Source organism: Semicossyphus pulcher, unplaced genomic scaffold, assembly GCF_022749685.1.
Source record: "Semicossyphus pulcher isolate SPU_LCO1_2020_fin unplaced genomic scaffold, fSemPul1.0.p SCAF_2, whole genome shotgun sequence".
Lineage (NCBI taxonomy): Eukaryota > Metazoa > Chordata > Actinopteri > Labriformes > Labridae > Semicossyphus > Semicossyphus pulcher.
The window spans coordinates 16,466,175-16,538,263 of NW_027211693.1; the positions used below are offsets into that span (position 1 = coordinate 16,466,175).

General features: G+C 43.0%; 2 protein-coding genes across 2 annotated transcripts; one reads left to right on the forward strand and one right to left on the reverse strand.

The window, feature by feature from the left end:
• Window positions 1-3,210: 3,210 nt before the first annotated feature.
• Window positions 3,211-7,734, reverse strand: zic3 (zic family member 3 heterotaxy 1 (odd-paired homolog, Drosophila)). Its single transcript, XM_069670154.1, has 3 exons — window positions 6,501-7,734; window positions 5,600-5,763; window positions 3,211-5,049 (listed from the first exon to the last, which is right to left on the reverse strand). Exons 1-3 carry the CDS (start codon window positions 7,489-7,491, stop codon window positions 4,867-4,869), a joined length of 1,338 nt encoding a protein of 445 aa, XP_069526255.1. The 5' UTR covers window positions 7,492-7,734; the 3' UTR covers window positions 3,211-4,866.
• Window positions 7,735-15,063: 7,329 nt separating this feature from the next.
• On the forward strand, window positions 15,064-19,289 carry zic6 (zic family member 6). Its single transcript, XM_069670152.1, has 2 exons — window positions 15,064-16,033; window positions 17,855-19,289. The coding sequence occupies exons 1-2, from the start codon at window positions 15,064-15,066 to the stop codon at window positions 18,478-18,480; spliced, it is 1,596 nt and encodes a 531-aa protein (XP_069526253.1). The 3' UTR covers window positions 18,481-19,289.
• The last annotated feature ends 52,800 nt before the right edge of the window (window positions 19,290-72,089 follow it).

Consider the following 72,089-nt stretch of genomic DNA (forward strand, 5'->3'; position numbering starts at 1 on the left):
TTCAATCTAATTGTCACGGTGCCTTTATGGTGACAAAATAGCGCAGTTCCAAGCGGAGGCGTCATGTCTTCATTTAAGAAAGGACTGCTTTAAATATCCACACTGTGTGAACTCTTCTGTGGCTATGTGTGGAGAGACCAACCCCGCATGTTACACACACGTTCTCACATGGCCGAGTTAATTCATGATGATTCACTTTTAGCAGCTTTGTGAACAGCAATGTAAGGAGAATAAATCTGAGCACCCTGGCATGTTGCAGACAGCTCAGTCATGCGCGCAGGGGCCGTCCCAATCCAACATGTCTCGGATTTGGACCGAGGGGCCAAGTGCCCTGCTAGCCTTGAGCGAGACCTTGCACCCTGCGCAGCCTCTCTCTCTGCAGGGCTTAAAAAGTGCCAAAATAAAAGCCTCACATGCCAACAAACGGACTTGCATGCACGCGCAGGGACACTTTGAGAAGATGACAGCAGAGGTTGCGTTTAAAAGAAATATTATTATTATTATCATCATTATTATCATGAAGTGATTAATTGGCTGCTTGGTTTTTAAAGATCACAGCCTCTGTTGCGTGACAAAGAGCGTCGGGGACCTGCTTGTGACACTTTATCCTCTTAGGGCGCGCGCTCCCCGAGCCAGGAAATACTCTGTCCTGGACAAGAGGGAAGAGCGTAAAAGGGGGTTGACCAATCAATCCGATATCAAACTTTGGCGAAAGGCGCGAGCCAGGAGTACAACTCCGTCCTATTTTTCCCCTGCAGAACAACCCCCCACCCTCTCCTCCTCCTCTCTCTCTCTCTCTCTCTCTCTCTCTCTCTCCTTCGGATAGCCGACTACGCGCAGACCCTATAGGCAGAAGGAGATTAGAGGCTATTGCGCGCTGCCAACAGTCAGCTGCACACACCGCAGCCAAGTAAAGCAATCCATAAGATAATTTGGGATGAATGAGCGCGAACGTAATGCAGAGCCAGTTGTAGTCTGCTGCTGCAGAGAGGGGCATTGTTGTGATCCAGCCGCTAGTCTTTACACAACTGCATCCACGTGACCGTCACTGCTTTCTAATCCATTGAGAATCCACCAGAAAGGAGCCTTTCATGTTTTTTTCTCTCCTCCTTCTCTCGATTGAATCCCCTGCTCTGGTTTCTCATATATCTGGAAACGATGACTTGTGTTGGGCGTCAGCATAAAGCGCTTCTTGCTCGGGAAATAACCCGAGATATTCCCGGTGGAGGGTAAACATACCTACAGTCAGAAAGCCCGCTGTTTTATTAGCAGTTTTGCAGTTGACCCGCCCGGTTTAACATGACTTTAATGACTGATGTAATGCGACGTAATCTGGTGTAATGGAAAAGAAGAACACGTGTGATCCACGTTAAAATGTAAATATGTGACCGTTTTATTAATTTCATTATCATGTTTTGCTGCTTCCCTCGTGATGATCGCCCGCTGCAGCCACCTCGCTGTTCAGCAACATCCCAGATGCCTCCATGTGCGTCTCAGCCCGCCGTGCTCCAGAGAGAGAGAGAGAGAGAGAGAGAGAGAGAGAGAGCCGGGTCTCGGTTATTTGACGTCACGCTGTCTGAGAGGGGGAACTTGAAATGTGCGACTAGACGAGTCGGGCATGGGAGGGAGGGAGGCAGAGAGAGAGAGAGGGAGAGAGGGAGGAGGGTAGGATGGGGAATGGTGGAGAGAGAAGGGGGGGGGGGGGGGGTGAAAAGAAATGAAATCAAACGGAATGCAAGAGGTGCGCTTGCGCAAAAGTCAAAAGCAGCATTTGAATCAATATTCCTAAATCTGTTTATAGTTGAAGGATATTTGGGGAGGGGGTGTTGGTGTGGGGGTTTGAGCAGCATGTGGGGGGTTGGTGTAAAAACGCTCCTCTGCTTTAGACTCCAAAGGGGAGAGAAAACAGCAAAGTCTTTACTTTACAGCAGCCTGTCAAATTAAACACAGTGTGTTTTGTTATTTCTCTGCATCCATAGCTTCAGAAAACACCGCTCAGATGACGCTGTGTAATATTGTAGCTCTCAGGCCCGTGCACGAGCTCTTGCTGTCATTCAAAGTGATTTTTTTTTTTTCGCCGCTTAAATGCTTATTATGGCGTCCATTGATGTGCGGTAACTCCTCTGGTTGTTTTTATGAAGCGGCTCCTTGTTAATCGGGCAGTGGGAGACGCTGAGGCAGCGCCGCTTTTGGCAACAGATCCCACTACGCTTTCACGGTCACACAGTGTCCTCAGTTGCCCGTCCTCCAGTGGGCACGGCAGGAATTTAATATTTAAGAATCATTGAAAAAAAAAAAAAAATTATGCAACTTTTGAAGCCATAAACGGATGACCCACATTCACATCTCAACCCCCTACTCTCTGCCAGAAAGTGTGCTCTAACTTGCTCCCCCCAAATATTCCCATTTACACACACACACACACACACACACACGCACACACACACACAGCCAAGATACTAAGATGGCGCCTTAATCAGTGTCAAGTTCAAGTGACTCCTACTAGTCTGATACAAACAGCATGGTAAACAGTGTCGCCTTTATGCGCAAAGATGCAGAACAACATGGTGAGAAGAATCAACGTCGCAGTCTGAAAGTCGCTTTTCATAATGGTTTTTTAATTTCAGTCAAAATTTCCGTTCACATTTCGTCATAAATAGTTGGTAAAACAAATCAACCAACATACAGTAGCCTAAAAAGTACAAGGAACCTTTGCCTCTGGTAGCTAAATAGGCTAACGCATAGGCCTGCTGCTGTAACAGGGTTTGCCTCAATGTGGCACAGTGACACAGTTCATCAGTAAAACAGTTTTGCTCTTCAGGAATAACTCGGAGTGTGACCCATTTCTCCCAGAAAGTGTTACAACATCACATTCTAGCTGTGTTTATACATCAGATATTTTTGCTCTGACCTCTGGACAAGGGGGCAGAAAGGTGGTGGCAATAAGAAAAAGTACTTCTTTTAAATTAAGGTATAGAAAATAGCATATAAAACATATATTCCTTAAATTATTTAAATAAACTTATTTCATATATCACTGTCACGAGGTACCTTTTTTTACATTTTATTTTAAAAGTAGTGCTGGTGGTCTGAAATTGTTCTCACATACGAGTACAATATACTTTGTGTATGCATAATATTTAATTCTTGAGAATAGGTTACAATGCAATGCTGTAACTCTTTTCGCCACTGAACGTATTCTCCCTCCCCTCCCCTCCCCTCCCCACCCCCGACCCCACATAGATCTAGAATTCCTTCCACTAAATTTTTGTTAAACACAAAAAATGTCATCTTGACAAGTTATTCACACAAAACAAGCAAATGTGTAATCAAACTGCTCTATATGCAACACCACAACAAATAACACGCTTAGTTTCACAGAAGAATTACATTTAAAACAATGCAAGCTGACAGACAAAAAAACTTTTTTTATTTTTGAAGATACTGTGTTGAGACAGTTCCATTGTTGCCGATGCACACATTTAAACATACTTGCACAAAGACATTGCTGGAACTATAAAGAGAGCCATACTGGCGCATATATTTGGGTGCTGGACCCCAATTTGAACGACTCAAAATGCTGTCACCTTGATTTGGAAATCATGAACTTCGCACACTCATCTAAGACCTGTATAGGAGTGCAATAGGCTGATGGGTTTATTCTTTTTTTTTTTTTTTTCCAATACTGAGTTTATGCTACGAATTGACATCTATTTCTGATTCTATCAAAGTAAAATACACAAAAAAGTTTAAATCGAACCAAAAATAAAGATATCAACAGAACCGTTTTATAGCCTCTCAGCTCAACTGAACTCAGTTCTACAAAGTCAATGATTTACATGTCAATGGTCTCATAAAGAAAATAAAAGTGACGGAAATATCTGCATTATATATAGACAAATCCATAATATTCATATAGATGATTTCTTCGATCCAAATAAGACACATGTAGGCCTATTGGTTAAAAGGACAAAAAGAACAGAAGGATACAATCGCGATGTTGGAGCTTTAGAGTTTATCATTTGTTCAATGTTAAGCTGGTTATGACCAAAACTGTACAGTTCTTGTTAGAAAACATTTCCATAAATATCATTTAAGTTTCAGAACTTATACCCATAATTAAATTACAAATTGATAAATATGGCATCATGGATATGTATTTACAACGGTATTAACAAAAGGCAACGTTATATTCAACGGTAACAATCGTAACCTAATACCACATTTCTCCACCTGAAAACGGACGTTGACAATAGATTCGACCCCATCAAACAAGGAAATACATTCACGAGTATAATATTTATTTAGGATTTTTTTTTCTGTGTTCAAGTTCATGACAAAGACTTTGGCACGTTTCTTAAGACTGTTTGAAGTTCCAACAATCAATTGAAGAGGCGACAATAGCGCGTCACCGTCATATAAAACAGCGTGAAATAATCTTCCTTTTTTATTCTTTTTTTAAATAAAAATTTGAGAAAATACATAAAATGAAAAATAAAACAATTTTCTTTTTTCTGTAAACTAAAAGATAAAAAACATTTATTTATACTGAGAAAGTATTACGTTTATTTATTCGTGATTTATTTGATTTTTTTTTTCCTCAAAACTGCGCAATAAAAGTCAAATTTCGTGATCCTGAGAACGGACGTGGCCTGCTTGGTGCTGGCTTTTGCTCTCATCTCCTGTTGTTGTTGTCCCAATCCCATTTGTGTGTGTGTGTGTGTGTGTGTGACAGTGTGTGTGTGTGTGTGTGTGTGTCTGGTTGTGTGTGTGTGTGTGTGTGTGAAGTGAACAGGAATAGTTTTTAAGGTTTTTATCCTCAACCCCGTGGTCCACATTGAGAGAGGGTTTGTTCTTCTGCTGACTTCAAACGTACCATTCATTAAAGTTGGGTGGCAGTCCTTCGCTGTGGCCGGACGTGTTTTGTACGGCTAACGGCGGTGTTTTTGTCGGGTCTTCAGTGCTGGCTGAGACCAGCACAGGCGGTGTGGACGACTCGTATCCAGAGCTGGCTGCTGGGGACGATTCAGATCCTTGAGACTCATGTACCTAGGAAAAAAAAGCAGAGAGACATGCGCGATGAGCCACTTCATTTATACCGTAACAGTATTTAAAGTGGCTTGGTAGAAGCTTAAATGCGGTTTAACCCTGGATTATATAGAGCTACTAAAACAGTAAACAAACAAAGTTGGAACAGGCGAGGCAACTTCTACACACTGCAGAAATTAGCCAGATTTACGCGCCATGAATGTGTAGCTTAAAATGTAGTTTTTAAAAAAAAAAAGCCAAAACATTTCGATGCTTTCATTTGAAACAAGTTTACAAAGCAAAAAGGCATAGCATCAATCAATTACATAAAATATTCAAACGTAATCTACTGCTATAATTACAATTGCAATTAAGCTAAGAGTTTGGGTGCCTCTAAATGAGTTTGAAATAGTTTTATTTTTGCAGTGAGAGAGTTGCTATCACATCTCAAGAAATGCCTCAAGTTGTGTGAAAGTCCCTGTCTGTGTCAGAGGAGGGGGAGGTGGTGGGGGGTTGGAGAATGTGTGTGTGTGTGTTAATGTGTTTAAGGAGTAATGAAGACATTAATTACCTTCATGTGTTTCCTGAGAGAGCTGGGGTGTGTGTAGGACTTGTCGCACACTTTGCAGATGTATGGCTTGTCTGACGTGTGCACGTGCATGTGCTTTTTCCTGTCGCTGCTGTTGGCGAAGCGTCTGTCACAGCCATCAAATTCACACTTAAACGGCTTCTCACCTGCGGGATTAAATACACACCGTGAGTTAACCTCCACAATAGCCACGCGGCACAAACAAACTGTCATTGCATCAGCAGCACCTGTGAAAAAAAGAATTTAAAAAAAGCCCGCAGCCCGGAGATGAAAATTGTCTGCAGCCTTATTATATAACAGAGTAACCTACATTTTCTGGGGGCGACATGGATCTAGCTCCACTACTACTACACACTGCTCTGTCAGGCTTTATTTATTCAAGAGGCCTGCTCCTTCATGCTACTACTGGCCTGCTCTTCTATAGTAAACACTGAATCAACAGGGCATTTCTGCACCGCAAGGACGAGAATTATAAACACAGCCAGAAAGTGATTAAGTGTAATTGTATATGACGTTCACAAGAGTCCTAAGTCTACCTAAATAGCCTAATGCAGCTAATGCACTTAAAGTTTGACAAGTGAGTCAGTAAATGTTGATATATCACTCACAACGTCTGAGTTTCAAAAGCTACGCGCGTGAATGAGGGTAAACACGCAGATAACCACATTTGTCTGTGTATTTATAAATTAAAAAGAGACAAAACTACACCAACAACTGTTTTGGGGATTGTCCAAGTTGATAAATCTCGGTCCAAGTTCTCAAACTGTTCCTGTTAACAACAAAAACATGTACTCTATTTGTGCAGCACCCCCCAAACAGCCCCTTTGCCCCACTTTTTAAACGTGATTTTACGCACGCCACGTCAGGATATTTCGGTGCCTACCTGTATGTGTTCTTTTGTGGATTTTCAAATTTTCCGATCTGGCGAATATTTTCCCACATCCGGGGAACGGGCACGGGAACGGTTTCTCGCCCGTGTGCACTCGGATGTGGTTGACGAGTTTGTACTTGGCCTTAAAAGATTTCCCTTCTCTCGGGCAGTCCTCCCAGTAGCAGATGTGGTTGCTCTGCTCGGGGCCGCCGACATGCTCCATGGACACATGAGTGACCATCTCGTGCATGGTGCTGAAAGTCCTGTCGCAAGTCTTTTTGGGTCTGTTCATCTGGGTCTCGTCTATCCATTTGCAGGATAATTCTTGTTTAATCGGTTGCCTCATGTATCTAAAGAAGGCCCCCGGACCGTGGTGTGTCGGCACATTCATCCCCATGTTCATGTTGATAGGGTGGCTGTAGTTGTGGAGCTGAGCCCCGTAGGGGTCCGTCCGAGGGCTCGCGACCGGACGGTACGGATCAGGTCTTCCGAAAATGTCCCCGCGTAAGCCAAGATGCATTTGGCTGTTAACCACATGTCCGCTCGGTGAAGCGTGGCTCACCCCCTGGTCGTGAAGTCCTGGAAACAACAGATGTCCGGGGTTATCGGTGATCCCGGGCGGCCCGTGGAGGCTCCCAGCCGAAGCCGCAAAGATCCCATGCTGGGCGCCGGGTCCTGTGGACTCTCCCACGCTCCGGTTCCGAAAGAGAAAGTCCCGTGTTGAATTGAACGCTCCGCCGCCGTACGAGCCCACCTGCCCGCCGTGCGAGTGTCCCAGGGCAGCTGCATATCCAGTGGCTTGCGGGGTGAAAGCTGATGTCTGGCTGGAGGCGATATCGTGAGCCACGGGGCTGATTTTGAAAGCTGCGGAGTGGGAGGAATCGGTGAAAGGATTCAGTCCCAGACTCGGGTCTCTGTTCCCTATGTCGTGGTGCCGCGGTGTCCCGAAACCCCCCACTCCTAACGGTGCAAACTGCGGACCGCTATCAAGAAGCATAGTCATGAGCTTGAAGTAAACTTAGGAGACGGGAAGAAAACAGAAAAGAAAATTAAAATCCAGTTTCGCGCAGCGCGCAAGCTGCAGACACCGCGCTGAGATTAACCACGTTTTGCGCAAAATCCTAAAATAAAAAACACCAAGCCCAAACGGGGAAAAATCCTATGCGTAAAGAGTTGGGAGAAAAAAACTCCCGTTGACTGCGATCCGTGAGAAAGAGGATCAAACTTCCCCCCCTTTCCAGGCGGATGATGTCCTTGGACTGATAAAGTCAATCACTCACTCCCAGAACATAAATGAACTCGGGAGGCAGTGCTACGTCAGCCAATCAGAGCGCGGCTACCCCTCTGACACGTGACAACGAAGGAGGGTGTTAATTGGCTAGATTTCTGGTGATTGGCACAGTTTGGTATTGAAGATGGCAGGTCGTCTCAATTGGTTTCATTTGATTGGCTCTTACAGGCATTATTTTGCAGGTATAACAGAGCAGCCTAGCGCAGATCCTGTGTGTGTTGTGCGTAACGCACGTCTTATGCAGCCTTCCACTTCTCAGGAAACTCCCATAAATACAAACAAATAGAAGCGGTGGAGGATATAGTGCAGACTTTTAGCAAGCAGATTCTGTGTAAACTTTTAGTATGAACCCAGTTGTTAAGCAACATAAAGAAACGTTTATCATGTTTAACTGTTCCAAAAACTTTAATACACTTTAAAGTTTAACTTTTATCAGAGGGACTTTATATATAAAATCTATCTATCTATCTATCTATCTATCTATCTATCTATCTTTGTGTTTTCTTCTCTTTCATGTGGGCAGTTTTGCTCTTATTAACAGAAAACTTGAATGTACTTGGCACAGTTCCAAACTGTGGCTTTCTTGAAGCCGCTTTGAAAGGGGAGGGGGGTATTTTTCCTTGCAAAAGCTCTATAGGGTGTAAGACGGAGGAATAAAAGACAGAAAGAAAGATGGCAGTAATTGTAATATCCTGAGATTTTTTCGCTCAGCCAAAAAATTTCGTGCCATTGAGCAAGTTTCACAGGGCTGCCGCTGACTCGCTGCAGGACACATAAAATCTGATCAAGTTCAGAGACGCGCTGAGTGCTTCAAGCGGCGCTTTTTAACTCCAAGCCTTTCACATCCTTTCCCCCTCAATCTGTCCCAGGAAAGGAGCTCACATTCTTTATTTTAGGGGGATCTGGACTCCAAAAAAAAAAAAAAAAAAAAAAAAAAAAATCTTCAAATCAGTCCTTCATTCTGCTTCGCCCTCATCGTACCGCATTCACTGCAGAACATTTCCTCGAGAAAGAGTTATAGAATGAAAAGGTGAGTTTTCCAAACTTCTCCGTCGTGTTGTCTGTGCTGGTGAGAGAGAGGCCTGTGTGAACTGCATGCTCTGAGAGTGCGTAAATCCTCACTTTATTATATGTAGCCTCTGGAGGTTGTATGGCATTTAGTTTTCTTGTAGTGAACATAGCCTGCTCAGTGTTCGGCCTTTTACTCACATGCTAATTTAATTGAAGCAGGGACCTGCATACCTCTGTGTTTTATAGCCGTGCTGCACATTAGTACAACACTTGCGCTTTTTGTACAAAACCTCAACAACTTATCTTGAAGCAAAACGACGAATGAGATTCACTTCTTCTCTTTTTTCCTCCGTAAGCTGCTCTCCCTCTCTCTCTCTCTCTCTCTCTCTCTCTCCCCCCTCCCTCTCTCTCTCTCTCTCTCACAGTTTACTCCCCCCTACACTCTCACACACTCGTCTTCTCACACAGCACGCGCGTGCACGTGCGCACACAGTGAACCACGAAGGCACACTCATATTAAAAAAAAACGAAAAAAGAACACGTTGCCCACGCGCGCGCGCATGCACACAGTGAGCAGAGTTTGCCTTTGCAGTTTTGCAGTTTGAGATTTATGGCGACCTTTTTGAACTTTCACAAGTGACGAGCAGCCTGTTAAGCTCTCCTCTCTGTTCCCTCCATATTTTATTGCCTTGTTGAAACGTGCAGCCTTCATACGCCACTTGAGGTAATGTGCCGTGCATGTGCAGCCATATTATCACAGTGAAATAATTAAGTAACATGGTTTAGATGAGTCACAAATGTTAGTGAGCGACGGAGCTGCAGCGGAGGCTCTGAGCTCGTGCTGAGTAAAAGGGGGAAGCTGTCATCAGCGAGGCCCTAATGTAAAGCAACTGTTGCTCCAGAGTTTAATTTAAAACTACTGTGGACTTCTTCTCGCGCGCTGCTGTTTATTCACTCTTTTATTATTTAATTAAGTCTACAAATGTGCAATTTGATGATTGGGAGCTTCAATGACGCAATTTCTAATTATGTGTTTTTCACATGTGATCAAAACAAATCCAGAGAGGCAGCACCGCAGAAATATTAGCATTTTTTAAAATTTAAAATTCCATTTTTTTTAACCCTACGTGTCTGACAGCAGCAGACTGTCATGGCGAATAAAGAATATTTAAAAAAAATATTTTTTCTGGACAATATGAAGAAAAAAAAACTTGAATAGAAAGCCACAGCTCCATAGAGCTCTCATAGAGCTGCACTTTTTGCTAACCGCTTGTCTCACTCGCAGCAGCCATTCCCCCCCAAAAAAATATTTCACCTCGCTCGTGCAAGCCGCCCTCCGCTCACTCACACTTTCACATATTATTGTAATATATCTATTTAATTAAATTCTGATAAATTCTGGCCTTTTTATTGTTTCATTTTTACAATAAGACGATTTTTTCTTTTTATTTAATTCTTCAGATATTTTTAGTTTAATTGCACAAAACGCTTGCATGCATATAAAGGCCTGTGTTCTTTGTCTCCCAGCCCGACACAAATCTCTAATAACAACACAAACGTAGGCGTAATGAAACGTGCTAAATTGTAGCCGGTTATTCTGCAGGACTGCTATGTTTAACGTGATGATTTAGTTATCTCTGCTGGGATTACCTCATTGGGCGTTGGGATAGCCCATTGGTTATAACATAATCTTCTTCAAACTGAGCATGCGCGTTACCTTAAAATATCACAATATTGTAGTGTGCACATCTCTGTGACAGTATGCTGCTGGAAAAGAGTAGAAGCATCAGCCTAAATGGTAATCAACTCACATTTATACATTTATTCTAAGTAGACGTGTCAGCAGCTCTAAACGTAATTTCAGTGCATAATTTGATAAATGACCTAGATGCATGAAAAGTGTTTCCTTATATGAACAAATTGGCCTTTGGCTGCCAAATCTTGTGGATTTCTCACAGCAAAGTCGAGTGATTTTTTTTTTTAGTCCACGTTGTCTGGCCTGTAGCCTACACTGTGCTTGGCTGGCTCAGGCCGCTGTGCTATAGACAAGTTTGTGAGCTTGGAGTTAACTCAATAGTGACCAGACAGAAGTGAAATGTCCATTTCCCTTCTACAAAGGCAGAAGCATGCTCAAATATCACATGTTTTTACTATATAGCACTGTATATGAGCGTGTTTATGTGCTTAGATTTAAAAACAGACAGAAAGTGGTGAATGAATCCAAACGGCACAGTTAGATAAATTCTACTTGAATGCACTGTTTAGCTTAAAGGGACGTTGTGCTGAATTCACTTGCATGTTTTAACCCTGTGCTTTAACACAGCATGCCCAAACTCTCAGACCACATCCGTGCACTGATTTAACACGACAAATGGACGCTTCTGTTCTGGCTTTATGCTTTGGTCTCATTCTCCACGACACTGTTCCTGCATTCTGCAGAGCCCACAGCAGGAGGAAGGCTCAGGTTCTGCTCTGCATTCAAACCATAATCCACTAGATTTCCTACATTCTCTAAAAATCAAAACGTGTTGCTATTATGGCTCGCGTTTGTTTCAGCCAGAATGCTCTTTATGCATGCGACATTTGCATCCATTTATGGGAATGCTTAGCGTTTTCATAAAACAAATATTTACATGATGCGGTTTAGTTTCTAACACATGAAGCTTGTGTTAAATTGTGTTGTGGTTTTTCGTGTAAGTGCAGCAGCTGATAAAGGCGAGGATTTCGTCCCCATAGATACTCCAGCTTTACCAAATGAAGGATAATTAAAGTGTGTTGTGCTTTGCTGTTTCACAATATCAACAAGAATGTATTGCATCGCTTTTGGGCCTGTTGTTTGTGCTGTGATTGTGCCTGTGTTTTTTTATTTGTTCGCCATTGGAGAAACACACACACACAGAGAGCTTTGTCATTCTGTGTTTGCTGTATGTGATGCAGCACAGGTCTGTTCTTGTGTTTCCTGCACTCATTGTCATGTGTGTAGATGATATGGCCAGTTGCGTGTTGAGTGACTGCTGCAGTACCTGCGTGCTGCTTAGCTTCTCATGGCTGTTGGAGAGGGCTAATTGACTCCTTGCTCTGATTTACTGGAGCATCTGTCTGCAAATGGACTCATCCCAAACCTGTTAATTCACCTAAATTCCATAAAGCCATGGCAGGGAGTGTGCACTGCCATCCCTCATCAGTTACACTAATGCATGCAGTTTTGAGACGTACACACACACACACACAAAAGCAATACTATGTGGACACACACACACTGATTTTGATACTTGATAAAAACATCCGCTCCCTATCAGTCTGTCTTTTTAGTATTAATCGCCAAGTGATGCCTGGTGCTTCTTGCAGGCTTGGAATAGTTAAATAGAAGCAAACATGATATTTGTGTTTATATTTATATGTAAGTGAGTGTGCGTTTATCGCTTTACAGGAATAGTATTTAGAAAAATCTGATGTTTGGAATTTTAAAATAATTTCCGCCCGGGATTGAAGAAATAAAATTCTCCAGACAAGGATCTATTTTCTGCGTAATTACGCCTCTAAACATGGCCTCCGCTGCTCATTTAGTGCACAGTCACTGTACTGGGACTAACATGGACCCTATGGCTGCAAAGGGTTTTCCCTGACATGAATGTTTTGATTGTTGGGAGTGATATTTTGTGTGCAGCAGTCACTAGCATTTTGTCTGGCCTGTCAAGCAGGCAAAGAAATGGACGGACTCATGAAGCTGAAGGGTTAGAGGGGAATGCACACGTCAGAACGCTAAACATGTGTTACAGTGTCAACATTTAAACTTCAGTCACCAGTGGCTTCATCATTTTATGCTACATCATCGCATGATGTGGCGTAATGTAGCAGAATGTGACTAAACAATGTGGAGGGATGTGATCGGGGCAGGACAAAGAGCTGCTGTAAAATAACCTCACTACATAATTACATGTTTGAATTGTGCTATTATATATTTGTAGTGTACATCGCTGTGAAGCTAACATTACGACCCCGACAATTTAAATGTGAATTAAATAGTTTTTAACGTATTTATAAAATTTTGAACACACAAATGTACAAAATAAATTCTTTAAATCATCTAATTGATTATTTTGTTATTAATAGACTTATAGGAAATAAATTAATTGACTTGTAATTAATGGAATAAAATCCTTATTTGGCTGAAGTCTAATTAAGTTCTGACCAAATTAAAGAGCAATTTAAGCAAATTAAGATGCATTTAATTAATTACAGATCTCCTACATCTCTCAGCATCCTGTGCAGGTATCCATCAGGCCTGCAGCGCGCGCATATCACGCTGTTGCTGAAGTGAGGCTCAAAAAAGCTGCTAAATCATAAAAGTGCACTTTTTCTACACCCTGTTTTGGCTTCTCGCTGCACGTGAGGACCTGGAAACATTTGGGGCGCAGGTCTGTCTGTGTTTTCTGCTCCCTGAGTGACAGATTGGAAACTTTCGGTTTATCTGCCTTCAACCCTCAATCATTTTCGGAAACGCATCGGGTTAAAGGTCGACAAACATGAGCGTCCACTACAATCATGACGGAATGAGGCCACTTCTGGGCCTGTCTGCTATTTTGTGCCATTTAACGTCAAGTGGGCCCCTTGCTTTGTTTCTGCAGGTGACGTCAGCATAACAATGTAGAAAAGGATTTTTTTTTTTTTAAAGGAAAAAGTTGAAAATTTAAACAGCTCATTAAAAATAAGGAGATTTTTCTTTTTGTTCCCTCCAAATGAAACCTTTTAAAAGCTGCAGTCCGGAGCCCGCGCCACGCCACGCCACGTCACGTCGTGCAGGTTGAAATAAAAAGCAACAGATGAAAGAATGTGACTGGCCCAGGTAGGAGAAAAAAAAGTGTAGCATGAGAGCCACGTCAAAGCGTGAGTGGTGCAGTAATGTGTGCAGCTACAGAGCAGGGAGCTTGGAGCGGCTTGTCCTCACAGCACCCCAAAGTAAGAAAGTTTATCTGAGTGGAACAGAGGAGCCTCCCCACCACCGCTGCTGCTGTTTGTCACGTTTCATCATTTACATTTTACGTAACAATTTTACATGAAAACCAGGCAGAGCAAGGCGCGCTATGAGTGATCATTTATTTATTTAAGCTTAATAAAGAGGGGGGGTCTGCGCAGAGAGAGCGGTTCACATGGACTCAAAGCTAAAAGAGTACACAATGTTCTGACTCTGCTGGAAAACGTCTTCATTATCTTTCCCCCTATAACATGATATTTCTGGCCTCCTTCCGGTGCGTTATGTAGCCAAGAGCTACTTGTTGCTTTATTAAAGTTTATTATTCTTTGGGATCAACAAGTAATGTTGCGCCTTTATGAAAATGTATTTCAAAATAAAAGCGTGACGCATTCTTTTACTTTAATAACGTATATATTACTAATAATAGGACCTACCTACACTTAGGCCTACATACTAATTAATATTAAACTTTGAGAATATTTAGGTTAATGGCACAAATGGCGTCAGTAGTTCTTTTTAATATAATTTCATACACCATGTTAATTTTGAGGGACTACTTTTCTGTAACTTTCACAGCTTTTGCTCCACAATCCAAAACGCAGCTCTGACAATAATCGTCCTGGACACGCAGTGGCCTCTCTCTGTGTCATTGTTGCAGGGCAGCACAGGGACATTTGCTTTGGCAAAGACATGCAGTCACATAAAAGACTGTGATTGTCTTGTGTTTTGCTCATGCGTGCCTTTAATCACTTGACTTCTCTCACAGATTACTATTCCTTATTAACCGTTTCATTCCTATACGTGGGGATTTAGAGCTGGGGACTTACGAGAAGGTTCTCGGAGTTAAAGAGGCAGCAATATTTGCGAGTATCGCGGCACATTTCAAAGCATTTTCTGTGAGATATTTGAAAACGGAGTCGTGCAGTGAACGCCTGCGTGTCCCTTTTAAAACAAACCCAGCGCCTGTCAATCACAGCGCATTCCAACCAATCCCAACGCTCCCTTTTTAAAAGCAGGTTTGCCTGCTGTGCTTTTATATTGCACCATGGCCTGTTTCGAAGCATTTTTACTACCACGGTTATTGCCACAAATCAAGAGGGCAAAGTGAACGGCATGGGACTCACACCAACTTTAACGAAATTGAGTCTGGTTCCTACTTCTGCGAAGTTCACGGCCAAGAATTTCACATGCAGATGATATACAAACAAGGGGGAATGGAAACTGAATTTCTGGGTGCATCCTGAGTGCTGAATTGGTTGATTTTCTCAAAACTCATAGCCTCAAACTCCCAACAAAACATGACAAGCCTTTCGAGGTTTAGTGGCTGCCCTCTCTCTTGCGTCAACCCCGGGGAGAGCAATACTGAACCCAGCGTGGTGCTGCCACCTTTGGCAGGAGAGCACATGGGACACCCCACTGGCAGTTCCTTAAAACTCTGCCCCTCGCACAATTTGCGAGACTACCCCGAGACGAGGTCCAGTGCATATGTTGACCATTCGGTTCCCACTTTTGCAGACTCTGGATACCCCAGCCACCGCTTAGAGCACAGCCCTAGGGGCATTATCATTGGAGCCAATCTTTCTGGAGCCGGCATGCCACCCGTCACTGATCAACTGGCATCAAGAGCGACCCAACATGGCGGGATTGGAAGGTATCATCGTGACTTTGCTGGCTGCAGAGACAACAGAAGCCATGCTTTTTTTACAAGTTACCAGGAGCAGGCCCACGCCTCCACGGACCCGTCGCGAGACCTCGGCAGCCAGATGATGCTGGGTCTACCTGGCGACCTCCTCACCCGGACTCACCCTTATGGCCAGGCTATCAACCCCAAGGGAAACAGCCAGCAACTTGTCACACAATTCCTGGGTCTGTACAAACCTCTCAACATGGCAATTCAGCGAGGAGGCGGAGGAGGAGGCGACGCTTTCCTCAGGTGCTCCAAACAAATAGTCAAGCACGAGCTGGTGTGCAAGTGGAGTGACGGCCAAGAGGGGGCCGGGAAGCTGCCCTGCTCCAGAGCCTTCGGGACCATGTATGAACTTGTCACCCATGTGACAGTGGAGCATGTCGGAGGACCCGAGCACTCCGAGTATGTCTGTCACTGGGAGAACTGCGCGAGGGACAGGAAGCCTTTCAAAGCCAAATACAAGCTGGTGAACCACGTCAGAGTGCACACAGGGGAGAAGCCCTTTCCCTGCCCCTTCCACGGCTGTGAGAAAGTGTTTGCACGATCAGAAAACCTAAAGATCCACAAGAGGACCCACACAGGTCAGTCAATAATCACACATCATTTAATAATTATTAGAATAAAATAATAACACATATGTATGTGGTAAATTGTAATAAAAGTGTTTCATTTTGCAAATTGTGTCATTAAAATGTTTTGTTTCATCACCCTTTGTTTCATATTTAACTGTTTATAATTTAGCAAATTTAATCCTCGTGAACATATTTTATTTTTTATTATTTAGTTAAAGGAAATGTGCAAATTCTGCTGCTTTAAATCATCATGATATTTGTGATTTTGCTATTTAATTTGTGCATGCTGCTTGTCGTGTTCAGGCCTCCATTGTTATTAAAACGTTATTTTGCAAAGCTTCTCTCGCCGTCTCTGCTGTTGCCTGCTCGTGCAGCAGAATAAAAACCCTGACCAGGCTCCACGCAGGGAGCACAGATGTAGTAGTATCATAGTAAGCTACTTCCAAACGAGCGTATTCTGCAGGCCTGGTGGTTTGGGTGCCTCTCCCACTTCATTCAGAGAAATTATTAAATAAATGCCGGGACACCGGAGAGCTGTGACGTAGCCGTTACGCGGTCTCTGCCTCCCAGGGATTCATCTCCTGTGCTCAGGATCACTGCTGCACACACACAGCTCTGCACACAGGGTGTAGTGGGAAATAAAAAGGTGAGCACGCGAATGACCTCAGCAAGCAACAGGAAATAATTATCAGTGTAAACAAAACAAATCAAAAGATCATTTATTTATGTTTTATACTCGTTTAATTCCAATCACATGAAGAGGCCTGTAGGTAGCCAGGAAGCGCAGTGAATCATAAACGCATTTCTTTTAAAACGCTCTTTTGTTTGGGCTTCCCCCGCTCCTTCCCTGACACGAGCACACAATCTAATATCTTCTATTTAAAGGATTTACTTTGTTTTATTTCCACACACGCACAGGAGAGTAAACGTCCTCTCACAAAGTTTAATTATCCTCAAATGTAGGCATTTTAATTAAATATTTAATTAAAGAATAAAGTAAATGTCCCTCAGAAAAAAACCCTCAAATATAATTTCTTTGCTGCCCTCTGTCACTGCTGCTTTAAATGTTCTGCTAATGAAAGCAAAGAGAACAGAGGCAGGAGCGGGCCGCTTCATGGCATGTGTTATTACAAAGCTGCTCATGGGTTGTTAATTACACATCATTTATGTCAGAAAAATATAAGAACAGTTTTTATTATATTCTGAAAGCCAGAAACCCGTTAAAACACTCTCCTGCAAAGTGATGATTTAACAGGGCTGTTAAAGTTTTATTTCTGAGTGCAGCTCTGACTGACTGTGCGCAGGAGGGCAGTGCGCAGCTGTGCTGCAAGATCAATTAGCATTTTGATAGCCATAATTCATTCTGTGCATCATAACTCCATTTAAACAAATCTTTGCATTTGCTGTCGCAGGTTCATCATCTGCTGCATGTGTAACTCCTGTAGATTCAGTCCGCAGCCTCACTTGTTGCGATCAGAGCTGCACCAAAGTTTCAGCAACAACTTTTTACTTTGCGCTTTAACGAGTCAAAGAAAGTTTGTTGCACACTTTTGTACAACAATTGGACATTTTAAACATCAAGAATGATGTGGCCTGACCTGCTGCTCTGTGTTTGCAGAGTCAGTAGCTGAAAACTGAGGATCAGATCCACAGTGCGCAGTAAATCATGGATGTGCGTTTTTGTTTTTCATGGTCACTTTTCACTTGGTTTCTTTTGTGCATTCAGTTGACTGAGCTCTATCAATATCAGCATGTTTGGTCAGACAGATCATCCACGGGCCCTGTAAGCATTTTTATAACCCGCCGCCATTTCTCTCTCTGCACGTTTAGGTGAAAAACCTTTTAAATGTGAGTTCGAGGGCTGCAACCGGAGGTTTGCGAACAGCAGCGACAGAAAGAAACACTCTCACGTGCACTCCAGTGACAAACCCTACATGTGCAAGGTCAGGGGCTGCGACAAGTGTTACACCCACCCGAGCTCCCTGCGGAAGCACATGAAGCTCCACTGCAACAAGGTTCATGTAGCTAAAAGCGGGGACGCGCGTCCCGGAGACGGGGGTCACACTGCGGAGGCCAGGTCAACCCGAGTCCCGGATGGAACCCAGATCAGCCCCCCTCACCCCCCAATCTCCACTCAAGATGTCCCCATGTCCCCAGAGAGTCGAGACGACTCGACCCCGAGGTCACGTTTCCATCACACGTTTGACAGCAGTTTGGACTACTCTGCACACAGGTCACAGCCCCTCTTGGACCCTTTGTTGCTGCAGAGAGGCAGCTACAGGTCCCAGTCCTCCCAGTACCCCTGCGGCCAGACAGGTCACACGTTCGCCCAGAGCTCAAGGACCTTCCCCTCCACCTCTCCCTTTCAGAAAAGTATTGTGAACGGATGGTACACATGCCACAGCGGCGTGGACTCCTTCCCACCAAAGCAGTGTAACAACATCCACTCTCTCTGAGGTCCTGTTCGGACCCCGGCGGAAGCATTTTTTGGGCCTATTTTTTCATGTAATACCATATAAACACACAGCTGTATCTCTATTGCTCTCTGTATTTTTGTGAATGTTGTATCAGATATTTTGTGACACGTCCTGAGTCATCATATATTGGAATAGTTGCATTGCGAAATGTGGCGAGCTTTATTTGTTGTTGTGAGGCCTGTTCGGCTGGCTCTGGCTTGTAGCCTGTAGCTCCATCTCCCACAGAGGGTTATCAGAACTTAAACAAAGTGTATATGTCTAATTGTTCGCTGTGCTACATTATTAATAAAGATATCTATCATAAGTAAGACAAAAAAAATGACAAAGGATTTAATGAAAATCTGCTTGTTAAGTTGGAAAATAAAAGGAAATGCTGAATGTAGCCCTGATTTGAGGGCTCTTTGTTGAATGTAAAGTAGGTGTAATGTACGTCGGGAAGATAGAAACATTATTCATGTGTGTATGTTTGTCTCAAGATGAAATAAATATCCAAAAGATCTTAAAATTTGATCCCTAACGAGCCTGCGCAGTGGGCCTGAAGCAGGTCTTGCCTGTAATTATGATTCCGCGAGGCTCACAGGGTTTATTTTCTCTCCCCTTGATTAAGTTTCACTTTACGCCTTCTTATTATTCCATATCCTTGTTTGTATTCTGTATATATTTCATATTTCTGTGCAAAGTAAGACCAGTGTGAGCATAAGCTAGTGTTCGTGATTCAATTAAACACGTTTAATTAGCATACAGTTCTACTGTACATAAGCATACTGTATAATTAATTATCTATTCTATATTTTATTAAAGTGTCTATATTCTCTTTGATCAGGCGTGTGTGGTTTTAGCCATTCAATGCGTTTTCATCGTGAACTTCTTTTTTATAATTCTTTTATTTCTAGTCCGCCAAATGTGCAGGTCTGCAGTTTTGTGCAGACTAATGCGCGGCCTGGATGTGGTTGGTGATCTCACGTGTTTGTTAATGTCAGGTAACCGTCATTATTTAACTTCTTTGATTAAAGGTAAATCTCCTGCGAGCTAACGGCGACATAAACTTTAAAAAAAAGAGGCTAAAATTAATAATCATTGTGCGCAACTAACAGCCATCTCGCAACAAAAGAGTGTTCACTTTTTTTGATCATGTGTTAGTTTTCCTAACTGCGCAATGAGCGCGTGCGCTTGGGGGGGATACAGGTGTATTTGCCACAAGGTCACGCGCACTGAGTCTTCTAATGTTCACGCGCTTTCTGCTCTCTCTCTTCAAGTCAATTTTTCAGACTTTTAGATCCAGTTAATCTATTTTTGTATTTTCCATTTGATTTGTACTTCTCTCTTTAACACACACACACACACACACACACACACACACACACAAATGTCTTACCTTGAAGGTAAGCTAGCTGCACACACAAACAGGACTCATGTAGCTTAAAAGAAGCTGTATTGTCCGAATAATAATAACCACACTCTCATGTTATATCTGTCATTATTCCATTCACACTACAAACACAGAGCTTTTATTTACGCTATAAAGACTTTCACATTCAGAGAATGTTGAGCTCCTCACTTTGAGTCTGAGTTAATAGATTTGCAGGATTTCACAGTTTAAAAAATCACAGCTCCACTCTGAGGAACAGATATGAGCTGTTCTGTTTCATTTGGCGATTGAAAAAAGTTGGAAAAGTTGGAGAAAACCTAAAAGAGCAAGATGTTAGTTCTTTTTGGATGCTCACACTGCAGCTAATAGTAAAATGTTTGCTCCGCTTCGTTCACTTCATCTACTTCCTCTGACATATTTGTTCACGTTTGCTTGCTTTCGTACCTTCTGGAATGCAAATTTCAACAAACACCTCATTATTTCTGAGGACTAAGGCGTGTTTGAAGCCTGTACTTTGCTCGGCAGAACTTGTACTCGGTTTCAGCACTAATCCTGGAGCGGAGCTAAAACGGATGTGGAGTAGGTATTCTTGTCCTCCGGCTCCAATTCTTATTTCTCTGTGTCAAAAATTACACCTCTCTCTAACAATACGAGGGACAGTGACGGATATGTGAGTGGCCAGGATGAAGTACAGTTAATGGGACATTTAATGATGTGTAACTAAAGATGATGACAGTGACAGTGCTTGATTATTGCGTGGGTCACAATTATGATGAATGAGGTAGTGGGAGAAAAGTGTGCTCCACCGCCAGCAGCAAAAGCTTCCTACTTTGTACCTGCATGTATAGATGTCAGCATCTTATACCATTAAACATGCTGACGATGACTGCCATTATATATATACCAATTTGCTTCACACGTATCAAAAGGAAATCAGGTCAAAAGTGCATTCACTTTACATTTCTTTGAAATGTATTCTTCCAGGGATCTGACAGCTAACTAGCTCTAACAGGGGTCTGCTTTATTCCAGTGAGAGGGTTTGATGGAGGGGCAGTTGTGTGGATGGCCACACAAATACACGGGGTGATGCTCTGCTGAAGACTCCATTAAAGGATGTTATTATTTCCAGTGTCATCCACATTAATCCGCTTTCCATTCTATTAAAGTTCAGAGGACTTTTGGTTGTCGTGCTTTTATTTTGATGTAATGTGTAACACTAAACACGAGCGGGAGAGGCCTTGTTGTAACATTCAGCCTTCTTTTCTTTAAAAAAAAACACAGACGCCGTTTTATCCTCAGTCATAATTTCCTTTGCGCAACATGCAAAGTAAGCGCCTACAGTGTAATTGTTCTTGAAATGGTGCAGAGCTGTGATGAACTTGTTTACGCCTGCGTGCACTCATGGGGACGCATCTTTAGGGAGAGTCAGATATTTTTTGATGATGCATTTTTTTGCAAATCCCTCCTGAGTTTGACCGCAGTTAATTTCTGGTTTTAGCTTTTCATGAGACAGCTCTCTTTAAAAAAAAAATAGGGAAGTTTCAGTGTGTGGGTTTCAATTTAACACAACAGCCAGTTTCAGATGTGTGAATCATTCAGCCAGAGAAACCCAAGCTATTTGACCCGAGGCCCGGGGACAACCAGGTCAGGTCGTACGTTATGTCATCTTTTTTAAATGAGTTTTTTACCAGTGAGAAAAATGCTGCTGCATCAGTGGAGCTCTGCTATATTATTCTATTTTTCAAGTCAAAGGTTTTGCGGTAAGTAGTGTGATAAGAAGTCTCAGTGGTTGATGTTGTGAAAAACTGTAGTGCGTCTTTCTTCCAGTAAATTGAGGTGAACTGGGTTGGCTTTGATCAGTGTGCTTTAATGATGTGATGACTCAAATGTATGACATTGCTTTCTCTTGTTTGTAACCTTATCAATACCCCGCATCAAATGCTTTTGGTGTTACTGCAGTATCGTTGTTTTTAAAGCGAGCTGGAGATATTCTACGTTTCTAAACCTCTTCTATCGTATGCACAGCAGATCTGCCCTTTCCTCCTCGGTTTATAAAAAGCAAATATCCCGTCAGAAACACAACAGAGGTGATCAAACGTTCTTTTATGCTAAAAAAGACAAAAAAAAACTTCCATGTTTGCATTTGGGAAACTGATTTTCTTCTGTGCAGCAACCTGAGCTGTGAACGTCTCCGCCTGCAGTGTACGCGAGCTGCCCGAATACTCTGACCAAGCCGTGGTAATATTCCATAATCATTGAACCCTGCCACACCCTGCACCCCCCCTCCTCCTGTAATCACAACTGATTAGACCTCCGCTTCCCAGTTTGCCACTTGTGCGCCGCCATCTTTACTCCTGCTACCTCTGCCTAGCAACAAGCACAGGCGCCATTTTGGAAAGCGTATACACAATATATATATCAATTTAACGTAAGTAAATCCATTTCACCTTGAGTCCCGTTGAATTGCTATCTCGCCCCCTCGCCCCCCCCGCCTCGGCCGCTGTTATGCCATACTTGGGTGGAGCCCCAGCTGTGTACCAGGGGGGTGGGCTGCTTTGTCACACCGGCGCTTTGGTTTTATGCATCATCATAACCGTGCGTGACATCTTGCGTAACTTCCACTCGGCGGCTCCCGTACTTTCCCGAGTGCGCTTTGCGGCTCGGGCTGTGTCAGCGATTGACTCCAGCTGACCGAGTGTGATTTTAATTGGATCTCTGGCTTTAGACCCCCCCACCCTCCCCAGGTCAAGCCAATGGTGCTGTTGCTCCCCAACTTGCTTTCTTTTCATCCACCCCTCTGTGCCCCCTCCTCCCACCCCCCCTTTTTTTTTTTTCGCCAGGTCCTCTTGTTCCTGCGTCTCATCTATCTCTACCCCTGCAGCTCCTGGCTATCTTCACCCTCTATGGCTCCTTCATGATGGCCCCCTAATCTGCGCCAGTGTGCCTCCATGGTCAGTAGGTGTCCTCGGACAGACTCTCCCCTCAAACATCCGTGGGACTGAAATCATATATCTGCTTTTCTCTTTACTCGGCCCGCTTTCTCCATGCAAGATTACCACCCCACATGCCAAACTGGATGCAGCTGCAGCGCTGCTTTAGATTTCCTCTCTTGGCAGTTGGTGGAGCTACTGAAGGCTTCGGCATCAAGGCACCGATGATGCTAAAACTGCATAATGAGAGCAGCTGTAACAATGAAGAAAGATTGATCCTAATGTAGAAGATTGAGCACTATATAATCCAAATGTCAATAAGATGAAACAGTCGGGTGCAATGAATACATTAGTAAGGTAATCTGTTTGGTGTCTAAGTCTGTGTTCATTTGACAGCTTGACAATTAATAAGCCTTTAAAACACGCCATCAGAAGCAGCGCTCTTATGTAAGACGCTGCAATCTTTATAATTATATGCACTTGTTTGGTGTATTTACAAATCCGGTGCTGTACTTTTATTCTTTATCTACATTTCTCTCTGTCATCTTAATCTGCGCTGCTTCAGATTTCAGCGGTGCCAGCCCCCTGTGTAGTCCAGCCTGTACCCGGGCTTATTAACCCGGGCTCCTATTCACTCTCCCCAACGGTCGCTCCACTGTCAACTTAAGCCCAAGCCCCTCGAACACACAGCTCTCCGACTATTGTTGTCGAATTCGCCAAAAATCTGAGTATCGCTCGACAGCCAATCTGCAGCAGGATGGAGACAGAGGCCCCGCCCCCCCTCATATCTAATGCATATTTGTCTTTTGATGCATTGCAATCTACCCCTGCGGATGGCTCTCAAAAGACGTCTTTTTTCATTTATTATCCATGCCTTACATAACTGATTTTTTGACAGTTTCTGATGAGCCGGTCTCTGAGATATCATGGGGACTTTAATGGTCTCCGATGAGCTGGTGACACTGATAATCTCATGCAGGGAAAACACAACAAATTGAAAGTTTTCACACGATATGTTGTGGCCTTCTGCAAAGCAAAATAAATCACATTTTAAAGCTGCACATGTCTTAAAATTCTTGCTTCCAAAGGTTTGTGGGAGTTAAAGTGGGTTGTGCGGGGTGAGAAGACCTTTGAAGATCTTTCAGCTCCTGCAAGCTCCAGGCCGATGAGATGCAATTCCTTCCTTTAAAAGGGAGTGACCATAACTTTGGCCCCCGTGCTTCTAATCCCTCCTCCAGACCCTTGTCATCAGAGATCAACCAGGCTGCGCCTTAGTGTCCTCCGCTCGCTGGCAAGGGCAGCTGCTAGCTTTCATGTATGTGAAGAGCCAGATGAATATGCTCGACCGTGCACGTTGGAGAAGGAATTCATTCCTTTATCTTCATCGGTGCTTCTTAACAGTGCAACAGAATGTGATCTCTGAGAAATGATCAGTTGTGTGTTTGAGGCCGAGCTTAATGATTCACATTTTACAGAACGCATCTGAAGCGTTTGTTAGAAAATGTTAAAAAGGCTTTGATCATGACGCCTAAAGAGCACAATGCCTTAGATTTTACAAAAAAAACAGCGCAAAGAGACTCTAAGTGCCTGCTGTCTTTGCTGTCTCTCAAAACTATCAGGTTTCATTAGCGGCGCTCGGGTTCTGTTGCGAGATGCAGCATTTAAATAATACTTTTTGTATGATTGCTCAAATCTCCGTCGTTTGAGGTTGAACTTAAAAAAGAGGGATCACATTGATCATGGTCCAGGGTGTTTCAAAGCAGTGAGTAATTGCGAGTGTTTAATTTTATCTGTTGCAGTATGCATTGCAAGGCGGCTGTGTAATCAAGCCTGTGAACTCGACATCTGAAGGAAGGATTCTGTTTCTGATCACATGCCTTTTGAAGTCCGTCCATTCGCTGAACACGGATGTGTTGACTGGATCAAGCTCGCACTCCTTGGTATGTGGCCGTCAAATTAATATGTACTTGACATGATGCTGTATGTAGTTTTCACTGGATTTGTAGTGTGTGCAGCAGGACCGGGGGCCCGCAGTTTTAGAGAGCAGTGAGCGAGGCCGCTCGGCGATCTCACTGCTAACCTTCAGCGTTACAAGAACACCCCAGGGCCTAACTCTACAATGATGGATGTAGGGTAGCGGGGGTTAGGGGGCCCCCCACGCAACCTAGGAATTCCCCTTGGGCCTTTTCAATTACAGTTAAACCAAGCTCCACACTGTGATGATATGTTGCTTTAAGGCTGTGACATTAATGGGGGGGACAAATGTCATTTGGCGGCTGTGTTGACCCCAAAGTGCGTGACACAGGCAGGAGCACGAAGGCAACAGGGAGAAATGCAATTTAACCTATTGTTGCTTCGTTTATTTACAGTCATCAATAAAAGCAGCATCATTTAGCTCCCTGATAGGTTAAAGAGCTGTGTATGGAAACAGTTGATCATTAGCCGCAAGCTAACAGCAGCGCAAGAAGCCTCAGAGCTAGTAGCGCTGCTTTGAGAAGCCCAGTTAATAGATTTAAAAGTGACACTGTCCCTTTATCTTCTTTCATGATCAATAAGGCAGCCTAACCCTGCATTGGACACACACTATGATACACTAATGGGATGCACACTGTGTGTGTCTGCGTTGGCGTGTGTGCGCAGGCGCTTGTGCACATTTGACGTCAAAAACGGCTGTAGTGATTCTGTCCCAGGATCAGTGCAGCCGTCTCACTGCTGACTTATAATCCTGTGAAGTTTGCACCCTTCCACAGATGACTTTCAAAAAGAACAAGGCAGCACTGACTGCATCTATGTCAGTCTGCAGGGAGTAACGCTGCGTTCAAGGTATCCGGAAGACGCAGGGGATCGAAATCCATCCTCTACGTACCAGCGGAGAGTTTTGCGTAGTCCCTTTAGGTCCATTATTAAAACAGGAGATGTTTGGATGAGATAATCGGTGGGGGTACGTTTTCAGCAGTGCTGCTGTTGCGAGTGACATTGTGTTCCTTCACTTATGTAATTGGCAGAATTATGCAATCCGTCTGTGTAGCAGGGGGTGTGTCTCGGAGATATGGATCCGCAACAAAACAGAAGACATTCCCTTGAAAGTGCAGCGCCTTCAGATGTACAAGCACACTATTCCCACCCTGCTTCGACAAACATCAGGTCAACATCCAAGACGGAGAAACTACAGAAACACTTTTCTGTGCAATTAGACAGTATCTGAAACTTTTAAGAGCTGCAGCTATAATTGAATCACTGCATGTACTGTGTTTGACTTGTATTATTCCCCCCTTGATCAAACACATCATTAACTATGCTCTGTACATTAACTTAATTCAGAGTGCTCCACGTCTGAGAGGCCATGAATAATGCCAAGGAGCCCAAGAGGGGAAAGAGGCCACTCCCTCTCTCTGCAGCTTATAACCACGCAGGCTTTACTGTAAGTACCAAACAAGCACTTGTTCGAGATGTTGTACATTTACTTCCTTGAGTAAAGATACACGCCACTTACAGAAAAATAAATGCACCAGGAGCCGGCGTGGGCTGTCGCTAATACACACATGTGAACAAGATGCCAGAGGCGACGTGAACGCACTGACATAATTATCTAAACATGGTTTATTATTCATCCCCATTATAAAATGAGCTTTGAGCGTACTGTAAATCCATCACTCAGTGTGCCTGTACGTGTACATCAGATGTAAACTGATCAGATGTGTTCATTAAGTCTGTTCAGTGTAATTTGTGGGCAGCCTAAGCAAAGATGGAGGCTAATAAACGTCTTTTATTGTCCTCTGAGAAATCCAGATGTTGAGGGTGGAGTCGGGGTGTGTGCGCGTCTCCTCCGAAGTTAAAATGAAACCTAGGCCGCAGCAGCGCGTACGACTGAAGTCCCCGTGTATTCCAGCTCACAGATCACACGAGTTTTGAAAGACTGCTCTTTGATCATTTCCATTTCTAAAATCAGTTCCTTTGAACATTTCAAGTCACTTGTGCTTTTATTTATAAAGCCTATTTAGACAATCAAGGGGTTGAAAATAATTAGGCTCGCATGCACATGAGTGTGGACATGTATTCCCTTTCAATCAGTTAAAAACCAGCTCTGTTAATTAAACTTCTGAGCTGTTGCTCTGCCCAAATAATTTTCTTATTAGCTGCTGCATTCCTTAGATCTGTTGTCAGCAGAGCATATTTTCTTTTTGTTGCTCCTTTCTGTTCTTTCTCTCTCTCACAGAAATCCCACTGACCCATATAGTTGATCTCATTTTTGAAGCGTATAATATAGATTCCGAGTTAAGAGAACGCAGGCTCTATTATTAGTCCCATTTGAGCTGCACAGCCTCCTTCTAGGTGCTGCTGAATTCCCTGAGTGAAGGCATTACCATCTCATTTGGGTAAGGGTGAGATTACCTCATGCAACTGAGCTGTTTCATCACAGAAAAATGCCGGGGAGCCGAGCCCGTCGCCGCCGACTGTTTATACAGGCGGCTGAAGGTGGAGACGTTCCAGATGCATTTCACAAACATCACACATGACAACTTGTGATGCCACCTTACTGATGTTTCGCCTGAAAGGTCTCTCGCTAACAACAACATCCTATTGATCCTCGGCACCATTTTAACAACTCCCTCACACCTCCTCTCACACATACACACCTGAGTGGGTATGGATTGAAAACGTTAGCGGTTAGCGGCTAGCTTTGCCAACACAAGTTGTCAATTAGGCCCGAGAGGGAGTCCTGCATATATAGGGAGGGAGTTTCGCTCACTGCTGAATTAATATGCAATACTTACATTTTTGTGCTGATTAAAAGGCTGCGGCACGTGATGAGCTATCAAAACAAGAAATAGACTACTTGGATTAAAATTCTGCTTTTAATTGGATAGATGAAAGGAGCAATTAGTTGCACTTGGTTAAGTTCTTTTTTTTTTCTCAAAATCAGCTTGTCCTCATTTATTAGAAAAGAGGGAAATAATAATGCACTCTAACTATAATTCTGGTTCTGTCCTCACATTTAGCACTTTGGGTTACAAACTTTTATTTACACACAGTCGCCACTTTATCAGGCACACCACTGCTGTAATGCAATTAAATCAGAGAGCTCTGCAATCGGCTCGACTCTTACAAGGTTCAGTTTTTGTTAGTAAGTTCAGTTATGTTTGTTACTGAGGTCATAGTTTAAGGTGTAATTCTGCACTTTTATATTGAGACATGGTGAAAGGACCAATTTTCTTAACTGTGCCAAAAAAAACCTGTGATGAAGTGTGGTCAGCGGCCCACTGCTGGACCTTACAGGTACCTCAGGTGGAAGGTGAGGGGTCATTATCAGTAGATAAATAAGTTCGTCAATTTGACAATTTACTATATGCTTTTATTTTAATGCATAAAAATTGCAATGTGTAAGTTAATGGACTACTTTCTTTTCCACTGCATTGCCTGAGGCCTACACATGCAGAACTGATATTGACATAAAAATATTTTGATCAAGTGTTGATCAGAGTTTTGTGATTTAAGGTTCGGTTAAATCACCTTGGACTTTTTTGGGATTTAAAATTTGACTTGTATGTTTGGGAACGGCCGTCTCAGACATCTTTAAAGTAGACTTTATAACACTGCAGCTGTAACAGACTACGTTATGTGCTCGTGTATGTAATGAAGTTGCCACTGAGTGTCCTTCTATTCGCCGTTATGAGGGCTCTCTCTGTGGCTGTGGCTGTAAAGCAGGTCTGGAAAGACTACAGGCTCAAACAATACTGCATCCAACTGCAAGGCTGGCTTTTTATCATATTCAGATTATGTGATAGTAAAACTTCATCTTTCACTTTAAGCAGCAAACGTTTAGAACATTTCAGATGTGACACTAGTGTGATATCTACAGTATTTACCAATAATTAAAACTTATTATATAATGATATATTTTATATCATTACAACTGTGTATTACAGCCTCCTCCTTATCTGTTTATCCACTGACAGAAACACAGAGGTTTATGATTAATGCAACACTTATATCTGCTTACTGCTGCACCATAGTGTGTTATAACCCATTTATTTCATGTTAAATTGTATTGCTATAGAGGTCTTTCTTCGCCCACATTCAGATAAATGTGAAGAAACTGCTATCATTATACGTAACACAACTCAACAGCCTCCAAAATGACCAACACATTCAGTCAGAGCGTCTCAACAACTATAAACTTCCTGAATGTCGTCTGTGCTGCAGGTCCATTGAAGTAGTTTGAACTTTTTGCACCTAATGAGCTGATGATTGAGTGTTTTGCATGCTTTTTTCTTGTGGCATTACAAACAGAATTCAGTGAAGTGCTCAGTCTAAAAAAAGAGAGGAGGATTTGTGCACGCAGATCTACCGCCTACCACTTTTCAGTTTGTGTCTTTCATCCCGGTTAGTGGACAGAAAAATAAACTTTCCTCCCAGCTGTTGGCCTCCCCCCTGCTCAGTCAATACATGTTACATCTATACTGTTTATTCTGTACATTTGTAGCCTTGAGGCACTTTTTTTTGTCGACAGTTTCAAACAGGTGATGTAGCATTTGGAGTCTGAGGAGCGGGGCGGCTCTGCAGTGTTAAAGGATACGCTTCCTGTTTTGGAGAGGGGGGCGAGATGACCAGTCGTGTCGTTCTGTTATTGCACCGACCTTGCTCATCAATCAGAAATCAAAGCTTTGACAGTTGCCAACATTAAAGGGCTGCTGCTGGCGTGTCCTGTGCCAAGAGGCGTCTTTCTGCTGAGCATATTAATATACTGTAGGTCACAAGGAGGCTCATCACTGATCATGAAGGGAAGGATAGATACTCCTGAGCCACGCCAGGCGCCGTTTCAGTCAATATTCACACTGGAACATACAGTCATCAAAGACAGAGCGGGAGTGGACCGCTGCAATTATTGAAGTGGTGTGAGGCATTTCTTTTTAATCAACCAGCAGTTTACAGTTAAAGAAAAACAAGTTGCATGCAGGAAAAAAACGTGAGTTTAATCGTACATTAAGTTTACTAGACTGTATGTACAGAAAAACTAAGGCTGTTCTTATTCTTGGAAGACATTTCAAAGGCCTGCAAGCACATTCACGTTCCTGGCTGATTTAGGGATTCAGCTCAGAAAAAAACGAGAAGAAGAAAAATGCCACTAAAGTAACCAGGGTGTCACAGCTGCCAGTTGCCGGCTGCGTGTAGGAAAAAAAAAAACTTTTCATCCTGATTCCACTCATCTGCGTTTAGGTGTGTTCGCCGTGCTTCTCTCCGCCCCTTTTGGGATTCTGATTCAGGCAAGATGTCTGCTTATCTTCAGCTGAGCCTCTTTAGCATTCAGATCCTGTCTTTAAAATCTCAAGGAAGTCGGGTTAACATTCAAGCTAACTGCTGTAACTCTCTTTGATCTGCTGCTGTAATCGTGCATTAATAGTCATATTAATTTGAATGTTAGCTGAGCCAGTACACTAAGAAAAAAGGCCTGTTATTGATTTTTTGGGCTGGTTTTTTTTGACAACTTTATTTTTAGTCAATTTTAAGAAGTAAAAAGTGTAACCGACATGTCAATCAAAGTGTGCGTGGCATGTTTTTAGCTGTTAGATGAGCCTCTTTATTATTGTAACCGACCGCTCTGTTTATGCATCAGAAGCGGCCCATTCATCCTTTTGAAAATACGCGCGCCAGAGATTGCACTGCACACTGCTGCTTAACACCATTACCAGTGACTAGTGCTGCTCCGCGAGGGGCAGCCTCTCTCTAAACTGAAATGGAGCCACACAACAAATCCCCCCTTTAACTAAAGACGTGCAACATAACATGCATGTTTCATGATGTCAGTAACAAGACATTCAGAGTTGGCAGCATGTCCTCAGCAATGTACTTTGCCTGCAGTTGGAGTATCTTAATTCTTATGCAGAGACTGTGATTTAGCCTGTTTTGTGTGTAGCGGGACATGTTTATGAGCTAATAGGCCTTTGTTAGCAGTACTCTATTTATTTAATACAATTGTAGTGTGAACAGAAGGAATAATAAACAGGCTGACTAAACATACGATTCTTCTTTTGGGCTGAGAAAGCCCTGTGTAAGGACACAAAAGGGGGACGTTTCCACCGCGGAAAGTAAATTCTTTTGAAGTGGAACTAATCATCTGAGGGATGGTTCTCGTTGTCCTAACAACGCAGCTGAATTGGAATGAGCCTCCTTTTTTGTGGAAGATATGTTTTCTTTTTTTCATTCAGAACTGATGATGATAGTAGTTTCACGCCCTGTCCACCCACATTGTCCGTCCAAACCTCTTTGCAGATAAGTCTTTACTTGGAGACGCCGAACACACGGCGGGTGACTCTTGGTCTGTGACGTCAGCCTCTCCCCTCTGTCTTCCAGCCTTTACGCTTTTTAATGCCGTTAGAATGAAAGGGGAATCTCACAGCAAATCCTCTCCAATAACAGTGCTCTCTTAGACTGTGAAAAGATCAAGACTTTGAAACTATGCCTATATCATAATGTACCGGTCGCTCTAAAGATGAGGCTCCTCGTATGTGTGTAACGTTTGGGTTACTTTTAATGAAAATAACAGTTAAATATGAACACGTTTCACTTTTATGTTGATTTCAAATTTTAATGGGCATTTTTTTATCTCAGAAAAGTTTTTTTAGTGTAGAAATGTTTCAAAAATTCTGATATAAGTTCTTTTTTTGACATTAAAATATCTTGAATACAACAATTAAAGCTACTTTTCTACTGTTGTAGGGATGTTTTTACTTTGTATACAGGTCCATAGTGAAAAAATGTTTAAACTAATTGATCGCTCTCCCTACAACTTTCAATTTGTATTAATTATTTACATCTTACAACTGAAGGTCTGTATTTTTGTGGGCTTTTTTCTTATCTTATTATAATTGATTCCTTTAAAATAAAGAAATTACCTTTAAAAAAGCTTAATTGGAGACCTGTTGATATATATAACGTTAATCAAAATAAATTAGGTTAAGCATGTCTTTATCACTAAAAGGTCACAGCAAAGTGAATGTAATGTTCTCCTACCTAAAGATAGCACATCCCATTTACAATCTTAGTAAGCAATTATTGCCTGTAATGATGAGTCCTCTGATTCACTGCGACACCTCCTTTGTCTCGAGCTGAAGGCATCTAACTGTGCGCTCCGGCTCCTGCCCAGGGTCTCCTCGTACGCCCTCGGGGGGAATGTAGAAAGGTAACTTTGGCCGTCTGACCTCAGACTGAGAGAATTCCAATCTCACAGCGTTACTAAATCTTTATCTTCACACAGGCTGTATAGCTTCGCCTCTCTTGAGTTATAAACTGTCGGCCTTTCTGCTAGTCCTATAGTCATCCAGCCGTTTTATTGTCTCAGTGGGGGTACAGGGTTCAGGCAGCAGTCATCCCCGAAACAGAGGTGAACTGTTTGGGGAAGCGTCTTGTGGGCTACTGTGCTAACTTATCATTCAGACCTGTCCGGGCTTTGATGGAGCACACACACAAACACAACACAGGCTGGATTCTTCAGCGTGCACTCGATGGAGATTTTAGTGCACGGACAGTTTGCACAGAACAAAAGCTCCTGTTGGACATTTGAAATATTCAACTTTTTATTTTAAATGAACAGAAAAGATTAATTTAAACACAATACAAGGATGGAAATCTGCATGAACATGAATAAAGCTTTAACACATCAGGCAGCATAACTTCCATGTATGAGGAAACAGCTCCATGCTTATTATATATGCAAACTTCTGATGGCTACATTATTCATCAATTCTTTCATAGATGATTTATTAATTGAGATATTTCACTTTGTAGAGAAGGACACACAAAGAACAATAGGTTTAAGATTAATACTAAAAAATAAGATTTTTTTAATCAAACAACTTATCAACCCTCCAGAATAGCAGCGCGTTGGCAGTGATGAATGTAGCCGGAGATTTGGCAAACGAACGAGACCAAATATGAGTCTGTGTTGATGGTGAAGTATTTGTAACAGCGAGAGGCAGGTGGCAGCCAAATGAACGACGTCCTTCTCAATCAGAAACTAATTCAAGCGCAGTAAAGACTTCTACTCTTCATTCATAGCATTTTTAATGCAGATTTTCTTTTACAACAGTGTGAAAGTGTATTTGAAGTAGAGCCTGACCGATATATGTGTAAGACTAGTATCGGGCCGATATTGGCCCATCAAGCTATATCTGTCTGCACATGTGTTTTCTGATATGTGCTGATATATATAACTTTTATTAACTTAACGTTTATAATAAAACATGTGATAAATAAAAATTAACATTCTAACTGTAACTCTCTTTGATCATCTGCTGTAATCGTGCATTAATAGTCATATTAATTTGAATGTTATTTCAGCCAGTACACTGGAGGGTGGGGGGGTTGACAACTTTATTTTTAGTTAATTTTAAGAAGTAAAAAGTGTAAATGACATGTCAATCAAAGTGTGCATGGCATGTTTTTAGTCAGAGTGCCTCTTTTAGCTTTTAGCAGCTAAGGTAGCAAGATGTTGGTCCGCACTGGAATTTGTAGACAATATAAAATAATGTTAAATAAAGTTTTTTTCAAAAGAAATCAACACGCTAAGTAATTTTGTACGGTCATATCGGTGCAAAATCAGCTCACAATCCATTCCGGTGTAAAAATTCACCATATAGACCACCGTATCGCTGAGTTATGTCTCTCTAAAATTGGCAACATTATCGGTTTAAAAAGTCCAATATCGGTCGAGCTCTTACTCAAACTGCTGATGGGGAATTTGGCAGCAGCGTGTTCACATTGATGGAACACAAGACTGAATCTCCACAGTGACAGGAGAGGAAAACGTGTCTGGAGACTGAAGCTGGAGACGTCAACAGGAGGATTAGCGTTGAAACAAATGTTGGGATGATGAATCTGTTTTGTCGTGTCACTGTCTGCCTTCTGCACGCTGCCTGTTCTCTGCTGAAGCACAGATACTGAATGGAGCAGGTTACGGCAGGACACAGCAGATAAGCTTGTGGCACACTTGAATGTAGGCCATTTTTTTCAGTTCTTCCAGAAGAAAAATTCTACCCTTTAGAGGATACAAACTCTAAGAACCTAATTTCTTCTTTCCAGCAAGAAATTGCCTCTTTTAAAGCTCATTGAAAAAAAAAAAACCTGCACTCCAAACTTGGAAGAAGAGGCTGATGTCCTAGAAATGCAAAATGGTCCGCGATAGCAATGTCCAGGAATACGTTTCCTTAACAGAGCGATTGATCATGTTGTGTTGTATTTTCCTCCCATCTTCCAAGTATCCCTTGGCTTGCTTTGTCATTTTTACATGCCATGCGGTAGCTGGTTGCCATTGTCATCATGGCAGACTGGGAGCCCGGGAGAGGACGCCAGCGCTGTGCCAGTTGGCTCAAGTAGTGAAAACACAAGGCAGACACAGCACGATTCTAATCTTCATCGTTCCAGACACGAAGGTCACTTTTGTGGCCATTGCAGTTTTTATGTGTCCCAGTAGTTACAAGACAGGATCCATACACGCTGCATGTCTACTGACAGTAGACCGTTACTCTCACTGCTTTTTGCCACATGTGTATTCTGCTGAGTTAGCAGCTACACATGTTTAAAATGTGCCTCTTAAATGAAGTGAAAGATTGAGGTCAAGTAATTCGGGCATGTCTTGTGCAGTGTTATGTAACACTGGATAAGTGACAGCCACTTCAGTGACCAAGAAAATCCGAATTGTACAAGTTTATCATAAGGAGCTATGAGAACTGGTTAGCTGCATGTAACTTGTAGTATTTCCTGTGCATTTTCCCAATAATTATACGTAATATAACAACGTATGCAAAGATATTAGGAATATGGGTTAACAAGAGTCCTGCCATGATTTTTCAATTAGTGAGTTTCAACTATCTCCTTTTCAAAACCAAACATATGCTGCTTTCTTCTCCCCTGTGCTGCGTTTCCTGTTGCCTACAACACATAAAACAGTGTGCACCTTCCCTCATTGTATAGTTTTATCAGTTTTCCTGCAGCTCTGCAGCCTGTGCACCTATCCTCCTGGTGGTGCTTCGCTCAGTAGACAATAGTCCTGCAAATATCAGGGGCCAAGTCATTATCTGCTGCTCAGCAGGTGAAGACATTATTGGAGTGTTGAACTAATGATATGTAATGAGCTCTCTGTGACACATGTCTAGCCACCCTTACTATCATGGGGCCCATTAATACATAGCAGCGTCGTAATTAGCTTCGTTGGGAAGCCAAACCTGAGCTTATAAATATATCAAACTATATTTAAGTTGTTTACATGCTGTGTGTTCCTGCGCTGGGCCAAAACTGTATTAATCTCTCTTTTACGGCTGTTTGGTGGGTATAGTTTGTGCACCAACGTGGCAATGCTTAAGCACTGATACTATACACAGTATTCCCACAGTGCTCTTCCTGCGTGTGTGCATAATTTCCTGTAACGACTTTTCTTTTTAAACAAACCCAAAGAAAATGATTCCATGACTAACGGAGGGATGAGTCAGTATTTGTACTCTGTAAATCGAAAGCCCGGGACACAAATACATGGCTGTCTTAAAAATTTATATTGGAAATGGTTTTGATGTTGTACCCCACTGCAAACACTTTCAGCCTTCTGCAGGTCTCCTAGCAACAGCAAACAAAGGCAGGACCCATCTCAAGTTTCCCGTGGAGCGGCCAGTCCGGCGTGCCTTTGATCTTGACTGGGAAAATAGCTGAGTGGGCACTACTCGCATTTGTCTTTCATTTACTCGCGCCCCCCTCCCTCCCTTCCAAAATGTTCCCCGAAACAGGCAAATCTTCATCTGTCCCCAGCAACCAACACCCCTCCTGGATAATCAACCATAGCAAGGGAAGTCATTGAAGCACTACAAAGTTTAGTTAAAATTGGACGTTTTTTGGATTCAGAGCAGAGTGCTACCTTTAACAGGCTGTCATTTGTGCTTTTTCTCCTCAGGAGAGTGATTTAGTGAACTCAAATGGTGTTTTATCCTTTGTGTTCCTTTGTCTCGGTGTACTCTTAATCCAAAAAATGTTTCATCCTCTGTTTCAGGACTTTGAAATAAAAGCCTTGATACACACATAAACTGCCTTTGACCCTGTCTTTGCAGATTTTTTTTTCAACTTTGAACAAACTGAAAATTCTACATTTAAGTCCCCGTGCCCACAGAAAAAGTGGCACTCGGTGGAGCTTATGTGGATTTTAAGTCATGGGGCTGCCACAGAGTGCTCTTATTTTGAAGACTACATTAAAAACTAGGCTGCACGCAGGAGAAAGAACATTTTTAAACTGGCTTCCGCGTGTTTAATAACGCTTTCGGAGTAAGTCCCAGGAATGAAAATGTAAATAACTCCCTCACTCTATTCACGGCCGAGGATAGATAGGGCAATGTATCTCAGGGCTATTGAATGTTATCTTACTTCGGTGCTCTGCTCCGCTTTCATCCAAAACAGCTCAGGAGATTTAACAAATTGAAGTGTTACACACTGTTTTGGTGTAATTTACTGTAATTGATGTTTCTATCCAGTGCCGAGAACTTCTAAAGCAATTGCTTGTGTTTGTAGGTAGACATGCAGCCCAGTGGGGTGTATTGACTCAGGCGGTTGACTAATACTGCTCTATTGGCATGTTTTAATGCTCTCCCATTGTTTGACTAACAGACTCCTCTTAAAGCTTAAAGCACACCTGGCACACTGCGTAAGATGGGGATCAGAGTGGGTTTTACACTTTTTTCACACTGTACAAATAAGTTTTCTTTACATAACATAAACACATCGTACATCGTACTGTTGAGCAAACTCTCTGCCCTTAATCAGAGCGGTAACTGTGGTTTTATAAGAAAAAATGTTGCCTAAAGAAAGATGATTTGTGACACTGAACATGTTGATTTTGAAATGAAATAATGAGTTAGACAAAAGACCAGTGGCAGACTCAATTCTTTATTAATGACTTGATTACACATATAATAGAAGCCTGGTGTAAGTGTTCAGCATTCTTTAATAAAGCAATAAAACCACAAAGTGAAAATACTCAATTTTGACCTCTGACCTCCAGACGTATTGTCAATAAATTAAGCTTAAAGTATTGAAAGTAAAATGACCCGTATGAGTGTTAAATGATTATATTTCCTATTAAAGGCTGCATGGTGGTGCAGTGGTTAGCGCGGTCACCCACAACTAGAAGGTTCCTGGTTCAAATCCCGATTCAGACTTTTGGTGTGGGTTCCGTCCGTGTACTCCAGCTTCCTGCCACAGTCCAAAGACATGCTCGTTAGGTTTATTGGTGACTGCAAATTGCCCGTAGGTGTGAATGTGAGCCTGAAAGGTTGTCTGTCTTCATGTGATTGGCTGGAGATCAGCCCAGGGTGTACCCCGCCTCTCGCCCCGATGGCAGCTGTGATAGGCTCCAGCCCCGCTGCGACCCTGAACAGGATAAACGGTGTAGATAATGGATGGATGGATTTTATATCAATACATTATGAAAACTGATGCAAGAATAAGATGCATTTTAATCTTGTCGCTAATTGAAGCAACAAGATGTCTTCTGATAGTAGCAGTTCATCTATAACAAAGCATGTCTCATGTATAAGACCAGATGTTACATGGATAATATTAATCTGGTAAAGGACTACTCAGTACTCAAACATAATGAATAAATAGCACAATATTTCCCTTAGAGGAGTACAAGTATACAGTTGCCAGAAAATATGAATAGTCATAAAAAATTAAAGTACCTTGAAGTTATAATTAAGAATGAATGACAATAAAGGGATTAAAATTAGTTTTGTTTTTGTATGAAAAATGTATAGATTGTAATCTTGAGGGGTGTAAGGCATTTAAAAGTGGGCAAGTAGCATCAGAATAACAGAAAACAAGGTAACTCAAGAGTTCATTGAATACTGAAGGGACATAAGGTAATCTACAACATAAACATGAGGAATTAGAATTTAAAGCTCCTGTGAGGAGTTTTTCGCTGGTTATGAAACAGAATGAAATTAATTCTGATGACTCTATATGACCCACAAAAGCAAACCAGACCATCAGCGACAAGAGTGATTATTTCTATATAGTTATTTTTAATGCCTGAATCTGCTGGTGAGGGGGTAGGTGTCAGACGTTGCACGCTGCCTGTTTACATTTTCCAGGGCAAAAATATAGAGTGAATGATACATATGACTGTTAAAGAAAGCAGGATGAGATTTTTTGATAAACACCACTTATGTACAGGACAAAATCAGCAGAGAGATAAGAGGTACAGCTTTGTCCACAGGGGGCGCCAAAACCAACACAAACTGAATGCTCATCACAGGAGCTTTAATATTCAATTATATGACATATTATTGATGGAGAGCTGAGACAACTTCCAAAGCTAATAAGAGGATGTTGATTTAAAATTATGTTGTGTCTGGTTAATAATGAAGCTTCGAGCTCAGTGTATTTGAATGATAAACATGTTATATTCCATACACTATAAATATACTATAAAGTACTCATTCAGAGCTATTTTGGCTTTGTTGCTCCTGCCTGTACACTACAGCTACAGACACTTTGCACAACATGTCAGCTGCAATTTAGCAACTATATCTCATCCCTGTAACGGCACACGTAAACACACAGACTGCAATTAATCAAAACACTGCAAAACACTTTCAGCGACAGTGTTTTGCCATCTATATTCCGTATGAGTGCTATTTGTGTATTTTTCAGCGCCCTTTAGAGAGAAGAAAACCCATGTTTCATCTGTTATACTGATGCCTGTTTGTGAGGAACACTCGTCCTCCTAGCTGGATCCTATTTTGGTTTGTCAAAGCAAAGCTGCAGAAGAAGAGCCGGTTTTTACATTCCTCCATGATCCTTTCATGGGAGTGACTCTGCTTTGGGTTGTAACATGTGAAAGAGCTGTGAAGAAACGGTCCCACCTCTGCCTCCAACCGCTGTATTCTCCTCTGCATACACTCTACACACAGAGAAGTGTTACATTCATTACCTCATAATATTCAAGGCTATATAGTTGCATTGCTCAGCACTAGACCTGGAGCGCTAAGGAGGATTGTTACCAGCATGACACAGGATGATAAACGAAAGGTTGTGATCTACTACAGAGAAAATAAAGCGCTCAAGTGGAGTTGTGACCTTGAAAGGACAAGAAAGAGTTTCCTCTCACTTTCAAGAACTCTTTTCGAACTAAAAGGGAAGAAACATTTGAAGCTTTTCCCCCCTCCATCCCAGTAACCCATCACAACCCAGTTTAGCATATTTATTTATAGGCCTAGCATGTTTTCTGATTCAGACTCCTGCGCAAAAAGACTCTTATAGCATCAAGTATCATCACATTACCCCTGACATGAAATAAAGCATGTCTTCATGCTTGTCTGCTCCAATGCGCACACGAAGTTATGCCCCTCTGATAGCTGCATGTGCCGTCTGACTCTGACAACAATGTTAAGGTGGAGAGTGTATTAATATCCTCCTGAGCCCTGAGCATGCACATTAACTGTCACCTCAAATCATCCGTTTATATGCTCCCCAAATATAGGTGTCCTGAAATGAAGTTTACACTGGAACCATTTCAATATTTACTGGTTGCTTCTTATAGCGGGAGGGCGAGGCTGTTAGTCAGCCCACCTCAAAGAATCATTATTCATTTAAATAAGAACTTACTTACAATGTGCTTCAATGCAGGAGGACGTTCATGCTGCCTGAGCTCACATTTTGGAAAGACCCTTTTCAATAAATTGACATGTACAAGCTGAATTGTTAGTGTGTGTGGGGAATCTAAGTGAAATATGTAATATGACTTTAAAGACGTTGTTACTCATAATCCACTGTAGATGATAGTCCATAGTTACTGTTTGAAGCACGACTCCGCAACATTTCCCTCTCTGCTGTCATTGGCAGCTGTTACAGTTACAGATCAGCATTTTAACATCCTCACAGTAATGTAGGTCAACAGTTACATAAGACAGTGTACAGGGTAGTGCTGTATGCAAAGGCACTTTTCATCATGTAAATACAGACTTGGTTTTTTAGGTTTGTGTTTCTCTTGTGTTGAATGTTTTCTAAATGTTTTAGTTCCGATATAACGTTCAGCCAGCAGCACTGAGGGGCAATGCTAATGTTGCTAAGTACTGCTCATGGGGGGTTCATGTTGGGTCCCTCTCTAAGCTTTTGTGGGCAATGTGTTACAAGGACTGTCCTTATGAGGCCGATGACAACGTGTTTGAAAGCAGGTGCGCGCTGCGGACGTAGGTGAGGACAGCGGATTAGCAGCGGAGGAGCAGCCCCGCCTACTCCCCGAACAAAGTACCCAGAGCCGTATAGACAGAGAGACGCATCAGTGGAGGTCCAATATGCTCCATGATCCGCCATTGCGATGTTGCAACTCTCTCGCTCTACGGCTGTGAAAGTCCGTCACATACAGACCCGTGTGTAGGGCTGACTCTGGCGGTCAGCCAAAAAAAAAGAGTACAGTCTAGACCTGCTCTTTTTGTAAAGCGTCTTGAGATAACTTTGGTTATGATTTGGCGCTATACAAATACAATTTGATTTATTGATTGAATGCTACAGAGCAGCATTACTATATAGCAGTGTCAGTGGAGTAAATTATAACACAGGAGCTGGGGATTTAAGTCCTGGCATACGTCATGTCTTGAGCTCTATTAGCTGCCAATGTGGCAGGACCTGCGTGGGAACCACAGTATGAACAGTGAGCTCCTGGTTATGTTTTAAATAGGTTGGTTAAACCAAATTGAAATAAATAAACATATTTTATATTTGCCTCCAGTGGTTTGAAGGCATACAATGAGATTTGGTTTTATTTCAAGATATTCATTTCTACATCCACAGCCAATAGAATCGAGCTGAATGTGATTTACATTTTAAGAATTCAAAAGCAGCGTCTCTTACCAGAAACCATGTCCTCGTTACGTTATATGATCACCATACCTCACTGTGAAAGGGTTTAACCGGAACTACTTTATCTTGAAGAAATAGTCCTGTTTAGAGAAGGAGGCTGCTTTGGTAGATACCTGTAGAGGTGAGTGAGTGAATTTGGCTATTAGATAGGATTATTGAAGAGAGACAGGAAATGTGGGGAGTAGAGAGTGGGTGATGACATGCACCAAATGATCGACAGACCGGGAGTCGAACCTGCGATCAGTGCGTTACGGACCGCAGCCTCTCCAGCTCCATCAACTGAGCTGAACCAGCGCCACTAAATAGGGCTATTTGTAATTTGGGTGAACTGACCCTTTATCTCAAAAGCCACTGGCTGCTTAACAACTTGGTCTTGCTTTGTGTACATTTACAAGTACGTCAGTCTATGAGCAATCCTGTGACTTATCCTAAATGTTTCTGCTCATTTGCAGATGATCAAGTCTCAGTCACACAACCACCAGAGTGCTCAGAGTGCAGTTTAATTTATGAAAGAGGAGTTTAGTGTGGACGTTTTTGCTCATTTGACTGATGCTAACCCACCTACACTTTTACAATTCAACAAAGTATGAGTGCATTCAATGTAGCGGCAGCTTTAGTCAAGTTTAACATGTTATTTTTAACCTTAAAACTGGCCTGTCCTCATACGTAAAGCCTTAGCGCTCTCATCTGGAGAGCGCTTCACTTGAAACCGTTAGAAGCAAAAACTGCATGAGTCGGTTTACTGAAACTGGCGTCAATCAGCATTTTTTAAATATGTATTTAACATATGATCTGTTGGCTGTTGCTCATACCGAACTGAATATGTTAACAGCAGCTCTCGGGGGGGGGGTTTGCTATGCTGTTTATTGATGCAGTTTTCCACATGTAGGCTGCTACACCTACACAGAAACAGGAGATTTTCTATGCATTTCACACATCACTGACACTGCAGTAAATTTAACATCTGAATATATATATATGGTTTACTTCTAGAGCGTGGCGCTTGAGTTCCTCTTCCATATCAGAAAGTTTCCACTGGGATCTCTGGGTACATAAAGTATGAGTGAAGCCCTCATGTCTATTTAGAGTGATGCAAAACCATGTTGCACCATCTCAATCTGTGTCAGCCTATATGCTATGTACACTTGGAAGAAGTCCGTGTCTGTTTGTGCCATATAGAATTATCACCTCTTAAGTATATGACATTTCTGGAGAGAAAAAAACAATCATGGCACAGACGGAGAGGGGGTGGGGTGGCATTTGTCAGTGCTCTCATTGGGGTTCAAAAGTAGAATGTAAAAATGTCTGTCTTTGTCTACTCCAACACATTTTATTTTTGTAACTGAGAAATCTGTTCAGGGACCCCAACATTTTTTCCAACTGTCAGGGTGTCATTTGTCAGAAAAAACTGAATTACCACCCCCAGTCCTTCTGTATGTTGTGAGGTTAGAGCTGTTTGAAACACGCAAGGTGGAGGAGTGTAAGGGACACACATGAGGACATGCCGACCTGTTACCTAAAACACACACACACACTTCATGCTCATTTCGCCCTGAACAGATCATTTTGGTGAGAGTATTGTCCTTCATGATGGAGATGCTAACCTTCAGGGAAGCGTCTTGCTCTTTAGCGTCTAATTTTTCTCCCCTCTTCTCCTCCTCCTCCTCTTCTTCTTCTTCTTTCCCCCTGCATGATTCGTCTCTGCCAGCAGCCTGCACAGCGAGGCCACGGAGCCATTAGCGAGTCCCTCCACTGATAATGAAGCCACAGAGGTGGTCTGAGCCAGTGTGGCGCAGGAGCCGCAGCGCGGGAGGAAGGTAGATTAGGATAATTACCTGGCCACGGGGGAAACGATGAGGAAGATGTCTCACTTCCTGCGGGCCTTCGTCGGCGAAGGAGGAAGAGCTTCATAATCAGGTGCGACATGGAAAAGAAAAGAAAGATTGAAAATTAGTTCCAATCATTGCTAATGATCAAAAAGTGAAATGATGCGATTTTAATTTAGTGTGACAGTAATTGCTCATTTTCCTTTTGCAGGTGTCCTCTCATGTTTGCATGTATGCATTTGTTGTTTGCGGAGCTGCAGTTTAGGTCTCTAATACATGCTATACCTAAGTCCCAGATATTCACACTCACTGAGACTTTGAAGCGCCTATGAGGTCAGGTTTTAAATTATGGTCTGCACCCACACCAGGCTTTCTCTCCCCACTCCTGTAAATCCATTTTCCACACAATGCATTTCAAATCAAAGCAGCGTCACCATAACACGCCTTAGGAAACATTAAGCCATAGTGCATCACTTTCATGTATGATAGCATAGCCCCTGTATGCTTTGATGTGCTCACTTTTTTTTAATGCTTTATTAATAATAACACACAGGCTCCCTCTCACACCAAACAGCAGCTTCTGGTGCTCCTTTTTCTCTCCTCCTGAACTACATCCCTCACTCCTTGCCATGCCTCAGCTCCTTCATCATCCCTCCCCGGCCCCTGAGCCGTGTCTCGGGATTGGCCCGTTTGCGTTTGGGAGGGGGGATTAGAGGGAATGACACGGGGCCTCCGAGATGAAGGGAGTGACAAAGACCTATCAGAGGGCAGCGAGTCGGGAGCGCTGCATCATCATTGGTTGCCGTGGAAATCAGACACGTCTTCATTTCTTCCAGCCATACACTCCAAGTGCCCAGCTTTCATTTCCACGCCCGGGGAGGGAAGAAGAGAGGGAGGGGGGGGTCAGGATTAGAGTTTCTGTTTGTGCATTTAAGTGTGTGTGCACGTGTGTGTTTGCTTGCATGTGTGCAGCAAACATCTTCCACATACAGAGGGATGAGTGCGGTAGACACTGTTAGCGCTCACCTCCTCCAAAGCTGGACGAAATACAAAATGCTGGAGCAGCCTGCAGATTCCTCGCGTTGTTCCAGCTGAACACAGTCCCTGAGAATTGTTAGCCTGATTCAGAGGCATCTCAAACCTACTTAGGAGATGGATTTCTCCCCGACATCTCTCATTATTTCAGCTTTAACACAGGATATTTTGTGGTTGTGTTACAGGCATCCCAAAGCACACAATGCCTCTTCAGTATTCGTTGATTTTTTTCCCGTTCTGACAATTTCAAAGCAATGTTGGCAATTTAGCACTTAGCAGCTCCCCACATTCACATCTGCTGATTAAATTTTCTGCTTTTGTGTTGTCCTTTTGCTGTTTCTTTCCTCTTCCTGTTAAATAACATCATTGAATCCTGTTTTCTGTTGTTGTGTTATAATTGCAGCCCACAACTTCTGGGGAAGTTTCTCAAGTTTTTTTAAAATACAATCTGTGGTTGTGATCAGTAAATCCTGCATGTCATTGTGACATACCATACTCGCATGTATATGTCCTCATACGCATTATGCAATGTTTTCTCCACAGATTTGGCGCCATTCTGCAAAGCTTTCATGTGACCGACGTGCCCGTCCATCTTGCTGTGCACCAGACTGTTGTCAGTGTTCGCCTGCTTGTTAGGATGCAGCCAGTTGACTCAGGCTGTCTGAGCCGTGATATGACTGGGAGCAGTGGCGCCGGGCCCCGGCTGACTGGGCTCTCCTCCTCCTCGCTCCATAATAGATCTGCGTGGTCAGCAGACCCTCTGGGGGCACCTGGATCCCCCCTCCCTGCCCTCTCGGACCGGATCGATCGGCGAGGCCGTCCCGGTGCAGCAACCAGGGGTCAGCTTCAAAGGCCTCCTGCCCACTTCCTGCCACCCGGTGATCAATTTTTCGGACAAAGTGTACACTTCCTTTCCGCTCCCTCTATCCTCGGACGCCCTTCTATGAACAGGTTAAGGACATGGAGCAAGTGCAGCTCCTCCCTGTGATCTCCTTCAGTCTCCCACATGGGGAGAGGAGGTGAGAGATCAGCTGCATTCAAACAAGACATTTGATGTGAGAATCTGCTTGATACAATTATGGCATAAAGGTGCATACCACTCAGCATGGAGGTCATTTTGTAATGTTTGGCTCGGTTACATTCTCGACAGGTGCAGCGTTAAAGTGACCAAAACAGAGCATCATTATTCATTATTATAATCCGATATACTTAATGAAACCAGACTTTATTAAGGTGACAGCATGTTTATAATAGTTTAAATGATGCATTAAATAGAGGAACTTTCTGGCTCTCGACTGAAACATGTTTTATTATTAACCGACGAGCAGAGCTGCTATGGTATCTCTCTCTCTCTCTCTCTCTCCCCGCTGGTCAAGTAACAAATGGCAGGGCTATCGAACACACATTTTATCTCCATGAGGGCTGTCCGACAATTAGCTCCAAGAATACATATTAATCAATCGAGGATTTTTGAATCCGTCTATTAAGCCCAGCCATTTTTTTCCCCCCTCCGATACATTAGCAGATCTCAGTATGTCCGCTCCTCTTGTGAACAGGGATGAGAAGGAGCTGGAGGGAGAGGAAATAAAGGTCTGACGAGTTTGGCAAAGAGAGGATGGAGGCTGAGACAGATGGCATGAAGTCTGCAGCACTCTGGCGTGGCTCGCCTGGTGCTAAAATCCTCCTCTCTCACATTCCAACAAATCCTACCAGGAGGCTGGGGAGTCTGTCACACCACTCCAAGGATCCACACGGCTCCCTTCAACCCCCCCCCCCCCCATCTCCTCCTCATCCTCTGTCGCCCCGGCCCAAACACAGCCCCTGACCACTCTGCATCCAAGCCTGCTATTTCATCCTCACATATGTGTACATCCACATTAGCATGTATAGAGGTGGGTTATTTGGACCTTTACACGCCGGCGAAGATAAGAAGCATCGGGGGGTGCTGATATGAAGAAACGCCGGCTCTTGTGGAAAAAGGAGCCGGGGGGGGGGCTTAATTGAGAGAGGTGGCCTTTACTGTCACTCCAGTGTAAAAATCTTATTCAGTAAACACTGTGCCAAATCATGAGGGAAAGACTGTACAATCCATTTATATCAGAGGAAGAAAACATAAGAGGCTTTTTGATTAGTTTCACTACAGCCCGCATCAGTCCACAGAAACACCGAAGCCCAATCTCAGTCCACGCACACACACACGCACACGCACACTGCTCAGACTCATATTTCACGGCTCCCTGCGGGCCTCACAATCCAAAGTGGACAGTAAGTGTAACTGTGATTACACACATAGCACTAGACCCAACAACTGGATCACGGGCTTCCCATGACATCTTCATCTCCAAACGCGGTCCTCGCACAGATCCTTTGAATTCCTGATGCCTTTTACCATCTGAGAAGTCGTGTAATAAGAACAATCTAATTTATTTTACACTCTGCTCTCTCCCCACGTCTCTTCTTCTCGCCGTCTCTCTGCCTGGCTTCTGTTTGTTCTAATGAATGACTGCTGAGATGAGGTGCTGCTGTGCGGGGGTCACAGGGGGCTTCAGAATCACATTACTGTTAATGATAATAAAAAGAACAATCTGCGCTAAGCCTCTCACATGTCTTCTTCTCTTCTCTCCCCATATGGAATGAGCGTTTTATCTGCCATTGTTTTGAATCTTTGAATCGGGCAATTGAAATGCACACTAAATATTGTTTTGTGTCTTTGTGCAAGCACTGTCTTCTGACAAAAGGATGCTCTGATAAAAGGTATACAGTGGTGCACCATCTGGGTTACAACAAGGAAGCACAACATCAGGCACATCTTAGCGACGTGGCGCTGCAAGAGGAAGTCAATTCCCTACGGTAACGTTTTTAAGTGAACAACAAATGCCAAGAAGACTTAAAATGCAAACACAGCTCCGTGCATCTGACGAGGGTTATGGAGGAGGCGGGCTTTACCGACTGTTTGCAACTTTTTAACAACAAAGGTTAGAGGAGTTTCAACTTCTGGTCAAACTATTCGAGCTCCATTTAAGCATTTAAGTGGAATATATCTTCAAAATAAAGCATGCGTTTGAGAAAGGTCCTCATGTTTATGACATAAGGATTACACACCAGCCCTGATATGTACTTCCTTTTTGCAGCTTCATTCAACGACAAACGGAAAACTCAAACTGACACAGCTTCAGGACGTTTTGTAGCTGAAAACACCAAAATATTGTAACAACCACAGAACAACGCAGGTCTTGACAACTACGAACAAGTGTCATATATCGCCACTTAGTTTCCAACACTGTTCCAGGCCGTCATATCAACATCTATCCCACACCAAAGTGTTTGCACGGTTGTTTACATGCATCTGACATTCACTCGCAGATCATCAGTGACTTTCCCTCCCGCCACCACAGAGATGGAGTTGCTGGCTGTCCTTCCTACGTGGCAGGGCAGCGTGGCGTCCCCAGGCTCGTTGGCACTGCAGCTGTCACCCGCAGGATGGGAGAGTGGCGGGGTCGATGGAGCCGCCGCGTGGCTTCTGGCAGCATCCCTCCCTCTTCCTGGCCCCGGTGAAAGGGCAGGGACGGGGAGCCCAGGCTCTCGCTGCATTGATCGAGGGCCAGCCCTCCATTAGCCACTGTCAGAGCTAAAGGTCAGCTAAGGCCAACGGATGGGTCCTGTGTGCGCATCCTATGGAGTGACTCATTCTCACACCCAGGGAGTGAGTCCTTGTCACTTTGGTCTGTGCTGCCCCCTGCTCACCACCATCCCTCTCAGAATAGTGTACCCTCCCTGATGGGTTGATGTGGGAAAAAAAACACTGCAATATCCCCCTTTTTGTGTTTGATGTCAGCCACATTATGTTGCTTTTAGAGATATTACTATCTCCCGCCAAATTAAAAGCACCTTCCTTCTAATTTTCCCCAAACGAAATTGCTTAATAAATAGGCAGGCCCTGATTTGCACTGATGATCACACAGCAACACAATTGCATCAAATTGCTCGCCCAGAGATGGTGCACCACATTGTGCTCATCACTGAGTGGCAACTCCAGCCTGGTGTGGTTTACATTAATGCAGCCGGGCTGTGAAAAGGGGATAATTGTGGTGCTAAATGCTGCAGAGGCTGACAGGATCCATTTCTTGACTTGTCAAGGGCAGCAGTGATAGAGAGGGTTGTGCCGGGGTCTACGCACACACGGGGGCAGATGAGCTTATTTGCACCAACACACATGTGGGCACATGAGCACACGCACACATAAAAATCAGACACACTCCACGTAGAGATGATTGTCTCCTGCCTCTGTCAGGTTGTGCTTTTTTTCTCCAGCCATGGAGACCTCATCCTGGGAAATTGAGCAATTTCTGATTGAAAACAGTGCCGGTAATTAGAGCACTCACTATTTGTAACCACTTGGCATTGCATTAGTATGCAAAGCTGGCAGCCAGCTTATCTTGGGGAAAACGTTTGTTTCCTTAATTGCCCTCTTAGGACAAAAGTGAAGGGGGCGGGAGGGGAGGGAGGAGAGTAAAATGTTAACGTGCTGCTGCTGCAAGAATGGAGACTGGTGAGTTGAGGGGATGTGACTCCCTGAACACAGGGGTTAAACTCCACTAATAGGCTGCGTACAACACACATGGGCACACACGCAGGCACAGAGTAACACTAGAGCACTCACACACCCACATATGGGCACACACTTGCGTTGGCACATGGGCACTCGGAGGCACAGACAAAAAGACAACTATGACGGGCGCACACATTCCAGGACACACACACAATTAGGCACAATTAACTCCACAGACATACTGTATACTGTAAAATTAGACATGTTAAAATAACTATTCAGAAGACTAATGGATTAAATGACCCCGTCTGTAAATAAAGACTTTAAGAGTAAAACAGGAAATGAACGTTCTTCAGCATGTGTCCAAAAATACTCTGCTTCATCCGTGGTATCAAATTTAAGACACAATTTCCCATCACCCCCCTGTCCTCTGTTACTCTACTCATATACCACAGCTTCATGTGTGTGTCAAGTCTTCATGCATCTCATGGTTCTTTTCTTACCTCCGCTTGAAGCTGATCAGGTGAAACTCTGCGTTGTTTTGCTGCTCATCTTCATCTGGAAACCTTCAGCGGATCCTGATGGGATGAAAACAAAAAATGTTACCTTTTGCAGTAAGAGCTCATTTTTTTTGGTTGACTCATGAGGTGTTTGAAGTAGTTTCTGTTTGATTTCCCCAGATTGTCGGACAGGAGTGTGTATATCTCAGAGGACCAGAGAGTGAGACATTCTGCCTCTCACGAAACAAACAGGAAGTGTTGTGTAATTAAAACCTTGTTCCACATGTAAAGACAGGGGGGACTTTCAATAACCTGCACTTAGAAAGTCAGTCAAAGTCGTCATACTTGTAACATAATAGAGAGCTTACTGTATATTAATGTTTTATTTTACTATTTTCATTCAGAAAAAGTCTTTTAAAACCTTTAGACGAACTTTGTTGTGAGTATTTATTCCGTCTGAATAACCAACCGCACGCGGCTTGTGTATGTGTCTGCTGGAGACAATTAAACCTTCACTTTGTTCAAACCTTAGTGACGTGTCAGGGCGCGTGAGGTTTTGTTAAAAGAAAACAGTAATGAAATATATAAAACAGTGATAAATACCCCCCCTCTCCTCCCATTGAAAGCATAACAACCTCATATCTGAACTCGAAGTGTAATCAAAGCGCGCGCATGTTTGGGAAATAAGTCAAATAGAAACATTATTTTTAACGCACAATGTTTGAGAAATCAAAAACCGGACAGCGCCAGCGATGTTATGTGTTTGCACGTTAAGAACGACTTTACTACTGATGGTTTAGTCCGAATGACGGACAAAAATCTGCCATGAAAGACAGTGTTTTTTCCTCTAACCGGAGATGACAAATTCAGCTTGGATGAAGCGAAGGAAATGCGCATTTATTAGTTATTTCCTGTTAGTTGTAACCTGCTTATCAAAAAGAAACAACATATCAAACGGATTTGATGTAAAATTAAAGTGTCTGAAAACACTTTTGTAGCTTGTTTATTTGATTAGTATTATAAAGAAGCGTCCCGTCAGTGACGATGAAAGAAATCACCAGTTCGGTTTAAAGAAAAAGCAGCAAATAATTAGTTTGTAAAAAATAAAATGAGGCTATTAAATAATCAAATAAGTTAAATTAAAATAGCTAGCAGGATTAAAAAGATGTTTGGTGTGATTGTTGTTCATCTGAGCGGAAGTAAAGCCGCAGCAGCGAGCGTGCTACAGGTGGATGACTGACGCACAAAACATCAGTCACACACTGAGGGCCTGCAGGCCTCCTGCTTCCCTTTGGTCACTCAGTTTCCCATTCAAACATTTTTCCAATCAAGTTTGTTCGTCACTTCGCTGATCAAAGGTTCCTGATGTTTGATCAGCTGGATATCAGGACTAATTGGTGTCCGATTTAATAATGTTCCCTCTCTCTTCTCAGAGATCTTCAGCCTTTCGCTTTCTCAATCACAGAGCGTAAATAAAAGCTTTCGGAGGAAAAAAATATTGATAACAAAAAAAGGTTGAACTTTATTTCTCCTCATCCAAAATAAAACAATCAAAGATGACAAAATAAAGTCCCTTCAGACGCACCTGACAGGATGAGGGACAAGTGTCCGTGAGCCGCACACAGCCTGCTTCAATGATCCGCACTGATCGTGTTTGGATGATTGATATGAAGATTCAATCTGTTCTGGAAACGCTTTAATTAGCAGCAGCTAATAAAGCAGCCGTTACGATGATCTGACTTAATTGATTTAAATACTGTAATTATTAAGAAAAATGTGCAAATGTTTCTATTTACACCTCCAAGTACAGCAAACGTGCACTCACGTGCACACGCGGCGGGTGGGCCGTGTGTACGTGTGTGCGCAAGTGTGTGTGTGGTGGAGATTGTTTGCCACATCTCCTGATGAATTTCATGTCTCGGATCAGTCTCTGTGTAGCCTGTAAATTATTTCTAATTCGATCATTAAAGGTCGTTAATGCTGTCGGTTATCATATCAACAGCTGAGACAAACTGGGTGTTTTTGTTAAACTATAAAAGGAGGCTGCGATTGAATTCAGTGTTTTCTGCATTTGTCCAAACAAACCCCGAGCTAACACGCGGCTGAATGCTGGTGGAGTTGAAAGGATGGCCCTCTTTAGATGATCTGCGGCTGAAGGTTTGGGAGTGTAAGACTTCCTGAAAGTTGTGAGGGCCAGAATGGCTTTAGGAGAGCTGAATCAGTGTCCGTGTGTACACACCATGTGCAACAAAAGCAGGGGCTAATCCAGCTCATTTGCACAATGCACAGGGCCCTGTTTACATGGGATATACCCACACAGGGCCTCCGTCTCGTCCTGCCTGCATTGCAGACTGGACAGAGGTAAAGAGGGGTTTTCTTTTCTCTTATGGAAATAAAGGGAAAGGTGAACGAGCATAGTACAATCTGCAACAAAATCATTTGGCGCATCACAGAGAAGATAGAGTTTATATCATTATTTTATTTCACTATATTTCAAAGACCGTCCGCCTATCGCTTAATGCGTATTTTCGCCTGTTTACACCCGTTTGACAAAGCCTCAACTCCTCACGCGCTCATATCACTTTTAAGATTTTATTGAAGCACAAAGGTTTAAAAAAACTATTAAAGTAAATAAAGTTTACCTGAATACATTTATGAGCGAGTGTGACGGACCGGGTAATAACGAACATCAAGCAGGACCGCAGTATTAGGCCTTTCTTTTTCTTTTCTTACTAAAACAAGGTAATTGAAAAAACTCTCGATACAGCACCTGAACGCATCACACAGACAAACAAAACACAGGACTATAACAAGCAGATGCACTATTTTTTAATACGCAGACTCAAGCCTGTGTTGATATTTAAAGTGATTAAATTATTTAAAGAAATTATTTTGGACAATGAATTTAAGTGCGTTAGCAATCAAAATATAAGCCGAACTTTTACACCCTCAAGTCCACAGTTGTGTTATAAGTAACAGGGTTGTGTCGTATTAGCACTTCCTGTTGAAAAAAAATGTGTATGGCCTTTTTTTTTTTTATTCTATCCCCAATCATCTCTCATTCCGGCCCACCATTTTTCTTCAGCTTTCCACAGTGTCTTTTACGGGATTTTCCACAAATGTAAAATAGATACATGTATTGAAATGTATTCCAATATATTTTTTGTGTGTGGTCTATGTAAACAAGTCGTGCGTGTGCGTGTTTGATCAGGTGATTCAGGACTTTCATGATATCTCCGCAAACAAACAACAGACAGTAAAACAATAGAAATGCACATTGAACGTAGATATTTCAGATTCTTTTTCGTTGTTCCTGAACGCACCAGGCATATTTCCAAATTGTTTTTATTTCTCATTAGCGTTTTGATGGAGTTTTTAAAACGGCGTTTAACACTGAATGGAGCTTTGTCTCTTTCATTTTATTTAGGCAATAAATTAACAGTTCCGACTGACTGCGACGAATCTTAAATTGCTTTCATTAAAAACCCTACATTCTGTTTATTCGTCTTTGAGCCCTTTATATCTCCCCTTTCTGTAGGTGTGTTTTACTGTTTCAATAATTGCATTTTTTTTTTCAGAAGGGGCTAGGTAATTACTTTGGCACAGGCAGGTAAACTCCGCCGCTAAATTGAAATATTCTGCTCTAATCCTCGCTAAATCCCAATTGTCAGGACACGCAGACGTGAGCGGCAGCAGCAGCAGCAGCGGTGGAGGAGTCCTGCGGAGCTCCGGTTGCTCCTTCAGGTGAGCGTCGACCGCGTCGCAGGGGGGCGGAGGATCTCCTCGCGCCGTCATAAGCATAAAACAAGATTAGTAGATCTCTATCACGGAGCGTTTTCCCCCCTCACAGGACAGCAACTCCACCACCGCTCCTCCACCATGTTGCATAATGAGCACGGAATGAATTGTAAGTTGTTTTTGGGGGGAGGATTTTTGAGTTATAAATAAACTTTCCTGTGTGATTTCCAGGTTTCATCCCTTTTACAAGAGAGCAGGTGAGCTTGTTCATGGAAATGAGCTGGTACGTGCATTAGAATAACTGTGATGTCTTTGTTTAGCTGCTATTTGCAGAAGAAGAAGCTGTGAGCATTAGTAAGTGGTTAAATCTCACTTTTTAGTCCTAAAAACCTAAAATAAAGAATTTATCGCAGCTTAATCCTAGATTTCAGTTTTTTTTTACATTCTGCTTGTCATGGTGCTGCTTGAATTTACCTTCCCCGTACCTTTAATTTGTAGTCACCAGGAATAAAAAGGCTGAGTCTGAGCTGTGGCAGCTCCCATGTCAGTCTTTGCAGGAGTGGGTGACAGAGAACAGCAGAGGCAGATAGCATGCTAAAATCGCATCACTAGAGACCCCACATCAAAGCAGACCCAACCTCATATTGAGTGAACTTTTTAAGCCAGAAAGACTGTGTGACATCAGAGCACCTAAAATGTGACTGTCATGTTTTTCAAACTTCGCAGGCTCAAAGACTTGAGAAGTATTCAACGGCAAGTGCTGTTCAAACACACACACACTCTAAGATTAGCAGGCTTTGTCTTACAGGAACTTCAAAGACCAATTAGATTGAGAGATGGCTGTGACGAATTTGTCAAAAATAAGATGATAGATATCAGTTTGGCAGTGAGCGAACATGGCTGGGGATTTCACTCAAGCTCAGTCATTGACAAGGCACTGTCAGTGAAATGTGTCATCTCCAGCAGACCTGCCAGCTGACAAGGATGCAGCCTGGGATTGAGACTGATCAATTCCCAAACTGCCAAAAAAGACATGGCTCTGATAGCGGCACTTTATTTCATGAGGTAAAAAAAGTACAGTTCACTTGGATATATTGTCAACTTTATATTTGCATCATAAGCCTGCAGCCTCCCAAGATACGAGAAAGTACGACAAAGTCTGCAGCAGATTCCAGATAAAAAAAAAACAAACTGTCATATTTATGTCTGGTTTCGCGGGAGTTCTGACCTTCCCTCAGTCTGTTTGGACGTCCGCACAGAAGTGGCGTAAACGTGCACATGTCTGGTTTTGTTGTCTAATGTTCGCCAACTCAACACGCTCGTCTTCGGCCACTATTTGGCGAGTGAAATCCGATACTCAAAGCGCTTTCCTCTTCAAAGTAGTTTCCTGTTGTGCTTTGTGACCACAATAGTGTCAATCTCGTACTCTCAAAGCCTCATCTCGGTGTCAGCTTTGAGTAGCTGTCTATACATGTCTGCGAATAGAGCTCGGGCTTTGATGGCTGGTCTGAAAACAGTTGGGAGCATAATGACAGAATCTAAAGAGGAGAGAGTATTTGTATTGATTCGGCTGCACGTGAAATTTGACCTGCGATTTTGTGAAATTGCGTTCATAAGCAAAAAATGTGTTTGATGGTGACAACAAGTCTGAAGTTTGAAAACAGGAAAGCATTGTGGGAGCTATAGGACGGAGAGTCCAGCTTATGTGCAGCATCACACAAAAGGTTTCCTCTTAATCCTTCATATTAAGCTGCTTTGAAGGAGCAGCAAGTGGCGTGTTTGTAACAAACACACTGATTTGACCACGATTAGAGCTCAAAAGATTTCCCGATTGATCAAGTTGATGAATAATTATTCGATTATCAAAATTGTCAATTAATTTCCGGAGTCTGCAAAAGCAGGCTGCTGCAAGGTGATCAAAATTACAGCTTTTCTTTGTTCGTATAATTCGAAATCAAAGGTCGTAACTGCTCTGAAAATCAAGGAATTTGATTGAAAGAGTAAAAAAAAATCTAAGGGGCATTTTTCAAACGTATTTACTGGATTAAAGAATCAATAAATGGAAAGTAATCACCAGATAAAGTGAGACGGATCAATAGCTGCAGCCCTAACCTCAGTATTGATGCATTATACTGTATTATGCCTTTGTGTTCAGTCTCTACCACCATGAATCTTGCACTCTTGTTTCACCGATAGAAGATATGAGGGTTGTAGACATGGTGGAAAAAGAAAGCTCTTGTGTTGTCCTAAACAATGGCCGTTTGAAAGGCTGCGTTTGAAGCCGTGCCAAGTGATTGGGAATAATCAAATGACAATAATCAGATGAAAAGAGAGGCAATCTCAATAAACTTTGTCATTCAACTATTCAAGGTTCAATCATATCAGGGGTCTTTTGCATAACTATGAGACCCTGGTTCTAATCCTCAAAGGGGTTTCGGGGCTACTTGGCTTTGCACTGTAGTCATTCAAGGTCTCAACCCGGTAGGAAATATGGGCTGCCATAGCAACACAAAGATGGCCTCTAAGGGCTTAGCATAATTCTTCCCTAATAGAAAAATAACAGCGGCAAATCCCGTCCTTAGTGAGCTGGCTTATTTGACAGAGGCAGACTCCCACCTGTGAAGCACATAGTCACCACACCAACGCGCTAAGACTGCGATAAGATGAAAAAGAGCCCATCTCTGGATTGGGGATGGGCGGCCTATAAGCTCAAGCCAAATTCTTTCTCTTCTCTGAAGCTGAAAACAGCCCACAGTGTGTCTCTGGCTAGCTTTAGCTTTTTTTTTTGAAGCTGGACAATATGAGCTGCCAAATGAATCATACCTCCTATATGCTACTTAACTTTGAAGTGCTTAAGCCACACTCTGAGAGAAACTTTTGGCTGCAAAAAAGATGGTTTATATCGGATAAAATCTCAGCCAGCGAATCGCTCCTACCTTCCCGCTCTTATTTTAATGTTCGCAGGATGTTCTAGCGGTAGTAACGGATGTTCTCAAACCTGCCTGGTAACCGTCCTCTCCCTTCTGTGATCACAAAATATGTGATCCCCCTCCTCCCCGTTACCCCTCCTCCCACTTTGTTGCCAGGTACCACAGAGATGGATTCCTGTCACTGTGTGAGTTGCATCAGGATGATGATGATGAGCACCGGGGAAGGGGAATAAATTACCGGCACACTTTAGAGTGGGAGGCATGTAAGTATGAGCCGCTACAGCGGTGCGTTGCTCTCTGCGTATGGAATCGCTAATGAGGAGCGATATCCAGCCATGTTGCAGCCATGGTGATCGAGCTTAAAATCAAAGGCTTTTATGAAATCATTACCGTCAAAGCTGGCCATGAAAATCAAATGATTGCCCGACATGGGTTTCTGTAAGAGCTATATGGTGCGGTTCTGTCGCACGCGAAGGCTACGACAGAAAGAGAGAGAGAGGCGTAGTCGAGAGATGTGATGCTTCCTCCGCTGTGCACCTGAGTCAGCCATTTTTAGCGCGACTGGATTTCTGTTTATTCGCTGTATTAGACAGCTAGAGCCTCGCTGCGCGGCTAAGACGTGGCATTTCCTGTCAGTGCGGTCCTGTAGACGCCAGCCGCTCGTCTTATTCAGCTGCAAGCTCATTCCTGACTGCGTATAATCTTGTCATGTCAGCCATGTTTGGTGGCGTTCAGGAGCACGTAGTCGAGATGACAGAGCAGAACTGAAAGGCAGATTATCATTATATCATAATGTCCCTTCAGCTGAGGGCAGAGGGTGTTACCCATCTCCTGTATCGATACAAAAATCTCTAAATGCTCAAAGATTAATGACTTCATTTCTTAATTTCATTGGCGATAAATTCTCCCTATCTGCACATCCGGTACTTGTGCTTGTGATAACCATAAGGGGGGTGTATTAGTCTTCTAAAGGGACTTTTTTTTGTCATGCAAATTCACCAGCTTTCTTTTCTTATCACTTCATCTTTTAGCTGTCGGGCAAATATGCAAAACTCACATATTAATATTCTATTTCTCCTATTATATTGAGAGTTATTCAATTTATTGCCATTAAAAACAATATCTGTTCTTTACCCTTTAAACCTTGAAGTTCTGCTTTCGCTACCTTTGGCAATAAAAACCTCTCTACTGGATCCTCCTGCGGCTAGCCTTTCTCATGGAGTGATTTGTCTTCACATAAAATGGGCATTGACTTTTATAATGGCGACTTATCGCTGCTGAATCTTTTCAATGAAGCAGCCTCAGTGAAAAGCAGAAGAGTAATTGAATCAACAACTCAATGGACGGCTGTCCAACGCGAGGCCAGACTCTCCTCCCTGAAGGGAATCCCGCTAACGTCGGCCGCTAAGCCTCCTGTTTCAGTCCTGCGCCGAGCACCTTTCTACATCAAAGCTCGCTCAGCACCGCGTCTCAAAGATTCACATCTCCAGGAAAGAATGGCCTCTGCTGAGATATGGACACCTCTGGCCTCATTTAACGGGCACGGTCCCCTCCCCCCTCTCCAGGCCTGAATCCGAGGATAGAGTGGCTATCTGACGAGATCACACGGAGAGGTGCGGGAACTTAAAGGCAAAGAGTTAGTGTGCATCCTACCAGGAGTCTCAAAAGGGTTCTATTAAAACACGTTCAATATGCCGGTCAGGGCTTTCAAAGTGCTGCACAGCCTCTAGCCCCGGCAAACTCAAAGGGCATCAGTGCACATTCAGTGAGGGGAATCTGGCCCCCATTAATTTAATGAGTCCAGGGTATTAGTATGCCATAGCCAGCTGTGAAGTCTCCCTTTTTTCATCTCTGGTGCAGTTTTAAGGAAAGATCCACCAACTTGGGAGTGACAAAGGGGAGCCGGGAACGAGGTGCGCTCATCTAATCTGAGATCAATTTCTGGCTGTCAGCCCTCAGAGGGCAATTTCCAGTGGTTAAGATGTCTTTGTGCACGCTGGAAATCCAGATAAAGAATGCAGAGTGGCACTTTTACTGTCACCAGGAGAACTTTGCTGTCTCTTTATCATGATTGCATCCTCTGAAATCAGACGTGGAACTTGTAACAAACAATGTGCAGGGGATTGTCGCTTGGAGACATATTTGCATAACATATTTGGAAACATGCTGTGGTCATTATAGCACAGTGAGCGTTTTTTTCTTTCATTCAAACCCTGTCTGCAGTCACTTCACAGTTAATTAGCTTGGTAAACAGCTACGTAGCTTTCTAAAGCTCTAAAACCTGACTTAAAGATGTTGACATGCAACTGACAGTCACCTGTAAGAGATTACAGAGACAGTGGAGTTTGCCAACCAGGAAGCAGCAGCTGCTGGAGCTAATTAAAGCCATAGTAACATGGTAACATAGCCCAGCTCAGGGCCACATCAAACACTCCTCTTCATGCCAGTCTTCAGTCTCATCTCGGGGATGTTGAGGCCCTCTGTGACCTGTGCTGGGAGCCTGCTGGGCCCCGAGCCTGACCTGAGAGCTGCGAGGCGATTCAGAACGGGTCAGGATCACTGCGGGGTGCACCTGGACCAGACTTACCTGCGTCTGTGTATCTGCATACCAAAACGTGGCCATGCGGCTGCGTGGGCGCGGGTGCATGGACTCTGACCTGCACAACAAAGCAAAAGAGAGAGAGCCGGGGTGAGAGGTCAGGAGGAGAGAGGAGGCTTAGGGAAAACACACGCAGGACGCATTGGCTAAACACGATCAGAGGGACGCATATGGACAGGCTGAGGTAGAACCAGATGCCCTCAGATGTCCTGATGAAACATAAGTCTAGTGTAAACACAGCGCCTCAGCGCAGATCGTGCCGAAGTTAGGCATAATTCAGCGATAAGCTTCAATTAAGAGGCAATAACACTGTGTTTTTTATCCTGTTATCTACAGATAAAAAATACTTACACTTGCCCAGTTACAAATTAAAAAGTGCTTTCAGATTGCCATGTCTCAAAATAACACTGAGCTCGCTCGTAATGAGCCCTCTCACAGAACAAAAGTACCTGAGGCCCACTGAGGTAGGGTTGTTCCAGCCAATATTTATAGACATGTGATGAAAGAAAAAAGATAAAAGAACAGATAGTTGACTCTCTCCGGTCCGTCTGTTTCTTCTCTGGATCTGTATGTCAGTTGTGGAGCCTGTGTGGAACTAACCAGAGAAACATATCCAATCTAATCTCCTGTGAAAGCGTTGCTGAAATGCAGTTGCAGCGATAAATTGTGGAAATTGTTTTCATCAGGTAATTTAAAAAAGGTCTGACCTTACCCAACAATGAGTTAGTCCTTCTGCGTACATAAGGTGTGTTTGAATTTTGCACAATATGCTTTCAAATGTTTTCCTGTTTACTTTAAAGATGCATAACCGCTCGACAGTATCACATAGGTGGCAGAGGCAGTCCTGATTCAACATGAATCTAAAAGGAGAGCGGCAGAAGGCTGTGGGGGCGTCTGCAGAGTCCAGAGATCTGGCCCTGTTAGGCAGAAGGCTCTGGGTGGTGTGTTGTGACTCTGTCTCCCTGGGGGAGCCGCGCTACAGCACACGGGTTACCTGCAGCAGGTCTCAGTCTCCACCTGCCTCGCAGAGCGCTGACACAGCGTCATAAAGGGCAGACCTGTCACCGTCAGCCGAGACAGACACCAATTTGCCGGTGTCTTGGGGAGGTGAAGACAGCACATCTGACGTATGCACAGAGCATGTTCAAAACTGCACCATCAAATAGGGTTTTTTTTTTCATGTCTGCTAATACTTTTCAACAGGAGTGAAATTTTCAATCCGGCCCGTGTTGGATATTTTGTGTGCACGCCTGAGAAAAGTTCGAGAGCCCTTGACTGGATTTTGGGGGCCTAATATTATCCTGCCACCATGGGCAGCCCAGGTTCTCTTGTTGTGTAAAACTTTCCGCTTCACGTCTTTATGGCTTCATGCTCGGAGTGACTGGCTGTGAGGGTCTGAGTGCTGTGTTCTTTCAGCAGTCGTCGTGTGGTCTCAATCTCTTTACACGTTTCCCTGCCAGGCTCCGCTCCACCAGGCCTCCCCAAACTGAGTAATCAGCAGATGTCTTTATAGAGGAGCCCACTGCCACGCGCACGCCCCGCATCCTGTGCCAGTTCCATTTTGCCAATATAGAATTTTTTCTTTTAGATTATTATTATTCTTTCAAGCCCAGCGGCCATGTTGATTTGGTTCTTGGTGTGGCCTGAGGTTGCAGATAGCGCCTCACTCAGCAGTTTGGATTCATCCGCCTGAATGATATATCCCGAGCGCACTTAGGTTAGTCCACTCTATTATACCGCAGAGCTGCTGATTTAAACAAACTGACGGAAAGTAATTCAACAGAATCCTCTGACCGCCACAAAGACAAAGTCAAACCTATGAGCAGGTTTTAGGGCTCGCTTTCCCTGAATAGTTTCAGTTATATAATATTATAAGCTCGCCTGAATTGCTTCTTACACAGACAGAAAAACTGTAACAAAAACCCAAATTATGCAGAACTCTCAGTCAGCAAACAATGAACAGAAGGAATGTAGTTTAAAGAAGACATTTCTGGTGCGTCGTGTGAACAAGGATGTTTGGTTAGAGTCTGTGAACGCCCTTATTACCCCACATTGCATCAAAACTGTCAAACTAAAACACACCATAAAATCTGTCTTATTGTTGTTAAACACCAAAACATACCTGCTATTGAAATGCCTTCTTTACATAATGGAAAGCACGTCACAGCCACACACACACATGAGTTATAAGCCACAGTGCAGGACTTTTTAAGGTACTTAACCTCACCTTTCATTTTATACAGCTTTACATTTCTACTGCAACACATCTAAAGGAATATTTTACCTTTTACTCTGCTACGTTTAGCCCATAGGTGCTACTTTCTTTTTCAGATTACTGTACAAGAAGTGTATAAAATGATACATTAATAGGAAATCAAACAGGGCTGCAACTATCGATCAGATTTCTGATTCATGCAGATTAAATTCTCAGTGAAGGTAATAGTTTAGGAAACAATAACAACAATAACCCGTTGTCACAACTTCAATGCATGCCTTAAATTGCTTATTTTACCTGACCAATAGTCCAAAACCAGATATCATTTACACACTTTGATTATATATGAACAAAGACAAAACAAGCAGGATTCCTCATATTTCCGAAGCTGGAGCCAGCAGTTATCGAGAAATCTCTGACGTTATTGAGCATTAATCCAACTAATCTCTGCAGAGCTAGATTTAACTGCTTTACTGTCCAGTCCTGAATACCTGTAACTACAACTACAACATTAAAACTACGCTCATAAGTAAGAATCTGGTAATATATACATCATACAAACGTTGCCTAAAGGACATGTGCTGCATAAAAGCAGAACTTTCATGCCACTTATTTGCTCTTTTGTTAATCACAGTATTTCTACAGTGAATCACTGCTGCTGGATCAGACTATGCCTCCTGTACCTGTCCATATGAAGACATACACTCACCGGCCACTTCATTAGGTACACCTGTACAATCTAATGCAGTTCACTGCCATGGCTTCTGCTTTCATGAAGTTTAGTTTTTGTTGAGAGTCTGAAGTGTGTAAATTCAATTATGTTTCTTACTCAGGCCGTAGTTAAAGGTGATGTTATATTGAGATGTGTCTGTAATATTTTGTCCTCCCTATTTACATACATGAGGGGGCCAGAGTATTAGGAACACTCTGATTATAATGCAGCTCAGTGCAGCCCCACCACCAATTATGACCGTGACGCTGAAATATCATTGAATCAACACCTCTATGACCGCTGAGAGAAAAGCCTGTACATTACAGGCAGCATGAAAGCAAATCTTACAGCTGAGCTGGTGTGTTGGATTACATTAGATTTTTCAGGTGTACCTAATAAAGTGGCCTGTGAGTGTATATGTAAGTCAGAAACAGTTTGCCAAACTAACTCTTCAGGCCTGAACGTGGCCCCCGCAACGCAACATCCATCCTTCCATTCTGGGCATGTTGCAGCATGCATTTTCAGCACCACCTGGGCACCATCAGGGCACCAACATGCCACTGTTCCTTGTCTGTCACCATCTTGAATATCGCTGCAGAAGGTGGCAGACTTGTTAAAGGGTTGGGTACTGAGCTGTCAAAATTAGCAACGTTTCTGGTACGTTTAGGAGGCTAAATGGGTCACGCATCGAGGCAACAACTCAGACCCAGGAGGAATTATTCATTACTGTATGTCAGCATCAACAAAATCAGTTATGGCAGCTAATTGTGTCATATTAAGTCATGTGATAGTGTTGATACCTCTGTCACTCACTCCTTAGTGTCAATCCTGACCTTTGATAGCGATTGTGTTAATGACAACTCCACAAGTATTACTTTTTATTAATTGGCGATTTTGTGAGTGTAATGACATGAGGATAGGGAGGTGTATGTGTGTGCGCGTGTGTTAGTGTGCCTCATAAGTGGTGATGTTAGACTTGTGCACTTGGCAAGCGTCTTTTTTCGCTCCATTTGGTGACAGATTGGGTTGAAATAACATTATATCTTCACAGTTGTGACTCACAAGCTTCAGCGTTACAAAGTCAGGGTGAGCTTTAGCACTTCACATGAGGACGAAGGAGGACCAGGTCGCCTCGCTTCGTCTTTTAGTTTAGCACTTTTCTGCTCGGCCTAATCCGGGAATCAATGAAACAAACCGTCAGTACTGTTCTACCGTTGTCAATCAATCAAATCATCCCTAGCAAGACCCATTCGTTCTCCAGCTAACCTGCCGACCGAGCCACTGCATATGTCAAGTGATAATATGGAGATACTGGGATGGATGGAACTGGGTGAAACCTTGCTTTAAGCAGCTATAGGGGACTTTTATTTTGGTGACACGGTTCTTAAATCCATGCTGAACCTTTCCTTACAGGCTTTCGAGGTATTCTCTTAAAAATATATACTCTAATGTACGCTGGGGAAAATGTAAACACAGACCTTCTGTTGTAAACTGCTTTGTCAGACTCCCATCTGGCGACAAAGGGGAACGGCATAAAGAAACAGAAACGTTCAATCGTCTAGCTGATGGTCTGTTTTAATTTGTAGGTCACACAGAGGCATGAGTGTTAAATTGAGACTGTTTCATGGCCGGTAAACCATTACCGAACGACTATTAGCTACCTCGCTAACGCTACCATGCTAACAACAGCCTATTTCAACATGACTTTGGCTTTTCCAGCTGAGGTCATAGCAGGGTGCAGCTCCCCTTTCTCAGCCCCAGGTAGTGGGATCTTTTTTCTTCTTTTCTTTTGAATCGATGCTCTGGGCTCCAAAAGCTGCTTCAACGCTAATGTTTTATTAACTATGTGAAGCAGTATATCTCACTGTCGGCCCTGCCCCCCTCATCAGCCATGTTTGTTTTTGCTGGTGTTGTGCTATCAAAGGCTAACTGCTTTACAGCACCTCCTGGTGCTCCCCGCGAGGAAACTCTTCCTTTTGGAATCAAGAATTCAGCCAACATGTTAAAAGGTAATAACTCTCTGTTTGCTATGTGTGAATATTTGATCATTTTCATGGAGAATGTTGTGAACTCACAGAGATTTTTCTCTGGGTCCAAACGACTGACTTCACACACACTTCCTGCTCACTGCTGCTGCCCCTTAACTTGTTCTCTGCTAAACCCCTCTGTGTGGCACATGAAGCATAAACTGTGTCATGTCTTTTTTTAAGCGGTAAGTGTGTTGTTCTTGTTGTCCAGGAAAGATACACTGGAATGTGGCCTTGTGCTCTAAAGCTTTGCTTACGCTTTGCTTTGGTGCACTTGTTCCGTCCAGAGCTGCCTGTCCTTCAAATCCAGGGCTTAGTCTGAGGTGGGGCACAGAGGAGGGATAAGGGCTGTCACTGCTGCTGCTGCCGGGGTGCCCGTGCCACGCCAGCACTGCGTAGACACTAATAAGGACGCACACTGGTAGGACCCTGTTGACCGAGCAGTGAGATGTCACCATAAACAAGCTGCAGGACGTTGGCAGTTAACTTCCTGGTTATATAACGATGACCCATTTCTGCTGAAAAGGAGATTTTACGTCCCACTCAAGTGTCCTGCACAAATCGAAATTCTTACAGTTTGGCATTTATTAAATTCCAAAATAGAAACATTACAACAAACACAGTGATTTTTTGTACATTCATGCACAATATTACCCATCACTTTGCAGTTAAGATACCGAATGTTAGCTAGCATCGATGTTAGCTGCAACAATGTGCCTTTAAAACAAACTCCGAGCTTAATGCCACTAAATTTCCTCACTTTGTCACTTGCACTCGCACTTTCAAACTTGCATGTCAGAGTTCTCAAATAAGTGTCAGCCCCGGCAGAAACATGTGCACAGGTCACATATCATGTATGACATCTTTGCAAGTCATGTGAGTGACGTGCAGCAGATATTCGCACAACAAAAAGTGCTGCATGAGAGCGCTCAGCTCAGACAAGTGTCGTGATGTGACGCGCCATGATGGCAGGACAGGTAACGCCATAGATAGCAAGCTCGCATCCGGAATACACATCAGCAGTCAAAATAGAGTATTGATAGATAGCAAACATAGCTCAAGAGTAGCCTAGAAATGACTGCATGTCTTCACATCTGAATGGGATTTTTAGAAAGCGCAGAAAAGCTGAATTGAAAACGTGTCAATCAATTTTCAAGTAAACAGTTTTTATTATTTATTTACAAAATATTTATTTTTTTAATCTATTTATCTCTAAAATATCACTCCTCAGATTTTCTAAATGACGCTTATGTAAAAGAAAAAAGCCTGAAGACCAGACAGCAGGAAGAACACTCATGGAGCTAAAATATAAGGGTGCTTTAATTTGGCGGTGTGAAATCGGAGCGCCTTTGAAGACACCCACAAAAACCTACTACCTATTTATTTCTCATCATTTGTGCGACTCCGACACGTCCCTTTTGTACACTAGAATTATGGCCGAGCTCATTTAAGGGACATTTAGAGAAATATGTGACCAGAACCTTCAGGTGAATCCATTTAACTGCACAGAATGAGAAGTGGGGCCTCTGTGTTATAAGCAGGCCTCCTCCCTCTCTGAACGTATACTATGTTCACTACACACTCAGTCATCATCATCATTAGTCATTGTTGTCATTATAATCAACTGGTTTACTATTTTCTGTGTGTAACGATTGTAACCAAAACAGTTTGTCTATTTCAAGACGAAGCACATAAAAAAAACACACCACGTAACCTTAAACATATCATCGCTCACCTTAGTTCAGAATTACATTTGGTTTATTAAATGACGGTATTTTATAACAAAAACATCAACATGAGACGACGGTGATTTATGATGACCGGTCAAATGTTCCAAGTTGAACTTTTAATTTTTTAAATATATTCAGCTTGATAACCACTCATTTTAAAATGTAAATGACAATAAAGTAACACACATTATAATTTATGTGATTTAGTTGCTGTAATTTTATACATTTGTCGTGCGTTTTTATTTTTTATTTATTTTAGTTGTTGAAAAAAATAAACTTGTAATTTCAGTATAAAATGAAAATAATAGTTTTATTCAATATAGATTTAAATATTAAGACTTTTCCACAATATAAAAGCGATAATAAAAATAAAGAAATTTGCGGTGCTTTTATTATAATTTTTAAAAAATGCATTAAATGGTAAAAGAAGCATTTTGATAAGATGTGTTACAGGTCTTATTTTTGAACTATTTAATTGTAAAATCTTTGGCTAAATTGATATAAAATTGTAAAATGTCTCTGCTAATGAGCTCACGTGTCTAGAAATTAAACAACAAACAAACTCATTAATTTCATTACGTGTTTTATGAAGTTTTTTTTACACCCTAATATACTTTAATACAAACAGAAAAAGTTAAAAAATGTATAATATAGTTTTTACTATTCCGGCAGATGGAGGGAAGAAAGTTATGCGAACATTGTTCAACTTTTCCAGCTTATGTCAGACAAATGCTATGTGAAAGAACAAGCGAGATGTGATTCTGCACACTTTGTGTTCATTTAGCTGTTTGTTGAAGAAGCCATCTGTTTGGAAGTTTCTTTGTAATTCTTTCAATTGTTTTGCAATTTGCAAAACTTCATGCGCGGCTTCAAAAGACAATGAAATTCATTAGCTCTCTATTTCAAGGTGGCAGAAGATTCTTTTATTTCAAGTCTTTTTATTTCTTCAAGGGACATCGTGTGGAACGAGAGGCTCTCATCATAATCTAATAATATGCGCTGATAAATAAGAAGCTTGTTTTTGATCAAAAACTGAGTCAAATCAGATGTTTGTCAGAGATTGAAATGTGAAACTTCTCTCGCTTTGCACAATGAAAAGAGACCATCTGTTTTTCCTGTGTTCATGGAGAGAGGATATTGAACTGTCAGCAGAGTCCCTCCTCCTTATCAGCACACTTACACGTCCACACAACTCTAATGTTCAGTCTTTACAATTCTTTGTGCTGTATTTACATCAGTTGGTCAACTGAAGTAAAAGTGCAAAAATAAACATTTGCTCATTAATGAGAAAGAGTTTGTGTCGATCCTTTTATTTAAGCTAACAGCTGAAACGTCAACATTTAATTACATCATTTTGTGTTGGTTAAAAAAGATAAAATCGTAGTTTTAATTCATATTATATTTAAAAGCTTTTTCTCTCTTCTTTTCTTCTTTCTGCCAAAAGAAACTTTTTACATCACGGAGTAAACTGTAAAACTCCTCCTCCATAATCTACTCTTTAAAATGTGGGATCAGTGAAAAAAAGTAGACTAAGAGAGAAAGTTATCAGTCGTATCTATCTCTCACATGATTTCCCAAAGTTACCGCATAGGGAGAAAAAAAAAGGAGAAAATGTGAAGGCTCTCCTTGTGTCATACTATGAAGGCTTTCAACTGTAAAGACTCAAACAGACTTTCATATGAAGCTGTCACATTTTACTCATCTCATAGCTCGAAATTCTGCCGGAAAATATTTACGTAGTCGCACGTCCTTCCACCAGAGCCTGTGCAAGTTTTCGCTGTAATTTTACACATTTTTCTCCAAATCCTGAACAATGTTATGCTAGGAAAGCTCAAATTAAAAGTCAATCTGCAGCTGTGATGACAGGAGTGTGTCGCTTATATAAAAACAGGACACACAGTGACACTAAATGTTTCGCTGCGGGCAAACTGGACGTTTAGCTGCTCACACAGATTGTGCAAAAAAATTTTTAAAATTCTACTATTTTCTACGTTGTACGCTTTAAAGCGAATGTGCTGCTTGCAAAGAGCATCAGCTCCATCTTCTTCCTTCCCTGTTAGCTTAGCAACAGCGGCCATTTTGTCTGCATATGCACTGGTCCAAATGTGTTTTTTCAGGTCATGCCACATTTCTGTGAAATTCTGCTCGGGAGATTGCAACGCCAATTTCCAGACATTTTTTCAGGAACAAAATCTCTTAATTTACGCCTTTAACCAAAACTTAAGGTGGAAAATATGATTTCTGTCAGGCGTCCGCTGTGCATGTTCCCAGCTGTAATGCTTTCATTTCCTGCTCAGGATGTACAAGACAGCGTTTAGCATTAACCACGTGGCTGTCACACTAATGTACATGCATACAAGACACATTCGCGTGCATGCACATAGCACGGGGGCACAACCCACACACATATACACACACACACACCCCCACACACACACACAGAAGATAGGATGAGCTGATCCCTTCCTTAGAGTCTGCGTCAACCACCCGCTGTTCCCACCGCCACACGACGTAGACAACCAAGCACAGGATGTATAAACCCAGCTGTCCAGAGGTCACCTTGGCTTGTTTACTAGACGGGAGTGGATGCACAGTGGCAGAGGGGACCACCGACCATCCACAGCTCACCTACCCACACATGTTCAGCTCGCAACTCTTACTGCATCTTTAGTCACGCTGTATGGGTAAGTAGCACAATCTGTACTTTTTGCACCACAGAGAGGAACTGTGATGGACGGAGCAGCTGCAGACGGCTCTCTCTAACGTCTTTCAACTCTTTGAAAATCTGCAATTCACACATACGTCATCAATTAGTTATAGTTCTACCAATTAGCGTCTTCCTTTTTAACTTTGCCAGAATAATTCACTAGAAATCAATGCATTTTTAATCTAGTGTTTCACAGTAGCAATTGGCTTGGGCTACCAACACTTTTTTAAGCTTGAAATAGAAATGACCAAGATTGAGATGGACAATTTCATGCACAAGATCTTCTTCCTTACAACACAGCAGCTGGAAATGGACACGCAAACACACAGATCAAGGATTTAAACCCAGCTTTAACAACTAAACCACACTGCAGGATTAACTGTGTGTGCATTTCAGAGGTCTATAGGCCTGTTGTCACTTTGCAGGCCGAGGCACCAATCCTGAACACTATGACACGCTTATACGTTCCAGGTACGAGCTACTGTACACCCTGCACCCACACCCACACACACACACACACACGCCCACACAGACTCACCTCTGCACTGCTGAGACACACCACTATGGAAACACTGGAGCCTCGTCTGATTCTGGTAAGGTCCAAAACGTCCACGTTATTGGCACAGAGGGGTGAGAGGACTGTCTGGGGAAGAGGCCCGGACACTGGGCTTTCTGTGTTTCCAGAGAGCTGCCCTGACCACCCTGGTAAATATAGGAGAGCAAATCCTTTTCAGGTTGAGAGTATGACACGGGACTGCCACATAAATCAGAGCAGGCCCAGCCCGGCACAGGCTGGGAACGCCATGGGAGTGGTAGGCGGCTCTACGGTGAGGTTTTTGGGGAAGGATTATGGATTGAGACGTACAGCTGGGAGGCTAAAGTTACACTTTTCATTACCACTTCGAGGGGGTCTTGGCTGCCTGGAAGCCAGTCAGATTTGTGAAGACCTCTTTCTCCCCCTGGAATGGTTGTAATTCTGCAGGCACATTCTTCACCTGAGGACAATTGTTTTTGATATGGCAAAAACAATTTGCCGAAACGCGATGGGAAATACTCTTTTTTTCCCCTTTTTTTCTGCCAAAGGAAGAATGAAAAAATAAAGAAAAAGGAGAGGGCATTGTGAAAAAGTCCTCATTCACCAAAAGACCAGAGTAAAGAGAGAGCAGTATGCCCCCTTCTGGCTCTTTTCTTCTCTCCCTCTTTTCTTCTCCTTTTTTCCCTGGCGTCTGGAGATGTGAAGAAATGTCTTTTGATCAGCTCTGACAGAGCCTGGGCCATGTGAAGAGGGTGGCTAGCGGGACTCTGCCAATCCATGCAAGGCAAAAATGTTCCTAATAAGAGAGTAATAAGCTAACGAGTGCTGGGTGTCTGTCTGATCCACATTCTGGGTACTGTTTGTGCCAGCACACCCAGTGCCTTCTGACGTGTACCCGGCTCTCATCAGCCTTTGGACTGTTTGCCAGGTCACTGCGTTTCACCTGGCCTGTCCCATATGCTCTCAGCAATGGTGCAATCGTCTGAAATTTAAGCACCTAGTGGGTGCAAAATTGAAAGCGGGAGTACTCCTATTTCTGATTTACACACATTGCAAGATTGTCGATGTTCCGAATGTACAAAATGTTTTGTATTTGCTTTGCTGAAAATATATAGGGGAAAATAAAGTTCAAGGTTGGTTTCGAGCAAAGCAAATTTGTCTCACCTTGCCCACACAACATCAACTTTGGCTATTTCCACCACTGACTGCTTCCATTGTATGTGTGGGTTTGAAGTGGTCACATATCAAAGGGCTGTGTCTCTGCAGGGTGGATTCTCTGGTACTCTGAACAGCACAACAAGGAGATAGTTACCTCTCACAGCTTCTCGCTGCTGCATCCCAGCCCAAATAAACACATCACCTCCACTGCAGGGGGAGGAGGACAACAGCACAGCTGCCAACCCCCTCTCATTTTCCTACCCAGCAGCCTCAGCAGCCAAGTCCACAGTGCTGCGGGGCATCACCAGGCATGAACAGGTGCTCTGCTGGTGGAGCCGGGCCTGGTCTGAGGCCTGATTCTGGGCCTGTGTAAGTGCTGGATGTGTGAGGGCTGGGAGGACGGGCTGGCCAGACTTTAATGGTGTGTTGGTGAGTCCTGGGCTCAGCGCTGGTAATTATGGTGGGGAGAAGGCGATTAGGCAGCGCTGAGCAGCCCAGCGAGGGGGACGGGCCCACGCCCAGCAGGGAGGGGAGTCCTGCCACGGGAGGGACCAATCAAGTGTAAAGCCGAGCGCAGACCCTGGGCCGTGGTTCAGTGGGAAAAGGCTTGGCCACTGGTTCAGAGCGCCGCAACTTTCACGGATTAGTAGAGACACTATTCTGAAGACTGAAAGGGGGAACACAGCACGGAGGCAGCATCAATGCATGCGTGCACCCACACAAACACACACTCACACACTCTCTCTCTCTCTCTCTCTCACACAAAAACCACCAACAGCTGGGAGGAGGGCTACAGCCATTGCCATATTACCATAGCAACGGCATATCTCGCATTTGAGCCCAAATGAAGACACTTTGGGCTGCAACCGGGATATTTATTCTTCCAGTTAATGGAAGTATTTTAATAGTTTCTCTGCGTGCTTGTAGAACGCTTCCCCCTGACTGAGTTAATGAGCTGCAATTGGAGGTGCTCGGTGCATCAGACAAGCATCTTGTCATTTTGCAAATTACAGGATATCTACACCGCGAGTTTAACTTGTATATTTATGTGGCAGAGGGGCTTCTATATCTGCTGCGAAGACTTGCACATTCTGGTTAATCTTCATTACTGCCTTTGGTCCACTGTGGAGTTTAAGACAACAAATGGGTCGCATTTTAGAGAAGCGGCGCTGTCAAGTAAAGTGATTGCAGTTTGCTCAAATTAAACAATTTCGGCTGTGCAGAGCCTTCAGCAGGTCCGACAGCTTTGATGAATAAGTGCTGCACATACATTAGATGCTTTTATGAATGGAACTCTTAAGAAGGAGATAAGAAAGTGGGCTCTGTGGAAAAAGGCCCTCAGTCTCGATGAAGCCACTAAAAAAAATGACTTCATTATGAGTTTTATGAAACCTTTTTTGTAAAAGTTTCAAAGTGGTACAAATTGATTCGGATGCACCGCTCTCGAAGAACACGTCACTTATCGCGAAACACTTTTTCGTACAACAAAGACATTAATTGGATCGTTTTAAATCGCTCTGTTGGAAGTACAATCTGAGATGACACCGATGTACTGCACGCCGGTTTAGTTAAACAAGGACATTTGCAGTGAAAACACAAAGTGGAACTATCACAGCGAACATCTGGCCTCGGCTGCTGCTGCTGAAGGATACATTAGAGGGTTTCTTCAAGCATGACTACGACTTCTCTTTCCTTAGCGGGCTGATGTTCAGTGACTGTTTTGGTTCAGTTTTGTCCTCATTTTGGAGAGAGAGTAAACACATAAATGGTGACGCTGATTTGTTTCTAGATGGGTTTGGGGTATGAGAGCTCCAGTCTTATTCTATTCTGTTTAATGGCGCCTCTTCCCCAGACAGCATGTGTGTGAGTGTGTGTGTGCATGATTTAGCATTCTTTGAGATGAGCAGAGTACGCCTGTATCCAGGGGCCTCCCCCCCCCCTCCACCCCTACTCCCCCATCATCCCATGCTTGCTTTGGGTACTATCATCCTGCAAAGCTCTCTCTCCCTCACACACACACACACACACTTCCTGTCTCTCTCTTGGTTTCTCTCTCTCTGTGCATTGCTCATCATGCTTCCACTTTGAAGTCACAGCTTTCTCTTTCCCTTTTTTTGTGTCTCTGTGTGGCTTTGATGCACTAACATTCAGTGCATAGTTCCTCTAATGCCTGCTCCTTGTGCCTTATTCTTCCTCCTCTGCCAGAGCAGGAACGGTGAGTCTCTCTCCTTTCAAACGACGTCCATAAATTACAACTTGTCAAGTGTCATTTTCCTTGTTTACAGCCATTTTGGGCTCCCACTCCCCCCGTGTTCCTCTCTTGTGTTTCACATTTAATTGCGCCCAATAACGTTGGTGCTGCTCACCAGCTCTGCACATGCAGCTTGTTGCCGCTAAGGGGGTGCGGAAACTATTAAAATATTTTCCAGGCTTTACGAGTTTTATGTGTGTAATTTGTGTGGATATATCCCACTGAGTTACCACCAACTAGGAGAACAGAATGAGATTGTGCTGTGGCCTGTGTTACAACAGCGAGAGGGGAGTCAGGAGGAGACGGAGGGACCAGGCTGGAGGGTAAGAGGAGGAGTTAGGGAGGAAGAGGGAGCAACACAGAGGGAGTTGAGTGTGTACAGGAAATCTGCACTAAGTGTTCCTAAAGAGCTTGTGTTTTTCCTCCCCTGCACAAACAGCTTAATTTATTGCATGTCTGCTGGAGTCAACAGCCCTTTATAACCCCACAATAATTTCCCATATGTTCCATATATCACCACAGAGAGGGCGGAGGAGAGGGGGAAAAGACTGAAGCAGCAAATATGTTCAAGACCCTACACACACATCTTATACACACACACACAGGAGACCTGGCCAATTACAGCAGGGGACAGTACCCTCGCATTAATCAGACCCACATTGGTATGTGTGGATGTATGTGTTATTCCCCGCACGCTGCTGCACCTGTGGGTGGGCCATGAAATATTAAACACTCTTGTTCATGTTGTTTACTTTCATCATTAAGGGAGAGGCCTTGATAATAGAAAACTTCTCCTTCTCCTCTGGATCTGCAGCAGGGAGTACCTTGTAAGGGTCTGGCACCACCTCCACTTTTCCAGCAGGACCAGTTTGTTCTTGTCAA

What these genes read in the sequence shown, in the direction of transcription:
- zic3 (XM_069670154.1), bottom strand. Translation starts at nt 7,491, where the DNA reads ATGACTATGCTTCTTGATAGCGGTCCGCAGTTTGCACCGTTAGGAGTG. An exon ending in CCACAAAAGAACACATACAG is followed by an intron (nt 5,764 to 6,500) that starts GTAGGCACCGAA and finishes TTAATCCCGCAG; the next exon opens with GTGAGAAGCCGTTTAAGTGT. An exon ending in CTCTCAGGAAACACATGAAG is followed by an intron (nt 5,050 to 5,599) that starts GTAATTAATGTC and finishes TTTTTTTCCTAG; the next exon opens with GTACATGAGTCTCAAGGATC.
- zic6 (XM_069670152.1), top strand. Translation starts at nt 15,064, where the DNA reads ATGACAAGCCTTTCGAGGTTTAGTGGCTGCCCTCTCTCTTGCGTCAAC. An exon ending in CCACAAGAGGACCCACACAG is followed by an intron (nt 16,034 to 17,854) that starts GTCAGTCAATAA and finishes CTGCACGTTTAG; the next exon opens with GTGAAAAACCTTTTAAATGT.